Source organism: Leiobunum rupestre, chromosome 9, assembly GCF_980474605.1.
Source record: "Leiobunum rupestre chromosome 9, qqLeiRupe1.1.hap1, whole genome shotgun sequence".
NCBI lineage: Eukaryota > Metazoa > Arthropoda > Arachnida > Opiliones > Sclerosomatidae > Leiobunum > Leiobunum rupestre.
Window position 1 is genome coordinate 1850728 of NC_143392.1, and position 72089 is coordinate 1922816.

Genomic DNA, 72089 nt, shown 5'->3' on the forward strand with positions numbered 1-72089 from the left:
GGTATAATACATTGCTATCAGAGTTAGCAGTATTATAGGCATGTTTTTTTTTTCCTTTTCAAGGAAAATAATCTTAAACGAATATCCCATTCACAATAGATATTAAAAAGAACGGAGGTCCAGTAGCCCTTCTCTCAAATTGAGAAAGAAACTCTGAATCCTACAAAATAAAGTATAGCATGTTAATATAATTTCGGAAACGATTGGTAAATACCACAATACACTGACTATCACTTGTTCAACCCTTTGTTTGGTAAGTCCCTGTTTTGACAACGAACCAGTTCCACGCTTCCAAGATGTGGTCCTTTTTCTATGTAAATATAAATTATTTAATTTTCCTTGAAAATTTATTATCCAGTTGGTTAATCACCTGGGTTTTTTTCTACTTTGGAAAAACTAACAATGGCATCTAGGAATTTGCTCATGTTTTTAGTAACTTTGTCGAAACTTTCTTTTGAGCTCGTAGCTCGTACAAAAACTAAAAAATAAGTCCTCAATTTAAAATATTGCCAACTCATTTGATTTTTTTTTTATAATTTAGAGCCATTCATAAATTTTAAAAGTAAACAAAGTGTACCCCAAAGTATACACCCTTTTATGCAGGTTTGACTCGCACCCAGGATCTCTAAAACAAATTCCTTCACAGGAAGCTGCCCTAACTGCACTACATGTAGCTCTACCGTTGAAATTTCTTGCCCAAAACCCGTTCTCTCGCATGTAGCATGGTAATGGCGGCTCCCATAAAATACCTGCATAAAAGCATCTATGTAATAAAAAATTATTAAATGAGACTAAATCAAAGCGTAATTTTCACATTAAAGCATTGTTTTGAAAGAAACTTGAATACTAAAAAAAATAAAAGCCGAGCTTGGGCTGTTTGCTTAATTTCATCTATGGCGATTTTGTCTTACACCACCAGAACCTTTTTTGTTTTCAAGCGCCTTTGGAAACCCAGTTTGACATTTCAAACTTTTTTTTTATAACACAAAGTGGATAGGGAAGGGTAATCAAAAATATGTAAATTTATGAATACTTCCATGTATGGTATCTGCAAAATGATTAAAGTATATTATAGGGTGTTTCAGAGACGTCTAGCACAAATTTATAACAGCCGTGTTCTTTGGGTAACAAGGGAATAAAAAGATCCTATGAGCAGGCCTGATACTCACTTACACAGTCGAATAATTTTCATGTTTAGTGACTCGACAGCAGCATTAAGCACAATTGTTTACAGACTCATCAGAATGTCTTGGCTACTCTTCACACTCATCACGCCCACAGTCTTTGCAATGCCCTCTATCAATTTTTCGACTGTCCAACATGATAGCTTGTTGTTTAAAACTAAATCAAAATAAAAAAATTCATGCAGTTTAAATTGAAATGAGCAATCTTCATTAATTGTAAGCTAATTTAATGTTTTTACGAAAGAGTGACTCTTGTTAACTTGAAATATTGTTGGGTTTATTACTATATAAAATTTCTAATAAAAATTAAACACTTGTTTTTCGGATGAGAAATAGCTAAAAATAGTTTGATTTAAAAAAACATGGTTATATGACATTGAATTTTGTTCATGACCTTATTAAACGTGAGTATTTATTGCCTAAGAGGCAAAGGAAAAGGGTTTTGGAGATCCATTTGAAGGATAACTGAAAATAATTCGCTGAAATCTATCTCATACGCATTCATACACATATCATAGTTTACAGTAACCGATTCTTGAACTATGAAACATAAATCATTTTCTATAGTTAAAATACGTTCAAAAAGGGCATATCTGGGTCGATCATCATTTATTTGACTTACAGCTAAACAATTTCCATCCCTGTAATTATGGCCATGTACACTTGCTTCCTTAACCTCCAAAATCTGACCAAGCCCCATTAATGCTACAATCTGAGCTACCAAGTTTTCTGAACATTGTGAAACGTCAAATAACCCCTTAACTGACACATCATTTGCACCATACAAATAATTGAGGTTTGGACTCCAATCAGGGCTTCTCTGATAATAACAATTTCGCAATCATTGATAGTTACACATGCTAAGAGCAATGTTTTTGAAACTACCCCCATACTGAAAAAAATGCCTCAAGCACCAATGGTGCCTTAATGGACCAAACATTGAAACTTGCCTAGGTAAATGAACGAGGTAATGAAATTTTGGTTTAAGAGTTATATCTGTGTAAAGCCTACAAAATTCTTTAATGTACAATTCAACAGATAATTTGAGCTGAACTATGGTTTCTGTCGTTGCGTATGGTGAATTGCAAACAGTTAAAATTTGAGCTAAGTGAGTAAAATTAGTCAAATATTCCTGGGATGCCTCATCAATTTTTTCTACAAGAATGAGTGGCAATACTTTTATAAAAGTCATGCAAGATGCGGCAGAAATATTTAATGACCCGTTTGCAGAAAGAATAGAACTTTCTATGATAGGTGGCTTGGACTTGATTTCAAGATAATGGTACTTGAAATTGCTTAGTGCATTATTTAACCACTCTAAATTGAAAAAATTGGCTTCAGAAATTAGGTGCGATTAAATAGCCTTACTCTCGACAAGCACAACACCTTCTAACAAGACATGCATCGGGTCATGTGTAGCAACACTTAAATCCATATCTTGTTTATCAAATAATGGGGACCGGATATTAATGCCGTATTCTGCACTCCATTCATCACGCGCCTTTTTTATTTAATTTCTACAAGAATTTCGCACAATTCTAGATGGTCTTCAGTTGTGCGTAATGTAAAAGCTTCTTCTTTAAAATTTTGGAACACCTGTGGCTTAGTCCCGTGACAAGTTCTACAGCATTTACGGGCAAAAGAAACCCCTTCCTTAAAACCCCATAACTGATTGGAAGCGGGAGTATCTGCAGGGGTTCCGAATAACATGGCAGTCACTTCTTATGGTAACCAATCGATTTCAAGGCATAAATCTAAACCACTACGAAGCTCATTCATAGTCTGAATAAAATCTATTAAAATATGTATCATGCCAAATTTCTTAATATAAGAAGACTTCACAATAGCAAGAAGCTGCTTCGTGTACAATTTTGACCTAAACATAGGTGGAATATTGGCTATTTCATAACTAAAAAATGTAAGCTTGTGAATTTTTCTATTCATGCCGATGGGATTTACCGTTTCAACGTCGTCAACATTCAAAAAAAGTTGAAGGCAAAATGCACTAGCTAATCTTTGATTTTTATAAAAACTTCCAGAACACCAATCTCTCATTATGTCATCTTGGCTATGATGGGAATGAGTTATCCAGTACTTAGCATCTGGTATAGAAATCAGGAACTTGTAAAATAGGAATACTATTGCCCCAGCAAGGTTGAGGTTTTAATTTTCCTTTTTGTACCACAGGCATTCTACCCATGAACATATGTTCTGGTGTTAATAGATTAAAATTTGTTTAAAAAACGTTTTTATCAGTGCATCGGTTATCAAGGAAAAAGTTCTCTTTGAAATCAAACCAGTCACAAATAATGGGTCAGATAACATTTTTCCATCTTCACTAGAAACGTTTCTCAAATTAAAGCGAATAAAAACTCCCAAGGCTCTAAAGATCTCGCTAAACTCTTCAACAACACAGTCAATACTTTTCTTGCTAAATCCAAACTTTGCCTCGAGTTTAAGCAAAAAGTATCCAACAACCTTCTTTAATTCATGAAATTTGTTTTCTGGGTTCGGAGCATTATTAACATTTCACCAAAATCTCCATCCATAGAATCATCCGTACTATCATAAATCGGATCATTAAAATTACTTTCATGTACTTCCTCAACAACTTCCTCATTTATGTTATGCTCGATATCATGGTTTTTATGGTATTGGGAACCATGTCTTTTAAAGCAGCTATAACTTTTTGATACATAAGGACAAAATTTGTATTTCACCATAAAGAAAGGTTCATTTTGGTGGTGCTTTATGCAATGAAAACTCAATTCATTAGCGCTTCTTCCTGAATAGTTACACGAACTGTTATCAAAATTAGCCATTTCGATTATCCAGCATTTAACAGTCAGGAACCAGCCATTCATAAAAAATAGGGTAATCAAAGAATTCATACAAAAAAACTACTAGGTTGAATATAAATATATACACAAATTTCATTAAAAAACTATTTTTTTGGGGAGGGGGAAGTGATAGTATTGGGCTTTACTTCTGTCAAAATCACCTAACAAATTTTGAAATATAGGAGCATACTGAACTAGTGCTTCCAACGGCCACCTGACGGAACACAGTTACTCAGATCAGGTTATTTATTACATCGCTGACCCAGATAACTGATCTGATAAATGTCAGTTAGCTGACCCTGTCAATATGATAATAAAAATATTATCATCCGACTGAAGCTGCACAAATAATATACACGTGTTGCACTCTGCACAACATGCGTAGAGATGAAGAGCATAGGGAGGAGAATGATATATTTACGGATACAGAGTCATCTAGTGACGGTGACACAGATGAGGAGGATTTAAACGGTGATAGAAGAATGGCAATGCCGTTAAGACTAAGGAGAATACAAATTAGAAGGGAAAGGAGCGCTTTGGTGCTGGATGTTCCGGAGTATATACATACACCAAATGAAACTTGGCTCCAATGAGGACTAATGGTCCGGGATCATCTCATACGAAGAATTCTATAGTGTGCTGTAGGCTATTTTTGTAATAATAAGAAAGAGTACAGCAGTAAAAAGACGTATTCAAATCAAATAATTATTAATTTCAGTTTTAACCCCAAATTGAGGAAGCGTTAAAAGTGATTGGCAATAGACGAGTAAATAACACCGCTTTCCATTTGAAATATTTTTAACGAACTTCCGAGGGAATTGTGGGTAGGAAAGGAGAACCTGATTGGCTTTTACGGGAGTCTGCGCAGAACGTAAATTATACTACTTGTACACTTTTACAAAATGTTCCGGCGAAGTGGCGGTTCAGTGTTCCACATCTTAAACTAATTTATTTAAATATTGAGTGTTAATGATTAAAAAGGTTTCGAAAAAAGAAAAACGTAGTTTCTGCAGGTGAACTTAACAACTAAAAAAAAACATGGTATGATAATATTAAAATCTAAATTTAAAAATATTTTTCGGACAAGGCTTAATGCATCTTTCAATGTAGGTTTGCTTTGAAAGTGATTTTAAATGAAGATTTCAGTTTACCAAAAGGAAAGCTTTTACAACCTTTAAGGCAACACTTGGAACCACCCTGGAAACTCATTTAACAAAGCTAATTTAAACTAATTATATTTAATAATAGTAAAACGATAAGAGATCCTGCATGTATATCGTAATCCAAAAATAACAACATAAGCAGCCGACGTTCATAGACCAATGAAAATAGGTTTATAGTTGTAAAAATTAGCCGTAAGATGCCGCTACCATCACAAATATTACTGGATAACCCCCATTTTCTTCCCTCTGTTTCAAAATACCTTCTCCGTGAAAATTAAAGAAAAACTGGCAAACAATTTCTTTACTCGTCTATTAATGAGAATGATGAAGCTAATTGATTTGGTCTTTTCAATTTCATTGCGCTGTTGTAAAGCTGTTTCAATACCCTTTAAAATATAATTTTTATCATTGAAGGGTGCATTTTTTTCTTGTTCCATCTCTTTTAGAGTTTTTGTAGCTTTATCGAAGTTTTCAGTAACTTATGTTCGTTGGTTCCTTTCTAATGGGAAAATTATTTAATAACTAATATACTTCTTTTCCTAGTTTTTGTATTTGTTGATTCGTTGAGATCTTCATTTTCAATTTGGTGCTCTGTGCCTCCACCTTTAAACCATATCTCGATACAAATTAAAAATGATCCAGAAAAATCTTATAAAACGTATCTATTGGCTTTTGAAGTAATGGCATACCGTTGCTTGCTGAACCACTATCAACAGTACCTATTATTTCAATAGTTTCGTGATTTGTTGAGATAATTCTATTTGAAGAAGAGAGTAAATTATTATTAAATCTGGGATCCTCCGCTATTTATTCAGCTTCTTGTCCAACTACGGTATAACTATTTAATTCTTCAAAATGAGAAGATCCCACTACCTGAGGAGGCTTCAATGTATTGAATTTAAGTTTTGAATAACACAAAACGTAATTAAACATTAGTTAAATTTCATAAAGGTTAATTAAACTTTACCGCTTGAGCATCTCGTGGGTTTGAACCCAATCCTAATTCCATTACCTCAGATTTGCCCTCAATGCACTTATCTCCAATAACACTGAACAAACGTTTTTCTAAATCTGTTAATTTTAACGGACTTTTTCCCCTTCACCAGTGCCACGAGCTGCATTCTTTTTTGAAGCGGATTTTGACTTTGTTTCCGATTTACAGTCAGCCCATGACTTAAAATAACAATTTATCAAACCATAATTAATTTTCTTACAAACGACTTTACCAAACCTTCTTCCACAGCACCTAATCCATCCGTATTCAAAATCTCTTTTAATTCGGCCCATAATCTATCTTGAGCCACTTTCTTAAATGTTGATGTTAACAAATCTTTAATTAAACCCTCAATTACTTATGGTTCTATTGTTTATAGGGTTATTATCTGTTCTTCTGATACTGATGTATACGTAAATGCCCCTTATTACCTTCACTCGTCATTCGTGCAAACTCGGCTTAAAAGAACTATGGATCATTTGTGGTTTGAAAACTACAATTCGTGCTGTACCGCTATACGAGTATTTGACCTGTATTAACGATAAAGTCATAAAAATATTGCCAGCGGTACATGCATTAACAGGTTGCGATACAACCAGCAAGATCGGCATGAAAAGTTCAGCCTTGAAAGTAGCGTTGTCGAATAGTCCTGATTACTTGTTGTATTTCGGAAAAACGGAACTCACAGATTCCGTGATAAAAAAAGCCAAAACATTTCTTTTGCGCGTACTAAGATCAAATGAAGAAACATTCGACAGCTTCCGTTATCAAAAGTATCATCGAATGAAGTGTAAAATGGACTTTGAGAAACTACCCCCAACGTCTTATAGTATAAAACTCCATATCAAACGGGCATATCTGCAATGCTATAAATGGGTCACTGTGCTGCAAAGCCTTCCTAATTTAGATCCAGTTCAGTTTGGGTACAGCAATTCAGACGAAGGTCTTATACCAATTATAACTACTGATGTCGAACCAAATGATTTTGTTTTACCGTGTCCGTGTCAAAAATGAGCAAGGAACACTGTTTGCATTTGTAGAAATGCTTATGTACCTTGTTGTACGTTCTGCAAATGCAATGTCTTTAAAAGCTGTAACCGAAAGTGGCAGTAACCATTAATTTTTTTTAATAAATTTAGAAAATGTCTCACTTTTATGTTCATCAAATTATCTTAGGCACAATTTCTTATATCACTTGAATTAAAAATACTACAACTCCAGTTTATTTTTTTCCTCGCTGAATTAATAGTCGATTTTCACGTTTGAAAATGCGAATTGTAGATTAAAAACAGGGCTTTTCTACCATATTTTTCAGATTTATGGGACTCAACGTCACTGAAGGTCCCTGTAGAAGACGAAATGGTTGAGAAGACCGTTCTTTTAGGATAACTAAAATCGCGCCGACATACGCTTTCATGACAGTAAAAGAATCCAACGCTACTTCATCATCAACACTTAAACGGTTAATTTCACATTAAAAAGTTTAATTTGCGTAGATTAGCATTAAAAGTCTAGCTTTCCTGCTAAATTATACTTCTTTTAAAGGCCATATAAGCCCCGTTAATACATAAACAATTATCGACCAGATAATGTAATTCGCACATAATCCGCAAACGATCTTAACGCAGTATGCAACTTCCAAGTACTGAAAGGGAATGATTTCCATCACCAGCTAATTTTTGATAGCCTTACAATAAATTTAAACTTGTTCATCGTGAAATTAACGCTTACCTCGGCGAAATAACGACAAATTATTTGATCGGAACTTTAAAACGATTCTTATACACAATCGCTTCGTTTCATAAAGTAGATATTTTAAAATTTGAGGTGAAAAACGCTAGTATTGATCACTACCACCGTAATTGATAGTATCCCAGTAGTCAATGTGGCAACAAAGACAAACTAGTAGTGTTTCGTCTATGTAAGCGACGTACGTATATAGGGCTTTCTAAAACTGAATATTAATTTGGTCTAAAGATAACAATAAATACGATTGAAGAGGTAAAAAAGACCAACAACGTTTAGGGAATCTAAAATATACTAATTTATGAAATTAAACCGATACGCGGTATTTCGGCCGTTAGGCCTTCAAGGCGAAAGTGCAAATTCAGACTAACTTACGGAATGTTTTAAAAATAAAAACACGCGACAACAAAACGCTATGGTGAAACTTATTCGCCTATAAAAGGTGCAATTAGGCATTTTCTAGAAGTGTTCCACATTTTATTCGTGTCCAATCCTAGCAATGTACATGAAAATGAAGATGGTATCCCATAATTTTCATGAACTTCAAATAATCATCACGATAAACGCCGCGGAAATGCATTTGCACCGCCACCCCCGACAATCGGTGGTAAATAGTTATTACTTAGGGTATGGCTATTTACCCTCGAAAATTGAGGGTAAATAGTCTGAACCGCGCGGCGGATGCTATTTACTCCCGACTTTCGGTGCTAGGGGTAATTAGCATCCGCCGCGCGGCTCAGACTATTTACCCCCAATTTTCGGGGGTACCTCGTTTTCGGTGGTAAATAGACTTGCTAGCGCGGTCAGTGCTATTTACCACCGAAAAAAATGATACCCCGATTTTCGGTAGTAAATAGGCTGCTTCTTAATCAATGTTATCATCTTTCACTTCAGGGGACCTAACCTAACCCCTGATTGTCGGGGGTAAATAGACACGCCGATTTTTTCCGGCGTTTATGTCTGTAAGGATAGTTTCAAAAAAAATGTTATTGAAAAGCTTTGAACAAAAAAAAACAAAAAAAGACACAACGCAAATAAAGGGCGGTAACACGCCCTCTTCCAAAAAAACAAAAGCCACAAACGAAATCACTAAAAAAGGGACAAAACAATATAAAAAAACTTCCTCGCGCAGTTTGGGCGGGGGGGGGGGGGGCGACGAAAGCGTCGTCAGAATCGCTGCCGCTGCACTCTTATTTCATCATTTTGCCTTTGTTTTAAATTGTAGTTTTGTTTGTTTCGGGTGTCGTCGCCTCCACCTCCGACGCGGGAGAAGGAGGAGGAGGCGAGGAGAACGTCTGGAACCCCTCCCCCAAACGCCGCAAAAAAAACAAAACAAAAATTTATTCTGTAAACCCCACCTGGCCAAATAAAATTTATATACAGCGAACCCACACCTGGTCCTTACGACAGCCACGGCGGACAAGGCGCCAGCGGCGTCATCCCGCCGCGAACGGGTCGGATCGTTGTGGCCCTCAGCGATTTTTTTTTTAATTTATTGATGCTATATTAAATATTTATTTGATTACAAATATTTTATACATCTCCCCACTGGTCACATGAGCAACATTGCTCGTGCGTGACCGGGGAATATGAGATTAAATTTTAGATTTAGTTTCTTATTGCATACACATTAAATTTTCCAGTTAAAGCGGGCATTACAATTAGAAGTACATAAAATTATATACCTTTTGAATTCCAAACTCAATTAACCAGTCATTTATAATTTTTTTGATTTTTAGAGTCGATTTACATCAAGTTTATTATATAGTTTTTGACCTAAATAAATTACGTGTTTTTGACCGATAAAATTTATATATTCTTACGTTTGCTAAATTTAAGTTTTCAACACTTCTAGTATTATAGTTTATATTTTGTGGCACCCTAAGATCCCTTAATTTAAACACATGCATTAAAATAATTTTCGAGTAAATTTGTCGTAGCGTGAACACTTAAAGTCAGCGTATAAAGCTAAACTATAAGCCAAATAGTCCCTTTTTAAACAAATTCGAATAATTTTTCTTTGCATTATTTCCAAACCCTCTATATGAATCTTAAAGGTACCACCCCATCCTATAATTCCATAGGATATAACAGATTTTTAGTCATTTCAAAGATAAAAAGTTTAGCATTTCATAGAATCTTGGTATACACATTCTAATTTTTTGGATCAAATTGTTCAAATGTATGTCCCATTTCAAGTGTTGATCAATTATAACACGTAAGTATTTAATATTGGAAACTCGTTCAAATTTTAAACATTCATTACTACAGTTAGAACAATTTTCAGTATAATGAATTCTGGGATTTAGATCTGGCATTAAGGAACATCTACTCGAAAAACATATATATTTTGTTTTTTCCACATTTAAGGTCAAAAGATTATCATTTAGGAAGCCATATACTTTTGTTATAACTTTCTGAGTTATTTGAAATACACTTTTCCAAGAGTCAGACCAAAATAATAAAATAGTGTCGTCAGCAAAAGACACTATCTTACCGTTAATATTAAGAAAACATAGGTGCACCTATCGTTTATATAAATTAAAAATAAAACAGGACCTAATACAGTCCCTTTTGGAATACATTTTTTGGGTCATAATTATTTTGTTGGATTTTATCTATAAAATAATTATACTTAGTTGTACTAATCAGTGAATATAGTCTATTTCTATATAATTTTGCAAATTGTTTAAGGACTGAATTAAACGGTTCATTTTTAAATTTCTTAGCCATACTATCTCTTGTCCTTATTGAATTAATTAAAGATGGGGTTATCCAGGGTTTTAACTTCTGCTTTTTATGGGAATATGACGTAACAGTTTTTATAGTGGCGGAATCAATATACTTTTTTTAAGATTACAACAAATTCAGCTGATGCCAAGTTGGCGTCTGTTTTTATCAATACATTTTGCTATATTTATTTTCAAGATATTAAAATTTATAGTTTCAATGGTTTTAGCAATTTTATTTTTATAGTAGTATGGCTTGGATTACAATGAAGATAGCATAGTGGTCTGTAATGTTAGTCTCTAGAATATAGGAATTTATATTATTAATATCATTTTTTCTTCTAAAAAAATGATCAATACATTACAACGGATGGAGCTTAAAATTCCCGCCATCCGTTGCAATCGAAGTTAAGAAACCGCTCCTACCAGATGTCGCCGCCGCCGCCGCAAAAGAACATAGTTTTTTTATTAGTTTATTTTTTATATTGGATTTCCCTAATATATAAAAGGGACTTTGAGTTTTAAACGCAAAAGAGAAGCGTGGAAATTGAGAGCGAAAGATTTTAACAGAGGCGCGGGGACATGGAGTATTTGGTGAGATAAAGGACTTAATTGAAATTTATTATAATACTTTATTTGATTTTGTTTATTTAAGAATTTGTTAAATAAGAAATAAATTGTTTAATATATTTATTGGTGAAATTGATTCTTCCACCTACACTACCAAAGGCTTAGATTTATGTTCCGTCACGCACGTTGATTAACCGAGGGTTAATCTCGAATATAGCTGGTGGAGGTTCACTGTCTCTGTATATTACGTTGTGGTATCACAGGGAAGGGGACCGCCAACCGTTATACTGGCACCCGAACTGGGGCTCGAAATCCCCTGTCTTTCTAAAAATATATTGCTTTATTTTATTGCTATTGTCTGTGGAAGAATCACTTAAGTTAATTTTGTTAGTTAGCCTGAACTAATTGTTCGCCCTGACCTACACGGAATGGCACAATTTAATATGCACGATTTTGCGGCCGCAATGGCTCAGGCTTTTACAGCCGCTCAATGCCCACCGCGACCCCCGAAAGAATTATCCTTTTCCGGTAAAAATGGGGAAAATTTACGAGAATTTTTAACTGCGGTCGACGATTTTCGTAGAGTCTATCAATTAGCTGACGCTACCATCTTGAATTACATGCCCTTAATGCTAAAAGGAGGTGCGTTAGCATGGTATAGACAAGTAATATATCCTGATGTCGATAATACTACCCTACTCGATTTTATACAGGCTATTAGAGCCCACTATTTACCATATGACACCGAACGTCATCTTTTAAACGAGTTACGACAAGTTAGCCAGAAAGATGATGAACCCGTCACGGATTTTATAACTAGAGTGTTTAAATTAAATAACGGATTAATGACTCCCGAAACAGACGCCGAGTTAGCCGTCATTATTAAGAATAATGTTAAACCCGAGCTTCGTGCGCATCTTCTAGGGTTTACCTCAAATAACCTAGCCGCTTTGCGAACTCGGTGCGAAGCTCTCGAACGTACTCTCAAAGATCAAAAAAAGCCATCAACCCCTCACCCTCAAACATTTCGTTCGAATCCTAATAGTTCTAGCGCTTTTAATTCCTTCCGATCTAATAATACTTCTCGCCCATTCCAACCACGTTCTCATAATGGCATAAAATTTAATAATTATCATCCTGATTCGGGACAAAATCGTTTTTCACCTTCTCCAAGATCTTTCGGAACTCCTCGCACTTTTCAATCATCAAGGTCTAACAATTCTCGAAACCATTTCCCGCCGAGAACCACTCCGTCTGGTTCTCCGTTGGAGAATACAGCCAGAAATTATCAAGCAAACCAGGTTAAATGTTTTAATTGTACGGGTATTGGCCATTATTCAAGGGATTGCCCAACGCCACGTTCGGGAAACGCCGAGCCGGGCCGCGAAGAGGGAACGCGTCGGTCCGATCAGGGGGCGCAACCCAGAATAAGTTCCCGTACCAATTAGGTCTAATAAACAGACATCGTCAAAATCCCGTTGGGATTAAAATACAATACAGTCACGGGGAATATGTGACTAGGCTTGACTCTGGAGCGGACGTCTCCTTCATAAGTCTCGCTCAGTGGCATAAACTCCACAGCCCCGACCAATTACCCTCTAATTTACAACAGGACGGCGACCAAGTCGAGTGTATTATGTTGGGAGATGGGAAATATACGTTTACGCGAGGTTCTGAAATTATACCTTTCAAAATCGGCAATGTTTATTTTAGTCATGAATTTCATATAGTGCCCTCACTATTGTGCGATTTCATTTTAGGACATGATTTTTTATCTCAACACTCAGCTATGTTAGATTTTAAAAATAACACTTGTCTAATAAATAAAGCCAGAGTTCCTTTTAGTACCGAAAACTCTAGAAACAAACCTACCCCTATAAATGTTGAAATAATAGACCAGGTTATTCAAAAGTCAAATCTCTCCGTCCGTCGAGCTCAGGAGCTTCGCTCCTTATTCTTTAATTACCCTGAAGTTTTTAGTGAAAAAGAGGGACGGACTAACCTCGTTTTTCATGAGATTAAAACGGAAAATAAAATACCAATAAAAAGCCGTCCCTATAGAGTAAGCGACGAAAAAAACAAACTAATCGAAGATCATGTTAAGGAAATGTTACGTTGTAACATTATCCGACCGTCTCTAAGTCCTTGGTCTAGCCCGGTCGTGTTAGTATACCAGCCTAATAGAGGAAATAAAGTTAGATTTTGTGTCGATTATCGTCGTCTCAATAAAATTACAGTAAAAGATCCTTATCCTCTACCTCATATCGAGGATATGTTAACCCGAATGAAAAAGGGTCGATTCATTACGGCCTTAGATCTCCGCTCGGGATATTGGCAGATCCAAATGCACCCTAATAGCATCCCTAAGACCGCATTCGTCACAAGCTCTGGTAAATACGAATTTAACGTTTTACCCTTTGGTCTTATGAACGCCCCTAGTACCTTCCAACGATTAGTCGATGAACTATTCCGCGATGGTAAGGAATTTGATCTCTGTGTCTATCTTGATGATATTCTAATAGTGTCAGAAACTTGGGAAGATCATATTAAAGCTATAGAATACGCGTTAGGTCAACTTCGAAACGCCGGTCTCACTATTAAAGTTGAAAAATGTCAGTTTGCTTTAAAAGAAGCTAAGATACTTGGGCATATTGTCAATGAGACAGGCATTCATGTTGATCGGTCACGGTTCGAAGCCATAGAAAAATTTCCTAGGCCGACTAATATTAAACAACTACAAAGATTCCTGGGACTCATGGGCTGGCATTCTAGGTTTATACCGAAATTTTCCTTATTAGCCGAACCCTTGCATAGGTTAAAAAGAAAGGACGTTCCCTTCCGTTGGGAGGATGAACAACAACGCTCCTTTGAACTTCTTAAGGAATCACTGCATAAAGCTGGTCCCTTGGCTACATTTGAACCTAGTGAATCTTGTATTGTTACAACGGATTCTAGTGATCTTGGGCTAGGATGTATGCTATCCCAAATGCAAGATAATGTCGAAGTTCCTTTAGCGTACGCAAGTCGTCTTTTAAATGACGCCGAACGGAAATATACTACGACCGAGAAAGAATGCTTGGCGATTCACTGGGCCATCAAAAGGTTCCGTCCGTATTTGGAATCTAAACCTTTTACAGTTATAACCGACCACAAATCATTGCAGTGGCTTTTTAATGTGAAGGACCCCAACGCGCGGTTAGTCCGTTGGGCTATGTTCTTACAAACTTTTAATTTCCAAATAGTTTACAAGAAAGGTGTCGAGAATGTTGTGGCAGATGCATTATCTCGAGCCCCTCTAAACTTAGCTCCGATGGAGCTTCGTTCTACTTCACAGATAGATGATGAGGACAGTTTAGTATTACCACCTGCCCCTCATTCTATGTTTTATACTTTCTCACTCAATGACGTTAGTCGTACTCAAACACAAGACCCTGAGTGCGTAGCTATTCGAAATCAGTTAAATAACAATGATCCAAAGGCTCTTTCTAAATTCGCAATTATCGATTCAATCCTTTACCGTAAGGCCTTTGAAAATCAACCCCAGAAAATATATCTTCCCCAATGTCTTCGGCAAGACGCTCTTCGACTGTTACATGACCATCCAACATCAGCCCATAGAGGTCGTGATAAAACTATCCTGAAGCTACGCCATCGTTATTTTTGGCCTACACTCCGTTCGGATGTGCAAAACTTTGTAAAGAATTGTCTTATTTGTCAACAGCATAAAGCCCGAAACAGTAGAGTGCCCGGATTAATGCAATCTACCACTTCCGTGGAACCATTTGATATGATAGGTGTAGATATTATGGGTCCCTTACCCCTTAGTCAAAAACAAAATCGTTTTCTCCTTGTATTCGTTGACTATTTTACAAAGTACGTCGAACTTGTGCCTATACGTCGGATTACGGCCGAAGTTTGCTGTAAACAGTTACGTGACTTCGTGCTCCGTTGGGGTGCGCCGCGAAAAATCTTCAGTGACCAGGGACGTCAATTTATATCCACATTGTGGGCCGACACTTGTCACCTTCTAAAAATTCGCCCCAAACATACAACTATTTACCATCCCCAGTCGAACCTAACTGAACGTCAAAATCGTGTCATTGGCGAAATGATCTCAATGTACGTGGGCAATAACCATCGGTTATGGGACGCTCACCTACCGTTTCTGCAATTCGCTATGAATACCGCGCCGCATTCCAGTACCGGCCATTCCCCTTTTTATTTAAACACTGGTAGAGAGCCTCGAATGCCATGGACCGTCGATGGCTCCCCTGATCCTATTTTAGACAACCACGACCGTTCCTTCCAACAACTACGTGAAGATCTCGCACATGCTAAGCAATTAATGTGTAAAGCTCAAGAACATCAGCGCCGATATTATGATATTCGTCGTGATGCCATTGAATATGAAGTTGGGACTCTTGTGTGGGCCGCAACCCACGAACTTTCCCAGGGCGCGCTGTATCATGCTGCCAAACTAACTCCGAAGTGGGAAGGCCCTCTCCGAATCATCCAGAAATTCTCACCCCTCGTCTATGACCTTGTCGACGCCGTCACTGGTGAACCCCGAGGCAAACGCAACATCGCCCAATTAAAATTGTATATTACCGACGCCTCTTTGGTCCCTGCTTCACCATCTTCAACCCCACCTCGCCCTGCCCCTACCGCCGACGATTTTCACGCTGGACTAGCGGCTGCTCCTTCTGATTCGTTATCTCGCCTTGTTGAGGGGGAGGAGGATCGCCTCGATCTCGAAGCTCCCTCAACGTCAGCCCGCCCGCAATACGTTCCAGCCCAAGAGGTCTATCATGATCCTGCTGTTTCCTCTCTTCCATTGGACGTTGACGAACTCTGTGATCATTCAGTCCCCCCACTTCAGCCGGAAGTTGAATTAGGTCCCGTCGCTAACGACGAGTTAATGGAAACGACTTTGGCTGACGTTCAAAATAACTATGACGAAACCCATAACGAAATAGTCTCCGAGACTATACCATTAGATACCAATCCCCTACTAACAACAGACCAAAATATGACGGATGAAGACCAGGAAATTCTTGAAAAACCATTCCGTTCTGGATGGATTAGAGAATTGTGCTCCCGAGCTACCGTTCGCGCTTCCGGTCCGAGTGTAGATATCTATTATTACCCCCCTGGCTCGTCTAAACGGCTTCGTTCGAGACCAGAAGTATCACGATTTCTGAAAGAACACCCCACCATCGACTTATCGGTGGACAATTTCTCGTTTCGCCGTATTCCCATTTCAAAACCCCCTTGGGAACGTCTAAGAGAGGCTAAGATCAAGACAGACTAGTTTTAATTATTATGTTTCCTTCCTTCCAGACACTATGTGCGACGCACCAAGTGCTCTTAAAGGTCGGTGACCGTACTACGAGAATGCCCGCTTTCCTGGATATCGGTATTCCTGTGGAAATATTAACTTCAGCAGCAGTTGTGAAATTAGACATAGAAGTACACCCTCCGTCGGAGGGCCTTCTTTGCTCTTTTTTCCACCGTTTTCCCGATTTCCCTGCCGACCAGTTCTTAGGAAGTGCTAAAGATATACAAATAGTTCTAGAGGGACAAACAGCGAAATTTCAGGAGATTGCCATCATTCCAGGAGCTGACATCGCCTTTCTGTTCGGCGCCCACGCTTTGGGAATATTTCAATTGCTATTTTGCCCTTGCCCTGTATGCCTCGCGACGACTGGTGGCCTACGATTTTTTCAAGCCTTCTCAACCGAAACGCACCATCGAGCTTCTATTGAACCAGTTGTATACACACCTCAAGGAACGCAGACCGTCGCTACACAGACAACTTTCCATAATGTACTAGTTCCATCTTCTGTGAACACGACTCCCTACTATGACCATACTGAGATGAACCAAAGTACCAGGTCACTTTTAGACGGATCCCCACTGGTTGATCTAACCACTCCTCCGGCCATCTTCGAGGATCTAATAGACTTTACTTCAAACGAATCTAACCAGGACGTATTATTAATTTATATTTCTGACGAGGAACCTTTTGACCTCAATGACGACTCCGTTACCGATTTCGACGAAATTTTGCTCACTTACGATGTCATCGACACCAAGGAAGAATCTTTACCCATAAAAGTGCAATTACATCAAAATGGCATGACCACCGTTTGGCCAGCAACGGCCACTAGGAAAGAAGTCACTGAATTTACAGCTTTCCGAAGGTTACCCAGTACATCACTTCCAACGCCCGTCAGTCAGGCCTCTTTGGAACCAGTCCTCGAGAAGGAAGTACCGCAAAGCAAAAAACTCGTCTATGGGATGAATCAAGACCCCACTAAGGACTACTCTCAAGCCCGATGTAAAAGATGCCTTTTTCGAGGACACATACAAAAGCATTGCCCTTATGCTACGTCGGACCTTCCAATGGTTCGTCAAAGAGCTCGTAGCAATATAAATCCATCAGATTAACGAAAGTGATATAAAAGAGCTACCAAAGTTTTTTCTTTTTGTGTTCCCTTACAAGCGAACCCTTCCTATGATTTCTTTCTTCCAATTGGGAGGAATACAACGGATGGAGCTTAAAATTCCCGCCATCCGTTGCAATCGAAGTTAAGAAACCGCTCCTACCAGATGTCGCCGCCGCCGCCGCAAAAGAACATAGTTTTTTTATTAGTTTATTTTTTATATTGGATTTCCCTAATATATAAAAGGGACTTTGAGTTTTAAACGCAAAAGAGAAGCGTGGAAATTGAGAGCGAAAGATTTTAACAGAGGCGCGGGGACATGGAGTATTTGGTGAGATAAAGGACTTAATTGAAATTTATTATAATACTTTATTTGATTTTGTTTATTTAAGAATTTGTTAAATAAGAAATAAATTGTTTAATATATTTATTGGTGAAATTGATTCTTCCACCTACACTACCAAAGGCTTAGATTTATGTTCCGTCACGCACGTTGATTAACCGAGGGTTAATCTCGAATATAGCTGGTGGAGGTTCACTGTCTCTGTATATTACGTTGTGGTATCACAGGGAAGGGGACCGCCAACCGTTATAACATGTTTTCGAGACACTTCGCGTTATGTTATTTATACATGAGACCAAACCATATTCCTGTAATATAGACAAATAATCTGAAACGTTTATATCATTATTGTCCAAAATGTCTACGTTAATATCGCCAATCCATATAATTTTTTCAGCGCGTGGTGTTTTTAGTTGTAGATTAAGGTTTTTTTTAAAAATTCAGTTACATTATAGCTAGGTGATCGGTAACATGCCATAATTTTATAAATTTCATTATTTGGTAACTTGATATTGATCACTTCCACAGTTGCAATTGACATAATTGAATTACTCTCAGTAAATGAGAGACCATGTTTGATATAAATTATAATTCCATCATTTCTTTTTTTATATTTAATAGAGCAAATTGAGTCATAACCCTCTAACGCATATATTTCCTTGTCTATAATTTCGAAAGTTTCTGTTAAGACAATAACATCGAAGGAAAAATCCAACGACTCTAAAAAAACTAATAATTCATCAAATTTTTTTTATACTGCGGATATTCAAATGAAATATCTTACAAATTTCCCGTTACAATTTGAGTATTTATGTTAGTATTAAAAAATTCATGTGAGTTATCAAACATACAAGAAAAAAAGGAAAAACAAATAAGCAAAGTAAAATATATTAAATTGATGCAAGGTCATTTAGTGATTGGATTTTTATAGCGTTTAAGTTGTCATCTTTACGTAAAAATATACGTCCATCTTTGATCCATACATATTTATAATTTTTGGACTTTGGCAATTGGTTTAGTCTCGTAAAATTTTTTTTATTCATTGGGGTTAGTTGTTCGTTAATATCACATTATTATTTTTTGTGAATTATTTTTATCACTTGCTATTATTTGTTTTTTTATTTTAAAATGTTTAATCCAATTATCTCGAATTCGTTTATTATTAAATTTAACTCGGATAATCGAAAATTTTCTGTAGTCTATAAATATCTACAATGGTTTTACTATCAAATACTATGACTATTTCATTTGCAACATTTTTTATTATATCGGCTAAATCTTCGTTTTTAGTTTGATCAATCCCAATTAGTTCTAAATTTAATTCTAGATTCTGTTGTTTAAGTTCATTAAAATTCAAATCATGTTCAAGTAGTTTCGCTTCTAGTTGCTGGTTTTTTAATTTCAGATCTTTATTATCATTTTTTATTAAATTTATTTCCTGACAAACCCCATTTAGTTTAACTCCGAACAGAAATTGATTGATGTCTCAATATCGTCTATTTTATTTAATTTCGCTTCAATTTCTGTTATTTTATTAACCTTTGTTTGTATCTCATCCAATGTATTTAATTTATTCATAATGTAGCTTACGTTTCGCATCAGGGTCTGTAGATCCGTAGCTGTTGGTTCTTCAGAAGCAGTATTAGCATTTCACATTTCCACACTGATTTACGAGCACCTAATTTTCTTAAATTCTCTTCTGTTTTCACAGTGGTACAAGTTACATGGTTGTATTCATTACAAGATGTACATTCAATAGTATCTTTTGCGTTTGTTAAAGTCGTACGACATTTATGACATAATGATTAGAGACGTGATTAGAGAGCGTAAAAATTTGCGACTGTTCTCCCCGCTTCAAAAAATAATATTGATATATAAATATCAATCTTTTCCGAACCAAACCCACCCCGGTTATATTGTAGCTTAAAATAAGTTAACTCATAAATGGGAGTAGGAACTTCTATATTGATGGCGAATGTTATTTTAATAACGTTCTCGGGCGTGTTGGCTGATGAATTTCGATTTAGTTACTACTTCCATTAATATTTGACTACATACCATTGCAGACCCTGAAGAGTGCTTCGTAAGCGATTGTCTTCTGAATAAAATCTTTGAGAATATGTCTGACGAGCAACCATATGTAAGTAGATATCTTTTTGTTCGAACGGAAAGTTTCCCTACTTGACTTTTTTTCACTTCTCAGCAGCGAATTTCTCACGGAAATCCGTAAGTGGCTTCTCTGAAGATCAGTTATGATAAGAGCCTGAAAAATCAACAAACGTTGTTGTTGAACATTCGACGAATGCAACCTTACTTTTTTTGTTTCTTAATTTGCCCCAAATTGAAACATAATATTATTTATTATTAAATCTAGTTAAATTTAAGAATTTTATAAGTTTTCAAAAAGCAGTTCTTTTTCTTTGACATCCCACCATTTTAAAATTACAAGATAACAAAGTTAATTGAGCTATTTTCCGAATATAAATATTCATGATTTTTATAATTTTTACATTTTTGACGGGTTTTCTCGTATTAAATTAATTTTGAAATTATCTTGAAGATTTAAGAATTGTTTACTCTATAGATAACTCATGGTGCAAATATGGATTCTAAGACTTATTTTCTAAAGAATGGGTCTAATCTGTGTACACATTTAGCTAACGAAACTAATTTCATATTCGAGGTAAATATTCCGAACATTTTTTTCCACCTTTGTCAAGGCACAATGATAGATTGTTTTTCGCCGTTGTCGAGCAGACCAAGATAGCTATAGATTATTTAGTTATCTTAGTAAATAAAATATCTAGTACTCAAAAGGAAAAACCTAAAATCGAATAACGATACGTCAGCTCTTAGATAGTTGTATCTATCGCCGAACACTGCAATTTATTTTCCTCTATTGTGAATATTTAAAAAGGTCACCAAGCTTATTTGAAAGTTTGTAAACTTATGATTTTTAGAATAATTAAATAAGTTAAATTTATAAAGGGGAAAACTGCGAATGTCACGTTGTATGCCATTTTTGGCTAACTTTTTTGTGGTTCTAGTAAACCTTAAACTTGATGAACAAATTCAAAACCATATATTTTTACATCCGTCGGCCATGACAAAGGCGTAAGTTGAAAAGATAGGTTAACGGATAATTATAAAAGTATTCAAAATAAGCGTCACAATTAATTCATCGTACTTAACACGAATATCGCCTGAAAGATTCTGTATAGTATATATATCAGTTTGGACTGCACTTCTAAACACGTAACATGAATGAATTAAAAGCCGATGATAAGATCGTGTAGGTATTTACTCGCTTCTGGTTAAAGACTATTTATTTGAGCTTTACTCCACTCAATGCAGCGTGATGCTGAGGAGCTCCTTACCCCATCTAGTTGTTGAAAACGTAAAATATCATCTACAGAGTTTTCGCTTAGCTTTTATCTAAATGTAAAAATTAACTTTTTAAAGTTCCTAAATAAGCCGACTGAGCCAAGTAGTGTTCATTTTAGAAGTAGATAAACCAAAAATTATTTTATTTTTAAAACTGTCATTATAAAGCAACAACAATAAATTATTTCACATAATTACCTGTGTTTGCATCACAAAATAAGTGAGTGTTATTGAAAAATTGAGTTCCTGCTATTGCAGATTCAGAAAGCTGTTCCGTCCGCGATTCCTTACTGGACGTGCTTTTCTTTAAAGTTTATGAGGAGCAACAGTCTGTTATTAAAAAATTCATTGTCCAAAGGGTAGCAGTTTCTTCGAGTGATTTTTCCAACAGCAAACCCTGGATGAATATCTCGCTCTGGAGCCTAAAAAGTAATAAATCCGTACCTGCGGGATGGACATTTAGATTTGTCGTCGTCGCCGAAACTTTTCAATCGGCAGTTCAAAAGGAACTTGACATAATTCATAATATTATTTATTGAAGACAATACGCTAAAGAAGACGGTCATTTCTAAGAGACCGTTCACAAAATACGTATCTCGGTAAGGGGGAGGGATTGCAAAAACGTTTCTAAATGTTACGTCACATATAGTTTTCTACTGGAACGAAAATTAACAATAATTTTAACTTAGTCGTAATTTAGTACATGATTTTCTCATTTATAAAAGAATGATTAGTTTTCTAGAGGTAAGACTAACTAATTAAAACTTAATTTTAAGGATAATCATGTGGTTATATTTTAGGTGAGAGTTAATTTAGGGTGAGGATCTTTCCAATAGCTACTCTCGTTACTAGGGATGTGGGAGTAGAAATAGTTAATTTTTTGAGTTACGTAATTTGTGAACATCCCCATGTATAATTCAAATCGCGGCAAGATAATAAGTTTTCATTTTTTTCCGATAAACAGAATTTAAATTTCTCAATTTTGGCCTACCTCTCCGCTTTCGCGCGCTCGTGCGTTGAGTTGTGTACCAAATAGTTTATGTTCAAGTTGCGTTTTTCCGAGATAATTAGGACAAATATGGAAAGCATTCAGTTTGGAGTTAAATTTGGGGATGATGCGGTAAGGATAACCTTAGAAAACGGAGCTACAATCAAAACGTTGAAAACTTAAGAAATAAATCATGAAACAAATTGGTGGAACTAGGTGATCAATGTATATATCAGGTAAGAAAAACATTTAATACTATTAATATTGAAGTGTTCAGTTCCAAGAAGTTATGTAATCTGTAAGATGTAAGTCCAGTAAAATTTAACAACCGAGACATAATTCACATTAAACATTTTTATTATTATCTTTGATAATACTTAAAAAAACCTGGAGCATTTACCTATGGAAAAGTAACGAAATAATATAATAAAGAAAAAACAAAATATAAGTGATCAAAATTAATGTAATTTGGCAATTAACAAGACCTAGTACCGAACAATGTAATAGATTAGTGATTTAAAAAAAACTTGTGCAAAATGGAATAACGTTGTGAGTAGTGCTAATATAAATTACTGAAAATGGCTATAGTTATATATATATATATATATATATATATATAACTTCGGTAATACAATAAGAAATATGAGCAAGTCGGTATTCAAGGTATAATTCAAATGTATTATTTGCTATTTATTTACCACTGACCAATTAAAACTAGCATTTTTGTACTTCGGTTTATATTCGAAAACACGCTTATTGATGTACACAATTTATCCACCTAAAAATATATTTATCAAATATACCAGAATTAAAAAATTAACGTAAATTTATCATTATAGTGCCGGCTTTGTGATGAAAATGACTAAGTACTACAGTTCCAAAGAAGCACTTCAAGCTTTAAATTGGCCAACGCTAGAAAACCAACATTCATCCAGATTATATTCTTAACTATTTTCATAAAGGGAATTTATAACACAATTATAACACACGTGATAGAGATAGAACTTTTATAGAATGACAGGAAATAGAAGAAAAAAACCTATACCAAAAGAGTATAAAAGAAAACGGCATAAAAATATATTATGCCATCCCTGATAAAATTAAAAAATATAAAAAGTTACATAGTTTCATCAGAGAGTCAATTCAAAATTCTTGTATAGAATTTGTCAATTTGTTTTAATTTAATCTTAGACCATTTGTAAAGCAGTGTAACACTGAAAAGGATATCTAAATAGAAAGCTTTTAATATTATTTTAAATAGTATAGTTATGTATACATATATGGTTACTTTTTGACTTTTGGACTTCACATTCAAAGTCAAATAGAAAAAAAATTATTTGTTCCAAACAGCAAGGTAACAATGCTTTAAATCTCATTAATTCAACTTGGTAAGCTGGGACATCATCAATCTAAAAATAAATAAACCGGTAGATCCATGTCCTTCTTGATATTAATCACACAAAAGGGTACTCATATAATACTAAATTTTACTATAACGTTAAAATTAATATCAATGCAAGATAACATTTGTTTTATTCAAAGAATGATGATAAATAAAGATGAAATAGTTCGACCGAAAGTAAAGAAGTGGTGGTTGTAAAAAACATTACATAAAAAAGAAACGCTCAAAAAACACAAACAGAGACGTCACCTCGAAACAAAAGACGCCGCGGGTATCGGCAAGCGCGACGTAACTAGGGGGTCGGGGAACACAAGGTGCAGGTTTGCCGTTTATAATTTTATTTTCGCCGGGTGGGAGCCGAGGATTGCGAGGAAAAACGAACAAGAAATAAATACTTAAATCAAAACAGCGACGGCGCCTCAAGTCGGATTGGTATGTTTTTATAGGGCTAAGCATAATTGGCAATTCGTTATTGAATAAGACGTGTCGCAAACAAGAAAAAAGTTACATATAGTTTATTTTCCACACAGACAAAAAACCACCAAAAGGAAGTAAGGTAAACCGCGGAAGCCGAGAGTGGTGGGGAACAGCCGACGGCGACTGTCGAATGTTGCCCAATCCCCTAACGAAACAAGTAGAATAAGGACCAGTTGCGGGTTCGCTGTTAATAAATTTTATTTGGCCAGGTGGGGTTTACAGAACAATTTTTTTGTTTTTTGCGACGTTGGGGGGAGAGGATTCCAGACCAAACCCTTGATTCTGAGGGGCGACGACATTCACCGCCCCTCCTCCTCCTTCTCCCGCGTCGGAGGCGGCGGCGGCGACACCCAAAACAAACAAAACTACAATGTAAAACAAAACTTCGGTAAAGAATAACGAGTATAACAAATATACCAATCTGGAAACGACGACGGCGACGGCGCAGTTCCGTCGTTATAATTATTTCGTAATCGTCGCCGTCGTCAAAGATTTCAAATACCGGTCGTATAAGGTTTCGTCGTCGTCGTCCTCCTCCACTCCCTCTGGCGGCGGCTGCGTCACCCAAAACAAAAAACCACAAAGCTTCGAAAAGAATAACGAGTAAAGCAAATATAGCGTTATAATTACCTCGCAGACTTCATCCTCGTTGTCGTCGTCGTCGGTGACGAGGTCGATCCGGGGCACTTGGTGGTCTTCCTCCTCGCTGCTCATTATTTGCGGAATGTGATTTTGTCTAACGAAACCTCTCGCTTATGTACTCGATTGCTTATCTTATTTTTGGCTAAAGATAAGATACGGAGCCAATTTTTAGAGCCGTTTCTCAATCAGTGAGGTCCATTTTTAAATTATAATTTTATATCCTTTAGTTTACGTTTTTCCTAGTTTAAGTACTAATTTCCAAATAATTTGCTATTGAGTTTCCACTAAGAATAATTTGATGTCGAGGACGGAAACTAAATTAATTAAAAGTAAACTACGTTTAGAGTGGTGTGACAATATGCATGAAGGAAAGCCTTACAAATGCAAGTATTGCAGTTATCGCAGCAAATGGAATTCAGACGTGAAAAGGTATTGTGTTCGAAAGCACAAGGAGCGGCAGCGCCAGGAACAAGATAAGACAGTCGAAAGTGAGCTTCGGAAATTCACGCGCGTCCATTCGCCTCCTGGTGTAATTACGAACACTTTTTAAGCGCAAATCTTTTCGTTTCAAAAACCTTCTTTGATAGCTTAGGAAATAAACAAATTCCTCAACGTCGTTGAAAATTGTCTGAAACTTCTATGGGCTACGACTAAATCTAATGCTATTTCTGATGCAGGTACATATCACGCGACCTTATATGTAAACAATCTTATATTTGCGATAAATATTCAATATAATTAAACTTTTTTGTCCTAGCGTTAGAACTTAAGTTTATGTTATTTCAATAGCTTCAACAACACTATTAAAGGTTGATTTAAATTACTAATTAAGACGTAAACACCAATACCTTTGAAAAAATGCGCCTTAACAAAAATTTACACCAGCTTAAATGTTTCGAATGTTGATTGACACGGTATTTCACTACAAAAACCTTACAATGGCGACTGTTGACGCGGAAACTTTGTTCGCTCTAGTATACCCTACAACAAATAGTCCTAGCTTCGACGCACTGACTGAATAAAAGTGTGAAAAGAATTTACGAACGCTATTATTCTTATTTTAAATAGTTCAATTTCTTGAAGTAGCCATTTCAGATACTCCCTAAAATGCATAGTTGGCATAGTTCCGGCATAGGTCGATTTCCTACCGTAAACATTGCTACTATAGAAAGTAAACCAAGGAGCGGAATCACTATTTATAAGGCAATGTTGTTTTGTATCAGGCATAGCTCTTTTTGCAGATCGGCATTGCTCTGACATAACTTTTCGTATTATATATCTTTATATGTGTATTCTCTGGCATATCTAAAATCAACCGACGCGACATCGGCCCACGACAAACGTGGCGGTTTGGACTAGGCGGACTTAGCGCGCGATTCCAAGGGGGGATCGAAGTCTTCGCCGAATAATGTCGCCTGACGGCGACGCGCAACCCCATACTAAAAAATGCTATGGGCCATCTATAACGCAACCTAGAGGACAGCACCAAGCCTTACGCACCAGGTAAGGTCTGGCGTGGAATTTATTCTATCCCTACGAATCTCGACAAAAAAAGCTTTGCCTGATTCAAAACAACAATGCCTTATAAATAGTAATTCCACTCCTTGGTTTACTTGCTATAGTAGCAACGTTTACGGTAGGAAATCGACTAATGCCGGAACTATAACAACTATGCCACCTATGCATTTTAGGGAGTAGCGCCATTTCAAACTTCGAAAGACTTAGGCCTGTACGGTTTAAGATAAGCTATACCAGGGTTGTAGAGTGATGGTTCGATCACTTAAAATTCTACCTTAGGAGAGTTTGGCTAAAGAAAATGGACAAATAGATGGCGTGCCCGACACCGTGTAGCCCTTCACCCGTTTATAAGAGTTTCCTCATTGCGTGTGAGTACTAAAAGTGAACCAACTTTAAAGTAAGTGGCGGGAAATTTAAAATGTGATAGGTCACACCCCTAGTTTCGTTTCTTGGTTTTTAACACGTGCAAAAATTAATAATTTTACCAAGGGGCAGTTCACTCCTTCGCAGAGTGCAGAAATAGTGACGATTATACAGCCAAAGTTACAGATATTAAATTTAATCGGATTAAATTTAATACAGCCAAAGCTACAGACTTCAAATTTGATCAGATTTGATTAACCAAGTGTGCAATTTAATCATGGGAGTGAACTGCCCTCGAATTTTACCCAGATTTTCAAAATAACTCAAATTTCAGTTGAAAATATTTATTTAAATTAAAACTTTGAGGAACAGAATATACTCATTGTTTTCACTCAACTAGAAAAACATAAACCGCTTGTGAAGTTAGTGTAACATAATGGGACTCGCAACCTATGGCTAATGTATTAAAATCCATGGTAGAAAACACTTCATTTGTAACATTTTCAAATAGGTCTTCTGTTGGCTTAGCACAAACTATTTTTTACAATTCTTTCAATTTCAATAACTTATGAAAAAGTTGCTGCGATGGATATATAAGTCCACCCCTAGACCTCAAGTGTGCCAAAAAAGCTTCAGGCATGAATTTAGCTTCTTTATCTCTTGTTGTTGCGAAACATTTTTCACAGATCTGAAATTTCCCAATTTGGCAGCCTCATACCAGCCAAGTAAAAAAGTGGGCAGTCTTCGGCAGTTGCTTGATTGTAGTTGCTTACTTTGCAATAGGAATTCTGCCACATTTTAATTTCGTCAAAATTACTTAATATGATAAGTGTATCGATCTCTTCTTCAATAGTCAATTAGGCATAACCCTCCTTTCTTTAAAAAATTCCAGCAATTTTTAACAGCACTCTTGTAGAGTCGTAATAAATATTGGCTCGTTTAGGTGGTTTAATCCGACTATTTACATGTCGTCAGAAATTTGTATACCGGTGCTCCTGAGCCGAAGCCCAGTACCCAGACCCTACCTGACCGAAGTCGGAGGTGGAGATAGGACCATTTGATCAGAGCTAACATATCCCAGTGCGCCACCGCCCTTATGGGTTACAAGAGCCGGACCCCGACTCCCCGGTAAAGCCACCAGTTATTGCACACCCTGACCCATTAAGGGCCTCCGACTATGTACAGTGTGTCAAAATTTAGTAGCCCTCTACTAGAAAATTGCATCGCTTTTCGGTGCGCCGAGTTGGTAAAGGAAAGTTCACCTGGCACACGGACTATAATAACAAAATTAGAATTTGAAAGAGGAAACTCCGGAAGAGCGCCGGCGGCTATCGCAATTACCTAAGGGTTCAAAGGACGTCCGAACTTAATGCGGGATTTAAAAAAAAACTCGGCGATTTCGCGTCGGCGGCATCTGCTATTTTGTGCGTAGACTTAGTTATCCGAGGGAACTATGTTCTAAAACAATTTCATACATTGACCATCAGGATTTAGTTCTGAAACAGTTCGTACAGCCACTTTAGTTGAGCCACTAAACTGATCACGTTGGGTTGTAATTTCGAATAGGCGCTTAAATAAATCATAATCCAAGAAAACCGCCAAGAAGTAATATTTCCATAGCCAGGATCCGCAAGGTATTGTTCACATAATACTTGTTGAAATAATGGAAACTTTTCACTTGTAAACAGAACGTCGTGTATTTGCCAAGCCTTAATATGTAAAAAAAAAGCTACCTGGCTATAAACGAACGGTTGTTGTGGCCGTAATTCCGTAAAGCTGAAACAATTCCCTTATTTTAACAAGTACTATATTAACAGTGATTTACAGATCCTGGCTGTCAGAAATATTACTTTTCCGATATTTCCGTGGAGGATGATTTATTGAAGCGTCTATTACTCCGAGAATGACTAAACGACTTGTTGATTTAAAATTACGAGATCGTAATTAACATAGAAAATTATCACGCAACTATATTGAAATTTCAAATTTTCCTGATATAAATTAAAACTTGTCCCGACATTCTTTACATTTCAGGACATCGTTCCTTACTTACACTCTAATACCGTCGTTAGTTATTGTTGCTGTTTGGGAGAGCTTATTGTCTTTGAGAAAATGTATATATATCTCCACCGGACTGAAACAGTGGGTATATACAGGTAGGTGTTGCGGTCTTGAAGTTGAGGAAACGGTCTTGAAGTTAGGTGATGGTAATTGGTGATTGGTAACGTGTTAGTAGGTTAAATAATGCGTTGGAATTAGAAAATATGAAAACTGCATTTATTTACACGAAAAAATCAAAGTTTAAAATTTGGAAGGATAACTTCTCTGGTTAGCGGGCTCAAGAGATCTGCCCAGCGTAGGACCCTGGGAACCGTCGAAAGCTTTGTTCTTCCCCTTCTTACGCCCCTGGGTAGATCCCCCTTACAGCCATCCCTTGGCACGCGGCATCCCAAAGAAGTCAAATTGCTTGAGAAGTGATGTTTATGACTCGGGGATGGCGGCGATGGGACGGCGGACAATCAGAGAAACTACCCCTTTTCGCAAATTGGCGAGTTTCTTGGAAATTCGACCGTTCCCCCTGCCCTACACTTTATTGGCAATGGATCATCGGTAAAAGCTCCCAAAGGTTGACAGTTTATTTCAGGAGGAAAGTTGGGATAAAATACCTTTTAAAGCTTGGAATACAATACAATGAAATAGAAAGTACACTGGTTATTTTTGGCGCGAAAACAGGTAGTTATATTTTTTAGAGTTAAGCTATACATTATTTAAGGTACAAAATGAAAATTACAAGAACTTTAAATTTATGTTTAATATTAAATAGATTTTAACGGAAAGCGCTTTAATTGTAATACGCTTTCACAACAGTAATAGCTGTTAGCGTCAAGGTATGCACAAATCTGTCCGATTTACGGAGTTAATTATAACCATTAACGATTAGGTCAAGCGGTTGTCCTTTCGCCTTTGATCCCTCACGTGTTAAGATTTATGATAAATTTAGGTAAAATTGTCTTAGGCAAGCACCGAATTGTAGTTGAAAATCCACATATTTGCCTTAAACTTAAAAAAACTTGATTAATTATTTTTTATTAAGCACTCCCCCGGGGTGTCGGAGTGGTTAGCACTATAGCCTCGCAGAGGGAAAAGCCGGGTCCGTTTACAGGTTGTGGCACTGGGTGACAACTTGTGATGTTTGCGCCCTCGTAATCGTTGCGGCACTTTGGGGCCATTGGACCAGCGTAGTAGTTGGATATCGGCTGTTTCAAATTTGAAAAGTAAAAACATTTCTACGCTTAATAAATATCAAACGGAAAAATTGAGATTTAAAGTTTTTTTTTAAGATAAAATATTTAATAGAAGAAAAAAGCAGCTTTTTTCTAATTTTTGGCACCGCGAACGTATGAAGCTCCACCGCGTTTTCACTTTTAAGTTGGTTTATCATTATTTTTTCGCTTAGGTTTCTCAACCTCTCGATACTCTGCAACTTCGAACATTTTGCGCGCGTTTTGTTTTATATTGACGGGCACAATGTTTAGATAAAGATATTCTAAAAGGCATTGCAACTCTTGCCCGTTTAATTGCTCGCTCAGTTCTAAGTTCTCTTTCATTCGATGTTCAAACATCGCTTTGAAGTAAGGTGACCTGAGCGACAAAATGCATTTGTGGGCGTCAAACACCCGCCCTTCTGACGACTTCAGCTGCACGTCGGGGCAGACATTTCCTTCATACTCCGCTTTCATAATTTTCGTGTCTAAAATGGACGGAGTGACCTCGCCAATTCCCGATTTTATAATCATGGTTTGAAGTGGATAAATTAGCTGGAAATAAGACTCCACGCTACATTCGACCGTCAAATCATGGTTCGGTAATAGGCTTGCCACTTTCTTTCTGTAGATGAATCTAGAAAAACCCCAACCAGCGTGATTGTTCTTGATTATCGTAAATTCAAAAGTGAAGGACATTTCTCGGATTCCTTCCGAATTTCCACCCAAATGAAGCACCGCTCCAACGTAATCTGCGTCGGTAAGGTATTGGCCGCTTGGATAGATTTAAAAAAAAATCTATACCGTTACTCGAGAGTATGCCCCGAAATTTGGGCTTCTTATAAACGCGCTTTGGCTGACTGGATATTTCAAAACGTTTTCAATAGTTCAATTTTAACGATATTTGTGGCACGGGTTCTTGGTCCCTACAAAACAACCAGGTCTTGCATCCGAGGGAGCCATGTTGAATGCTTTAATTCTATTTTGAATTACAAATTATTCGAATTAATTAAGCTAGATGATTTAGGACTAAGGTGGTGCCTTGGATATTAGCCTAGCTGATTATTATTATTATTAGCACTATTATAAGAAACGAGAAAAAAATAACATAAATCTCTCAAATGTCCATCAAGGTATTAAAAATTTAGGTAAGATTATAAGATTAACTAGCTGAAGAAGGACCGCTCCTGCATCGTAAATTAAGTGTTTTCAACTTCACGAAGTAGTCCTATCAGTTTCTTTATAACACTTGTTTTAACTATTTCGAAATAACCGTGAAGCAAACTTTTGTAAATTTAATAATAATGTTCATGCCCCGAAAAATATGAAAAGCTTAAAATCCTCCTGTTAATCGCCGAGCGGTCAAATTACATGATTAGTGGGGACATTATTACGATTGTACGAAAAAAATAAGCCATTTGGCAATAAACGCTTTTGAAAACTTAATTTCCCAACTTACCTAAAAATAGATCTTTGGTTAAGACCGCTGGGATTAGGATAAACTACCAATATATTAACAATAAAATAATAAATTTGAAATCGTACGACGCAATTAAATAATTTAAGAATGGCGAAAACAAGCGTATAAACTGAAGCTACGAGGGTTAAGGCAAACGGAAACGAAATACCAAGACCCTATTTTCCTACTATTGCAGGAAAATTTTAATTTTTGTATGGGGGACAAAATATTTAGTGACGTTCATTTATAAGTAACATAAGGACACAGGAAAAGCCATTTCTTATAAGTATACCGCCAAGAGGTAAAAATGTTACATATTTCGGGACGAAGCTAGTGTTTTTAATAATTAATATTATGTCCCTATTGAGATATTCATCGTTATTGAATAAAACTAAACCTTTGTCATCATTGAAATTTCGATAATTTTAGCCAAGGTTCGCAAGAAGATAACTATAGCTAAAGTCACGTGAGAATAGTTGGCGAAATTGCCAACTAAACGTGTCTCTTTTTTGATATGGTATTATTGTGTTAAAAGGAGGTCTTACAAAATTTAAACAAAAGTCGTACCTATGCTGTTACTTTATTTATGATTCAATACGTTTACCTTTTGGTGTATTATTCCCAGAAGTTGAGGGTGTTGCTCCGTGACTAACCTCCTCTGGAATGCAAGTTTTAGCTGCAATAGTAAGACCAAATGTAGTTTACCAAGTATGTTCATCTTTGGTTGGGTCGCTTAAGTAGATAGGCCAAACAATGGCGGTCTAAGTTACTTTTTATTCTTGCAAATGTAAATAATATTTTGTACATATAATTTACTTACATTTCTTAGCAATTTTCTTTTCATCCTTTTAAATATGAATGTATGAAATAAATATATGTTAATTATCTTTAAGAATATTTAAACTAACGTCACACTCCGCAGTCGAATTTCTTTACTTTTATTTCTTGTACTAATCATTGGACTTAAAAAATTAGTATTTGTGGCTAATTTGCGTGTGAAAACAATACCTGCGCCCCTACCGGCATTGACCGAAAATAAATTGAACATGCTTATTTTATCTAGGAAAATGGGGGGGGGGGGGGAGCTTAGAGGGTCTCGGGATTACTTTTAGTTGGTTTCTAAGCGGAAACTCGTACGGAGTACAAGCGGAGGATAACGCTGAAAACGGTAGTATCTATCGCTGTTGTGAGTGACGTGCTCTTGCAGGATTGGAAAATCGCGTTTTGTTGTAGTCTCGTTACTTGGTCATATGACAGAGAGAAAAACACTTTAATTAGCACTACAATGCAAGGGGTATAATTTTAGCTTTGCTGAAGGCGGGGATTTAGTTTATAATTTACTTGTAAAACGTTTACACAGAGCTAGTCTTACATTGGTTTTTTTTTCAGTGCCTCGCGACAACAAGGAGTAACATATTTTGTAGGAACAATGTATACTTACTCTTTAAGTTTAAAATATAGTATGTAGAGGCGGGAGATTCAAACATACGTGTGAGATTTAAAAATATAGCATTATGAAATAACTCCTATAACTATTTTAGTCTTACATGAGCTTAGTACAGGCTATTGTAAAGCGACTTTGCACAAAGTTTGAGCATTGTGGTATTTATTTCCGGGTGCAGCTCTTCAGTTTACAAAATTTAATCTGTTCGGAGAAAGCTGCCAGCCTCCTTTTCTTTCATTTCATTACAGGTATAGTTAACCATTTCGTAAAATTCTAAAGTCCAATGATTATGAAATTCAAATTATTTCTCTACTGTAATTGAATGGTCGTCATAACAAATCCAACCTTCATCTTTCTTACGTATGTTATCACCAGCTAATTTTTGATAGCCTAACAAAAAATTTCAATGAGTTTTATCAAGCTATTTTCTCAGTATAATCTTTTTCCTTCGGTAAGCGGTCGGAGATTTGTTTGGCTACGGCGATAATGTTTGGTGTATATTTTGCGGCGTAACTTTAAGGATATTTTATTGCTCGTACTTCTTCCAAAAATTCGTTTTGTCTATTTGGCGATAAAACGTCTTTTTTCTGATTATCTTTAGGTTTGAGACTTTCTGTTGACTTTGTTTTTGGGCGTTTGACCGTATTCGAGTCTATTATCATGTGTTCAGGAGGCGTTTTGAAATCGGACATCGAACGTTTCTTTCCCGGTGTGGTTTCTATATTTGCTTTTGAACTGGAAGATTTGGGAGAAGTAGCGGTATTCGAAGTAACTTTTTTAATATTCGATGACAACGGTGTATTTCCAGATCTTGCGTGTTCTCCGACTGGGGTAGAAATCGGACTACTCGCTAGTAGAGACTCACTTTCAACGTTTTCTATTTCCGCGTCGTTTAATTAACCGCTCACTTCATTTACATCTACCTCGATTACTTCGGGGTTTTCAGTTTCAGGCCTAATTGATTTTGGTGCGTTTTCAATATTTTCTAGTTGGCCTTCGGTTTTTTCTATAGCAATGGTCGATGGTATGTCCCTTTCTGTCACACAAGGTACATACTTTTGAGAATGCTTTTTCGAAATAAATTGTATAAGATTGATTTGCATATCTCTCTAGAAGGGCAAAAAACTGCCTTTTGAAATTAAAGACAGGCCTGCCTAGTCCGGCTACGTCTTCAGGTGGCGAATTCACATAGATATCCGTTATTTCAGATGTAATTTTACAGAATATTGCAATTAGTGTTTTTAAATATTAATTAGGTATTTCCGGCATGACATTTGATATAAATATTTTTTCAGAGCTCTTGCTAAGTCGTTCTACATCTATATGTACTATAATGACGTTCAGTATTGGGGCGAAAATTTAGGGGAAATCGTGCCGATTTTGTAGGAGGGATCTACAATGTCGTTTAAATTCGCCACTCCCGCGCAATAAATCAAACGAGACTCACTCGTCCGCCGTTATATCGAAATTTATATTGTTCGGGATAACCGTGCTGATGAATTGTGGAGTTGAGTGAGATTAATACAATCAACGTTGAATGAAATATAGTATTTTATTTGGCACTTAGACCTTAAACTTAATACAAGAACTATGACTAGGGTTGAGGTTGACCCGGACATTTACTTTCTTATAGCTTATAATCACTTTTATTCTTAACTATAATATTTGACCTATCGTATTTCCTAAACCCCTGAATTAAACCTGGTTCGCGACAATGGTTTCAACTTTGATTATGACCTTTTGTATTTATCAATTACTTACGATCTTTAGGATCAAGAAACTTAATGGCTAATAAGTTAGTTTAAAGTCTTACATTTAAGCTCTTCAGGGTAGTATTCCTCTGGTCGTCTTGACCCCGCACTAGACACTACGTTGATTGACACAACTCGCGATTTTATCTTATATTTTACACTTCACAAATCACCATCGACTCTCAACTTAGCTTAAGCCCTAGGCTCTCCTTTTTGCCGGTCCCGCGCGGCCGTCAGCTAGCCTCTCGAGTCTTCTTCAAACTTAATTCTAATATTATAACCGTCACGGCTTTATATACCGTCCCTGTATTTACTTAAAAAAGAGAACTAAAGAGAATAAAAAAAACACTGGTGGTCTTACCATGACCTTGAATGGATTACCCGGTTTGAACTATAGATGGCACCAGGTTTGCGGTCTATAGTTCAAATCAGGGGTTTTTAAACTAGGAAAATAGGTGGACTTTTATATGTCGTATGAATTTAGCCCAATAATTACTGAAATTTAACAATTTTTGGATCGAAATTGGTTGAAATCGTTATATACCCCCCCCCCTCTTTAACAAAAAAAAACAATACAGATTTAGCAACTCCTAAACAAAAAAACCTTGACAACCCTCTCCTTGTTTATAGAGCCGATTGTCCAAAAAAACCTATGAGGAGATTACTTTGAGGTGTGCCTTATTATAGTCTGTTGGTGGATCGTTGTTTCCTGTCCAGGTGGTGGTGAAGGCGGATATATGTTTTGAAAAAATGGGTTTTGTTGGTGGATCCTTCGCATTGAGGGTTTGGGTGGGCTGTGACGGCTTTTCTTTGACCATGGGAATGGCTTTTGATGGACGGCACTTGCTGTCGACGTGGCCGTAATCCTGGCATTTCTTGCAATAGGTGTGGCGTACTATCTCGGTGTATTTGGGATCGTCGCCGAAGGAGCTGTGGCATTCCCAATATCGCCTAGTTTGCGTCGAGCGTCTCCCATCCAGTTAGCACTGTCGGAGCTTTTCCGTAAAATCCAATTTGGATTTGTCAATCGGTTTAGACTTTAGCCTCCGCTTGTGGTGACTTTCCGCAGGCAGTATTGGATCGGTTACGTCGTCTGGGTCAAATATTGGACGACGCTTTTAGTTTTAATAGATATAGTTGAAATAATAATTGCACCAATAAATGATTTAGATTAGTTAAAGATTTTCCTGAGGCATCATTTACAACAAAAATTTTATTATTGTTTTTCAAATGGAGTATGCGAAAGGTTTTAACAAAACACTGAATATTTTCAAAAAGTAATTTAGACATTGGAGCCGACAAACTTAAAGCATAAAAAACTGTCTTCAAATGTATTTGATAATAAAGTTCTGGTTTTTATAATTAGTGTTATTTCTTTACTTAAATTTTGAATATCATAGCGTTAAGGTTTGCATGCTGATTTTCTCATTCGAACATGAAAGCTTTATTAAATGATATTTAAAACAGATAAAAATAAATAAAAAATGGTTGCTTCTTCGTTAAGATTTGAATGATATATTTGCCATTCAAATTTGAACACAGTCGCGTTGATATACGAGTGATCTTTTAAGAATTACGTGGCCTTCAAAAATTAGTGTTTCTTCATTCAATTTTGCAAGTTGACTTCCGATGTTTTCTTGCGTCTGGAGAAACGAATTACGGGTTTTTCTACATCTGCAAAAAACTTTCTCGCTTTATGAGGATGCTAGATATCTTACGAAATTATATTAAAGCTGAACGGATTTGAAACTGGGAAATGCACCTGCAAGCCGTTCAATACACATCAGGTTAAAGAATCTATTTACAAAGTATGTTACAACTGGAAACCAAAGCGCCATATGTGTATGCCAAATATCTTGAAAATTTTCAATTGGTACCACGAAGTGACAATTGTTGGAATGGATTGTCAACCGATCTATTAATAGAACAGGTGTTAATGCGTAATGTTAAAGGAACTTCTGGCTTAACTCGCAGTCGTGCAATGACTGATCAACAAAGACTTCTATGGGATATGTCTAACCCATGTTTTGCGACAATGAACGGCGCAATTGTATCAGCGGCAAGAATGAAAAGAGAGGACGAAGAATTTATCAAAAACTTACAACTGAATTTCCTGTTTAACTGTGTGTCCTACAGTTTAAACATGTGGAACGAGGTTAAAGTAAGAACTTGATATTTATTATATTTATCAGTGAGCGTCTTTTATACGTAAGATATCTTATGATTGGATCATTTTATAATCAAACCGTTTAAAGGTAAAATTTATCATTAGAGATGTTTTTCCTTACCTTTATTTTAATTTTGCATAAGACGGTATTATTTAATAGTCAAAACATAATTTCGATTTCTCCAATACGGGTTTACAACCGTACAAGTCTCGTAAAATGTATTATAAGAAAATAATGATTATAAGTATAATATTGATATAAACAGGTATATTGAATTACTTTTTAATCATATCACTAGGTAAAAAGGAAGAGCTCTGGACCACTCTGTGCAAATTTCCCCTAGATTTGTACGGGGAAATAGAAAATCAAAGGGGTGCTGGTATCACCCTCGAAACAGTGACGACTTGATCTGGGTGTTTTGCCGGCATCGAGGATATGAGAGAGACCGTTGAAAACACCAAGGAGGAATCTGAGTTTCGGGACGAGGTAGGGGATAGAGGTCCCATGAAAAAGTACGGGTCAGCATCGTGAATACGAGAGAGACCGTCGAAATCGGAGCCAATCGTAGATTTATTGACGGGTTGCCCTACGCCAGCGTGCGCCTAGCCCGGACAGGTAACAAATCCAGCATGGGTAGCAGTACCCTACTACTGATGGCCGCACCTTTCACGCAAGCCACTCAACCCAGCAGAAGGAGCAGCAATAGGCAGTGGGATTAAGAGTGGATGCTGTAGCAACTCCAGTCGACACCCTACCTACGTAGGTAAAGAGTCAAACCCTTTGGAGAGAGCTCCTAAAGGGGAACGACGAGCACACAGAAGTCCAAGTAACGCGGCACAGCTGGCACCAGAATGCCCAGTGTGACTCCAAAAGGCCGGGAAACAGGACCGCCATGCCCGCATATGGAGGCCTGCCGCCCCACATCAGGCTACCCAATCCGCCGAGGCGGCCAGTTTCTCTTAGTACATTTATCTTTAGCTAAACGTTCAGGTCTAGCAATACGCAACGGCATCGACGTTATGGCCTAAAGTCCATTTTTCAGGTATTAGTAAGTATTTCATACAAACTAACTTCTAAGTTTGAAGAAAATATGAATTTAGTTTTTAAATAAAATCCTTTTATATACTTTGAAGGAATCTTTATACGTTTTGAACTTGAATAAAATTAAAAACAATAATCTTAGATACCCTTTAAAATTAAATTCGTACAACTTTCAACATTTCGATTTATAATAATAATAAATAATAATAATCAGCTAGGCTAATACCCAAGGCACCACCTTAGGCCTAAGTCATCATGCGACTTTTAAAGCCCTTAATTCAGGTGGCCGGGTTACAATGCGTAGGAGGGTGGTGGCAAGCCCTGCATGCCACGCGTTCGAGCCAACAGCTCCCTACACTAACTATTACCGTTAACCTCAACAAGTTTTTGTGGAAGGGGAAACCGAAGATCTCGGGGGAAAACCCCTTAAACCAGTGGGGAGAGAACTTGCAAACTCTACGCAGAAGGAGTTGTTCCGAGTTTTCACCCAGTGCCACAAGCTGGGATCGAACCCGGCTCCTCTTGCTGCGAGGCGAAAGTGCTAACCACTCCACCACCCCACCTTATCAAGCATTGGATTGTACACTCTGTTTAAATAGTCTTCGACAGGTGAAATTTTTGCCCTCTTTTTAATTCTGCTAGAAAACTATAATAGATAGATCGATGAAACCGATTGCAACTATTATTTATTTTGCAATATCTTTCGTTATTTATCGGTTTCATCCACCAAAAATTAATAGTTTTGGCAGCTACCGTCAAAACTCATTTTTGACAACTTTTTAAATATTGGTTCTACGGCACTGACTCGCGCGTTTTTGAATTCACAATGGTCGATTCATATTTAGAAAGTGGAAAAAATTTCCCTCTACAACCAACGGTTGAGAATTTATCGCGTTAACAATCTTTCGTCGAAATTGGGAAACACATAAAATGCACCAAGCGATTATTAATAACGTAACTTCGACAGTGCTCCAACAACATGTTTAATTAAAGACCGGTTTAAAATTATGGTAACCATTATTATAAACAATTTCTAACGCAAATAGCTTTTTAAAAGCTTTAGCGTATAAAAAGGATATTCCTAAAACCACTTGCCAAGTTGTTCTTGGGATTTGGTTTTTTTAAACCGGCCTTTAATTAAATATATTTTCAATGTTATTGAATCGCTGTCGAAGTTCATTGACTGTCGTTACCATGTAATATTTCCGTGGAAAACAGAGAAAAACATATTGCCAAATAATTTCAACGTGGCAAAGCGACGAATGAATGGACTGGTCAAGAGATTTCTAAGAGACCCTTCATTCTATGCAGAATATAAAAATGTAATTGACGAGCAGTTGAAAATGGGAGTTGCGGAACCAGTTTATTTACCCATTACTAACGAACCAGGAACATATTATATGCCACACCAGGCAGGCAAGAGAGAAGAGAGTTCAACAACGAAATTTAGAGTTGTGTTCGATGCGTCAGCACATTCTGATAATGTTCCTTCGTTAAATGACTGCCTTTATAGTGGTCCAAGTTTGAATCCAGACTTGTTACTTCTGATGCTGCGGTTTAGAAGACACCAAATAGCAATCTCAGCCGATATTGAAAAGGCATTCCTCCAAGTGGCCTTAACGAAAGAAGAGAGGAAATCAGTCCTATTTTTTTGGACAGTAGAAGAAAATGGAAAACCTATAGAAAATGAATTTAGAGTTCTCCAAATGACACGCGTAGTTTTTGGAATAACCTGCAGCCTTTTCCTGTTATCTGGAACTATCAAGTTGCATTTAAAACACTACGATGAAATGTCCAAAGAAGTAATTGCTCTCTCCAACGAACTGTACGTTGATTATTTAGGAACCAGAGCAGACACTGTGCCAAATGCATATCAAGTTTCGAAAGGCTGTAATGAAATTCTGAAACATGCGGGAATGACTCTAAGAAAATGGTTGACAAATTCACCCAATCTAAGGACTATGTGGGACTTAAACTCAGAAGATGAACACTCAGAAATAAAATTTGATGGAGAAAAAACCAACGTAGAACAGAAGATCCTTGGTCTTAAATGGAATTGCAATAGTGATCGACTTTCTTTCAACTTAAAATTTATAGAAAACATATTGAACAAGTTGGCAAGCCAAAATATACCTCTCCTCGGAAGAGTTTTTAATTTTCAGTGAAACGTAACTGTATCCGTGGTTGTGCGGTAGAACGCTCACCTCTCGTTCAAGAGGGCTCGGGTTCGAATCCCGGCCGATTAAAAAATTATACTACACCCAATAACAAAAAGAGGGCGTTTTTGGAAAAACCTTTTCCCTGATTCTAAGAAACTGCGTACGCAGTGATTACCCTTTGCCCCGAAAATGCGAACGCGTTCGCAGGCCTGACAGACAGACCCACAGACACGGTGGTTGTATAACCCATCCTAGGTAGAAACATCCAAACTACTAGAAGATTTGTTCTTAGCTCAGTTGCCCAAGTGTATGATCCAATGGGCATGATTTCACCCTATACGGTCAAGGCGAAGATTATTTTGCAAGATTTATGGAAATTAAATCCAAGGAATGAGTGGGATGACGAATTACCAAAGGAAATAGCCTTGAAATTTCATGATTGGATTGAACAACTACCAGTTTTGAAAGACATCAATTTTCCTAGATGCTATTTTGAGGGATTTGAAGGAAACGTTGCAGAAAAGACTTTCCATTGTTTTTGTGATAGCAGTACGAAGGCGTATGCTGCTGTTTTGTATCTGAGATTTGTGGTGGAAAGTGGTGATGTTGGAGTGGTTTTAATTGGATCAAAAACAAGAGTTACACCATTAAGAGAGTTGTCACTACCTCGACTCGAGATAATGGGATGTTTGTTGGGTGGACGACTTGCGGATTATACAAAGGATGTCTTCAGAGAAGAAATTGTCAAAACTCAATTTTGGACTGACTCAAGTATTGCTTTGCATTGGGTGAAGAGTGCGACGAAAATATGGAAACCATTTGTATCAAACAGAGCGATTGAGATCCAAAGGCTGTCGGATCCATCAAATTGGAGTCACTGTCCAGGTTCAGAAAACCCTGCTGATATTCCCTCACGTGGAGCCACGATGGAAGTTGAAAACCAATAGAAAATGGTGGAATGGCCCAGTTTGGTTGAGTGGAAGCGAAGAGTTAAGGCTAAAAAAAATTTCGCATAAAATACCTTCGGAACAATTGGAAGGAGAGAAACGCAAAGTTGTTTTATTCGCTCATGTAAAAATGACAGAGAACTTGGAAGAAATTATCGATCTGAAAAAATACAGTTCTTTTTATCAAGTGTTACTAATTACAGTCTACGTGAACCGATTCATCAACCTGCTAAGAAGAAAAAAAACAACCAAAAGGACACCCGAGTGCCGATCAATTGGCGGAAGAAAAGGACATTTGGATAAAGACTGTGAAGCAATTGGACTTTCCGAACGAAATTTTTTGCCTTATTCAAAATGAATCTATGGAAAGGGCATCAAAAATTATTTCCTTGAGACCATTTTTGGACAAAGAAGGTATTCTACGAGTAGATGGAAGATTTTCACAATCAACAATGTCTTATGAAGAAAAACACCCAGTGATTTTGAGCATATCTCAAAGATTGTCTAAATTGCTCGTTCAAGATTGTCACGAACAAGTAATGCACGGTGGCGTCCAGGCAACTTTAACTCAGGTTCGCATGAATTATTGGATCATTGCTGGAAGGCAATTGGTGAAAAAAGTGATCAATGATTGTATGGCATGCCGAAGATTCCGTGTTAAACCTGGTTATGCACCGTCTGCTCCTCTGCCTGCTGACCGAATAGAAGAAGCGCCACCTTTCAGTGTTCTTGGAATTGTCTTTGCTGGACCTGATTTTGTCAAAAATGGAAACACTTCAGAAAAGGCATATATATGTCTATTCACATGTGCTATTAGTAGAGCAATACATCTTGAATTAGTGGGATCTCTTACTACGATGGATTTTTTGATGACTTTCCGCCGAATGATTGCGCGCAGAGGTATCCCAAAGACAATTTACACAGATAACAGCATAACTTTCAAAAGAGGCGATGAAGATATAAAACTGATATGGCGGCACTTAAAAAATGAGGAATTAAAGAAATTTTTTGGAACAAAGGGTATAACATGGAAGTACATTGCTGAGAAAGCCCCATGGTGGGGGGGCTTTTGGGAACGTTTAGTCCCAACCACCAAAATTACCCTGAGAAAAGTCCTACAAAACGCATTTCTGTCGTATCAAGAAATGGAAACCGCATTATTGGAGAATGAAGCTGCTATTAACTCACGGCCAATTTCTTTCATTTTCAATGATGTTCAAGAACCTAATCCGTTAGCACCGGCTCATTTGTTAATCGGGCAAAGGATTACATGTTTGCCACCGCAGAGGGTTCAAAATGAGTGTATTCCGTATACAAGACAAGAAATGACGAGACGATTGAAATATAGAGAAGCGTTGATGGACAGACTTTGGAAAAGATGGAAACATGAGTATTTAATGGAGCTCCGATCAGCACACCATAGTGTTATACCTAAAAGGGATACTACGTTCCATATTGGAGATGTTGTCATTCTACAAGAAGATAAAGTACCGCGACAATTATGGAAGCTAGTTATCATAACAGAAGTCCAGAAAGGACGAGATGGGCACGTCAGATCCTGTTTAGTTCGAGACGCTAAAGGGAAGATTTTTAGAAGATCAGTGAAGCATCTGTTCAACATGGAAATCACTCAACACGAACTCGATGGACAATTAATGCAAAATTAGAACTAAGGAAATACATGACTGTATTTGCGGGAGAGTGTTGAATATTTGTAGGAAAATTTATCATTATAATATTGACTCTAAATTAGTCTAAGAAAAGTATTTTTGTTAGTACCCCATAAAGGGAACCTTGACTTAAAATTGCTAGCTGTTTGGTATTTGTAAATCACCCCTTATTTGTACATGTACTCTTTCTCTCTAGTCTTTTAAAAATTGGCCGAAATGGCGCGTGACGAGTTTTTCAAATAAGAATAAAAAAAGGCCTAAAAGGAAAAAAGTTGTTATAAAAATTAGGCTCTGCAAATCAGAGTAAAATCTATAAAAAAACGTTGAATTTATAAACTCCAAAAGAGTTAAGATTGTATAAAGATTAAATAGTTAGCAAAGATTTTCAGTCGTTTTTGATAACTTGATAGCTAAAAGCTCTCAATAATGTAGTTGCGTATAGTAAAGGGCGCAAAAAGGCTTAAGCAACTCGTGTACTATCCGGTGTTTTGTGGTTATGGCTTGTTATGGGAATATTCTGAGATTCTAAATTGTAAACAAAAGTAAATGGAATTTTGATGAAATGGATGATACTACCTTGGATAAGTAATATGACTCCAAGATTCTACTAAAGGTATGTAGCTATTGTCCTTGAAATAAAATTAGCTTTGACAATTTAAGTCTGAGGCTTGACCCTTCATTTCTAGATTTTTGTCCTTCGCTAATTTTTGGAATCTGAGCTTGCAATAATACAGCTGTGATGTTATAAGTTTTCAAAATCGTATCAGACGACAATACTCTATAGATAGGTCGCATATGCATGTACGTTCGAAAAAACGTTTGTTTAAAAATCGCAAGTTCAAATATTGATTTTCTCAAATAAATGTCTAAATCACTCGCACCCCGAAAAAATCGCATTGGTAGAAACTAATTATTTTCCCCCGAAGGTAGGATCATTTATTAACTAAAAACTATAAATCTCAAAAATCATTTGGAAAAATGTTTATCGTATCACATAAGTGTTATAAACCACTCGAACCCTTAATTAACGACATTGTAGTAACTATTTTTTTCTCTTCCGATAGTAGGTTTATTTTTTCCATAACGTACACCCTGCGAAAATTGTCTAGTGTCAATGTCAGGCTAAGGTTTTCTTAGGCTAGTTTCAGTTAGGCCTTTGAGATAATTCGAAATCACGAGCTTTCAGAACTTTGACATGGTTGCCAGGTTGCAAACCGTTACGTAGTTAAGCCTTGTAAAGTCGTGCGTGTACAAAGAAATCTTATACTACTACCTAGAATGGTCCCGTCTACGGGAGAACCTGACGCCAAGACATTTTGTAGCAACGACTAATAATTATATAGTCTTTGATTAAGCTTCAGCCTATCAGTGGCCATCCATTGACTACGCAAGCCGCTAGCGTCATAACATGGCAGTTAAAAATAGTAGTAGCTCAGACGATTCTTACAGGATTCTCGCAGGATTCATCCGATCCAAGCTCGCGGAATTCCCATAGGTTTTTGTTATAATTTTTCACATGAACCACTTCAAAGTTTTTGGATTTTTATTTATTGATAGTGTTAAGATTTTTTGAACTTTTAGTGTTGTTTTCATATTTACTTATTGTGAGGAAGATAAATATGATTTCGTTTAGGTTCGCTTTGAAAATATTTAGGCCTAGGCCTGATATAGGCCTAACTTTTAAAATAGCAGGCAATGTCAATGGCAGTTTTGGGAGAAGAAGTGACTGAAGGTCCTTAGTATTAACCTTTATATTTAAAGGTTATTTATCATTTAAAGGCAGTAATATTATATTTATAATTATGTTTGTAGAAACTTAGAAAAACAAAAACCTTATGAAAGAGTAATTATATCCCAAAAAATACATCACACTAAAGAATGACACTTATGACGAATTGTCGACAGTCATTGAATTAAACAGCAACAATCATGCTGATTATTGTTTTATTTATCAAAACTTTACCTACTATTTAATAATATGCTTTGCTCTTAGAAGCTTAGCCAAGATAAATGTTTTGCACTCTGCTTAAATTCAACATTCCACTGTTAAACAACATAAGAGATAGTACTCAACGAAGACCGATATTTACAATGTTAAATAAAGTGTTTTTAAAAAAACAGATATTGCAGTAATTATAGTCCTGAGTTGTTGTTCCATTAGGCTCACTGAACTTCCTGAAGTAACTTTTACCAAATCATCAATTTGAAAGCCCACCGTTTGTTAACATTTCAAATTGCCCCGAGGCTTAAGGTAACCCAAACTTATACCTGTATAACGACCAAAGGTGGGCATTTCGTGACATTTTAGTTTTCGTTTCATTCACTGGCTGGAACAATCTGACCTTTAATACCCTATAATGAGACGTTCATCTGTGAGGGAAATCATCTACAAAATACCTGGTATTAGTACAAAGCCCTTGGTTATTACCATCTCATTTATAAAATTGATCATATATTTGAATACTATTCACTGGAGCATCGGTTTTTGTATGGATCCTCAATCGAGATCAAGGGCTGAACTGGTGGTTTTAAATATTTCAGTACAAAACTTACGTATCTTTCATTCGCGACTGTATTTTATAGGTGAAACCCAGTTTGTTTTGATATTTTAACGAAATATCATCGTATGAATAAGCTATCGGCGAATCTGAACAGCGGGTATCGGAGATAACATAAGCATATTATTTCCGGTCAATATTTCTACTTATTTTGTTTTGCTAACGTTCCATTTCGTAGCTTGAAAAAATATCGTTTTTTAACTTTAATCGGTTCGTAAAGGATTTTTTTACTGAACACAGGTATTTTTTCAAAGTGTTGAATAATCTTTTATCCAAACAGAGCACTAGAGTAATGAAAAAATGTATCGGTCGTCGTCGTTCAGGTTTTATCGAGAATAACGTCCAGCGCCGGTATTCATTAGAAATCGAAATCGACACTACGAATATTTTTCATGAAATTGTTTGTTCTAATATTTCAAGGTCGATCTCGCTTGGAACTACATTCAAGGTTGTTCAAGATATTTACCATAATCTTACACAAATCCACAAACACTAAACATGAAAATAATCCGACAACGGTTTGGGGACGTCAGTTCTGTGATGGAATACTAGACTCGACACTGAAAGCTATCGAATTTTAGTTATAGAATCAGAATCGCAACTTAATTAAAACGTTGGTAACTATTAGTTCGGTTGAGTTATAGTTGACACTGGGGAAGGTAAATAATTATAGGCAACATATTTGAAATATTAGGTGTCCTTGAGTCGTTGACCCTTAAATCAATTTCTTAGACAGTGAGACCCATACAGTAAATTAATCAATTTGATTGGAAATGTCCAGACATACCCGTAAACATTTATTTCCTTATTATTAGTTTTTTAATTATTGCCAAATTCGAATGATCCTAAACTGTGTCTCCACGGTCATAAGAAATATATCCCGAGAGCCGATAACTGAAGGTATATATGGCAATAGCGCGTACTAAAGAAATGTTTTGTAGTTTCAAACATCTTAGTACGTATAATTTTGTGGTGTTTATTTTTTGATCAGCCGAAAGATTTAAATATAATAAAAATTAACATAAAAACCCAAATCTTTTGAAATTGCTAATAACTTGACGTCTTCCGTATGACTAAAGTGTTTCATAAATGAAATCTTGAGTAATATTTTTGTTGAAGGGTGTATTGGCCACCTAACAGCTAATAACATGTTATCAGTAATCCAAAGGTTAAAACGTTAACTAAAACAATGTAAGACAATGCCAAACTTACCTACTTATACACGCCGGCCCTAAATGGGTTAGAGTGTGCAATAACTGGTGGCTTTACCGAGGAGTCGGGGTCCGGCTCTTGTAACCCATAAGGGCGGTGGCGCACTGGGAGATGTTAGCTCTGATCAAATGGTCCTATCTCCACCTCCGACTTCGGTCAGGTTTGGGCTTGATACTGAACTTCGGTTCAGGCTAACGGAGAGGGTCCCGGCAAACTGGTCGCCTCGGCAGATTGGGTTGCCTGCTGTGGGGTGGCGGGCTTCCATATGCGGGCACGGCGGTCCTGTTTCCGGCCTTTTGGGGCCCACGGGGATCTCCGGTGCAAGCTGTGCCGGGTTACTTGGGATGCTGTGTGCTCGTCGTTCCCCTTAAGGAGCTCTCTCCAAAGGGTTTGGCTCCTTAGCTACGTAGGTAGGGTGTCGGCTGGAGTTGCTATAGCATCCATTCTAAATCCCACTGCTGTGTGCGAAGTGGGGATTGGTCCACCCATTGCTGCACCTTCTGCCGGGTTGAGCGGCTTGCGTCAAAGGTGCGACCATCAGTAGTAGGGTTCTGCTACCCATGCTGGATTTGTCACCTGTCCGGGCTAGGTGGACGCTGGCGTAGGGCACTATGATGATAGGCCTCCGGTGGTATGGTCTTTGTTACTAGGTACACCGGGCTATAAATTCTGACACACTTATACACGCCAACCTACTTATATACGCCTACCCACCCATACAAGCCTACCTACTTATATATGCCTACCCACCCATACAAGCCTACCTACTTATATATGCCTACCCACCCATACAAGCCTACCTACTTATATATGCCTACCCACCCATACACGCCGACCTCCTTATACACGCCTACCAATTGCTACACGTAAACTTACTAACGTTTACCTAGGCGCCTACCTAGCTACTTTCTCATATTTACCTACCTACAAACACATTGCTACTATCGTATTCATAGCTAAGTACTAAACCATAGCACATTAATATGTACACATTTATAGTTGCGAAAATATATATTATTTTGCATTTAGAAATATCTCTCGAAATAAATTATCTGAATGTGGGTGAGCTTTGGTTACCTTACCCACATTTTCCATGATATAGACACAAATAGGTATATACATTTGTTTTCACGTACATATGTTCAATTCTAATATAATGCAATCTGATAAACATTCAGAGTGCCCTATATGTGAGCAGTCCAATGCAATTTATAATGAAATTCCTCACCAATTATTGCATGGCAGTCGCTATTCAGCAGACATCTTTTACGCTCGGGCTTCCGTTGAATTCCAACGTTCAGCTATTTATATCAAAAGTCAAATTTTGACTTTTGATAAGGTAATCTGAATAACACTAAAGTTAATTAAGCTCTTCGAACTTTTGTAGGTTCTCTCAGGAGAGACCGAGTTTTTTCATTTCCCACCACTGCTGCGCCGTTCTTTGTCATGATTGACAACTCGGGAACAATGATTTATCCGCCACAATCTATTCATTGTTTTACCCTTTTAGCCTTAGTAGATGTTTTTATTTTTTTAAACAAACTGATAACATTTACGAGGAGCGTATAGCGGAAATAAAATATTAAAATCCCGTGACAAAATAATAGGTCCCAAATTTGTTACTAAACTAGAAACTTAATCAGAATATTAATAGAATCAGAATATTGTAGCGGCTAACGAAGGACTACGGTCCGAAAGCTCCCAATCATTTTATTTTAATAAAATCATTTTTTTAAATCCATGAAGTAACAGTACTTTTTTTATAAATCATTACAACCAATAGAAACTTACTGTCTGGGTGCAGTTTTTTAATATGATGGTTCGCCCAAACCAAAAATATTATTATAAAACTATGTATCCCCGATAAAGATATTATTTTGAAGATAAGAGCGGAATTATTAGACGAAAAATCTATTTGAAATGATTTATTATAAGTTATTATAATATCTGATTTCGGTAGTAATTTTCAAACGGATCGGAAAATATATGTTCAAACAAAATTTATTTCGAAATATCTGATTAGTTAGTGTTCTGACGTAATTTTTCTTAACGAATAGATTTCTAAAGAATATTTGCCAGGTTTCATATCTGGAGATATTCATGTAATAAAATTGAAGCTCGTAGTTTCGGAAGTAAATATTATTTTATCCTATTATTGTATTTTCCCTGTTCAGATAAAAGTTTCGAAATGTGAATGAGCACAAAGTGCCAACCTTTGACATCAACACATTACCGTCCACCGAAAATCCTTTTCTACATGTGGAAATGAAACATTGATGAGCCATAACAACAAACAACGCAATATTTATCCAAAACGTTTACATATAAGAGAAAAATCTTTACGAAAGAGTCTACCCTGTTTAATAACTACATTAAACTCGATCACGGCCCCATGCACGCGCTCACTCAGAAAACCAATCTGGAATTTCCGACGGCCGAATTTCGTCGTTGTCGTCGTCGCCGTCTAGATATTAATTCTCTGACAAAAATCACCTCTTGGGACACGATGACGTCATAGTCATTGTCGTCTAGGACTAAAACGTGGGGAATGTCCCGGTAGGTCATTTTCTCGAATGTGGTCTAGATTAACCAAACTGCGCGTCTTATATACCCGGTTAGCTTATCGTAATTGTAGCTTAGCCTTTTTTACAGCCGTTTCCGCAATCGCTTGGTTCATTTTTGGTCGGGTGGGGATTTTTTTGTGTATGTATTTCTTTAACGCGCTAATCGCTGGACCCCCGTCTGGTGTGTAAATTTGTTCGAAGCCATAGGTGGAAAAGCAAAAACACTTCCACAGCGAGAAGATGTACGGTTGGGCTTAGAAGATTAGGGGTTGAAGATTCACGGTACCCCGAGAGGTGAGAAGATTGGAAGGATAGGCTTAGCGAATAGCGGGATACCATTGACGGTTTGGGACAAGTACTCTAAGGATAAAATATTGACTATAACTAAGGGTCAACACGAGTCATTACCACTACCCGGTAGATAAAATAGTTGGAATTATTATGAAAGTAATTGAGACGAACCCGCAAAAAAGAGTTTAATTTATTCAGAAAATAATAGAAATTAAGTAAGAGGTACAACAGCGAGTTAGACCTACTAAAACAACGCGCAATTGAATTTAACCACAAAATTAACAGATCCAAGTTTGTAAATTTAAATACGTAATACAAGGCCAATTTGTATCGACAGAGGGTATTTGTAACTGTGTCTCGCTGACGAAGTACTTGTTGCATCCTTACCGGCTCATTTTTCATTCCAACAGTCGCCCTCGACGAAAAGATCCCGTAAATGAGAGCGATATATTTTTACAACTTGTAGTGTGGATGACTCGTGGACTTGCCATTGACGTTGCGATATATATACACACACAGACACACCGCCGCACGAAGAGAACAAAACCAGGACCGTCCAATTTTAAACAATATCGTGGAATTAAAATGGAAATCAATGACCGCATATGTATATATATATAAACGTGCGTGGGATATTCGGGACTAACAGTTAATAAAAGTAGAATGCGCCGAAACCGCTAAACACCAACGCTTTGTTGGGAAGGAGAAAGGGGGAACATGCCCTTGTAAAAAAACCACCAAATTAAAAAACCAAAATTTATCGGGAGTTTTGGGGACGCCCTGTCCTTAAAGACGGGTAGTTTTTGACCAAAAGAAATATAAAAAACCCTCCAAACAAATAGAACGAAAAACAAGGTGTAGCTTTGATCTTTTTTATTTTTCTTATTTTGTTACCGCGCGGGGGTTACGGAATAATATTTTTTGCTCAATACGCCGGGGTGGGCGTTGGGGGGTTCCCTTCTCCCCCGCTCGCGAGGTTGACGGTTGCGGCGACGGCTTCATCTAAAACAAACAAGAAGACAACGTAAAACAAAGTTTTGGTTTTAAAATTAATGAGTAGGAACGTTCGCGTTGTTTTTTTGCGTCAAATATACATACCAGGGAACGACGGCGGCTTAGGCGCCCCGTTTTCTTGGCGATTGTGGTGGCGGCGGCTACGTACCTCACCCTCATCTCCCGATGGGCTTGGGCCGCGAGATGGCCAGGCCGCACGTACCGTAGAAAACGTGTGCGCGGAAACAAGAGTACGCCCGGTTAGCCAGTCTCTATCGGCTGCTAACCCCATGACCGACGCCCAAAGGACGTCCCCCGAGGTGCCGGGGCCGTGCGAGTGCCCATCGTTGCATCGGCGAACGAGGGAAATAAGGCGGCGGTCGTCATTGGGCGTGAAGCGGCGTAGCGGTTGGCGTCTGGAAGAAGGCGGGAAAAAGGAGAAATGGCGTCATCCGAGGAAGTTTCGTTATTTTTTGGTATTTTATTTTTTTAATTTGTCTACTCGTCGATAGCCCAGTCTTCTTCCGTCATCTCTAGGCTAAATTAAGTGGATTTAACGCGTTTGGAGGAAGACTCGGTTGACTCCGTGCTCTCCGGGATGGGCTGTTGGTACGTCTCCTAATCCTCCGTTTGTCTTTCCGCGGACGATCAGGAAACCGATCACTATTCGAATCAGCAAACGGATCACGCACTTTATCTACAACAAAGAATCTTTGGCCCAATCACCTAACGATTAACGAAAAATATTTCCGACAACGTATCTTTAAGCCGATCAGCAAACGTTTCGCGAAGCCGATCATAAAAAAATCAGAAAATCAATCGGTACACCGATCACCAAACTAATATCTCGCAACGTATTCGTTAGTAGAACTCGAAACGGATCACCAAACCGTTTTCTCTATCGCGTCGTTTAGAGAACACCCAAGGATAAGCGAACGGAGCAGCCAAAACGCCAGCATAGGGCGACCACGAACCAGATTTATCGCGATGTATATTTTGGGAGATCAGCGAACCGATCGCTAAACGTATCTCTCGCGACGTATCTTTATGCCGATCAGAAAACGGATCTCCAAACCGGATCTTGAAATTGATCGACAACCAGCTCAGCAAACAGATCACCCTACTTACGACCCGCAACGTATCTTTCGTAAAAGAGGCGTGTGAGTCACCGGAAGAGATACATAATAAAAGTCTTCCGCAATTTTGAGTTAAACATTATAAAAATCCGGTGACAGGTTATGACGGTAAAAAGTAGTGGTGGTAATGCAGTGGCGGCGGCGGCTTCTTCTCGTACGCGCTGAAGTGGCGGATGCGTGGGGGAAAACGAAATAACAAAAAAATTAGAAAACAAAACAAAAAAAAACTCACCGAAACACGGCGACGGGAAAGTCGCCCAAACTTCCCGCGCTGTGGTGGTGGTGGTGGTGGCGGTGTTGCTTGCCGTTGAATTGCCGGACGAGGGTGACAATCTGCCGGTTTTCCTCCCCCTCGTATTGTTTCCGGCGTTTATGTTTGTAAGGATAGTTACAAAAAAAAATGTTATTGAAAAGCTTTTAACAAAAAAAAACCACAACGCCAAAAAAAGGGCGGTAACACAGCCTCTTCCAAAAAAAACCAAAAGCCAAAAAAGGGACAAAACAATATAAAAAAACTTGCTCGCGCGGTTTAGGCGGTTGGGGGGGGGGGGGCGACGAAAGCGTCGTCAATTCTATAGTCTGAAAGATTTGAAGAACCAACAGGAACCTTTCCACACCCTTGAGTTCCCTTTTCCTCATAAAACGTATGGTTGGCAAAAGTAACGCCTTTTAACTTGAATTCTAGTGGTGAGGAATGAAAATGATTTTGATCGCGAGTAAATACGCGAGCGCAAGGAAGTTGACGAATCTTTCAGTGTTTCGGAGAGAGAAGAATTGGCCCTTTTTCCGGTTTGTTGGAACTAGTGGGGGCGTCCTCCGGATTCTGATTTATTTCCACTTCACGGTACTCCTTGGTTTGCGTATCCTTTTTGACGGTTTCATGTCGCGATTTCACTGTTCTAGACACTTTTCTACTTTTCCTCGGTCTATATCTCCGTTTACTTTCCATGGTTTTTGATATTTTCAACTTCCAAGACTTTTTGAGCTAGCAAACTCAAACTGCAGAAACGTACGAAACCATTCTTTTGATTCTTGACCAATGTCTGACCCATTGAAAATTTTGCGTGTTACATTCAATACTGCATTCTTTGGTAGCGTGTTAGAAAGAGTGGACCCAAGCGAGTAAAAACTAGTTTTCAAGGCCACAAGGCCCTCGTAGACCAGATAATAGCTTTGGATAGGGTACGGCTTCTGTATAAGGTAGTGTCGAAAAATTCGAGCAAAGACGTCATCCCCAAACTCAATTCCGGTCATAATGAGAAAAAACTTCCACTTTCATTGTCTCAAATTGTATTTTATTGTTCGTAGGTAATTGAACGTTTAATAATACGTAAATATCAGTTTATTAGCTTTATGGACAATAATTTGGAAATAATCTCATTGGTGGCTTTGGATTTAATGGAGAAATCTTTGAAAATCAGGTACAAATCATACAGGTTAGAATAAACTATTGGCAAATCAAACCAAAGAATACAGTATACTCAAGGAAGTTAAAGATGGTGTAATTTCCGATATCAAAATTTGATGTGGTACTAACAACTTAAGTATGGCGATTTACTTTGCAAAATTGATGAATATTTACCTTTACTATTTTCAAACGCGATTTAAATGTCTTTTTTAAATTTATTTGCAAAACTCTAGTGATTCGATCAGAAATTTCCCATCGAAAGCTTGACGTCACAGTGTAATACCAAAAATTAGAGAGAGAAAATTGGACCAATTTGTCATTGCTTGAGATCGGTGGAACAAATAAATTAACCGACCAAATTTGGGTTAATCATATAAATTTTGGTTAACTGTTTATTTATGAACATTTTATATGAAAAAAAAACAGCGATTCAACATAGTGGTCAGAATCGGATAGCTATTATCTCAAAATATTACCAAATGTAGCAATAATTATATATTGGATAGATTTATAAAAAATAATAAAGTGCGTTGATTAATATCCTAAGCTTATAGTTATATCAACAATCTTCAAAACACGATGATTGTGGTTCTATATTTCAACATTATTCATTCGGATAAAACTTAGTTTTTGTAAAGCATTGTTTGTTGGAAGTAACAGATTTTGTTTATAAAATTTGTTTTTAATATACGGAAAAATATCATGAAGTGGGCCCCTCAAACATGATAGCGTTATAGTTGTTAAAGCTGGGGCCCTTTGTCTTCTGGCAGCCCAAAATATTAGACCCAGCCGCCACTGGTGTGACTACGTGATATTTTAATTCTAAAGCCGGATCATACAATGAGTGATTGCGATAAACGTTAAGTTCTTGAGAACAACAGAACAAGAATAAGCTTATTAGGTTCGTTTGATATTTTCCAAACCTTAAAAACTAAATGGATCGAAATATGCGTTGGCCATACACCAAATTCCATTACGCGAAGTCCCCAATTCCCCAGTGGATATAAAGACGATTATTTTTTGTATATTCGAACATCTGCAGCTAATTTCATTCATATCATAACAACGATTTCAACAATACCAATGCGTGAATTCCGATCTAATGTTTGTTCATGAAAAACCTTTGCTCATATTGTTATTCGCCTACATCAGTTCTAATTCCAATCAGGTAAATTTGGTTACTTATGATTAATCCACACAATGTTATGCAAATAGCAAACATGTGTTAGTTCAGTGTTCTTTGGGTGATGTTAAATTCTTTTTATGACTATTCTCTACTTTGTCTTACTCCAAATTAGTTTTTCCTTGCTCTGGCCCATACAAACATTGACAAGTTGGCGAGCCAAAATATACCTCTCCTCGGAAGAGTTTTTAATTTTCAGTGAAACGTAACTGTATCCGTGGTTCTGCGGTAGAACGCTCACCTGTCGTTCAAGAGGGCTCGGGTTCGAATCCCGGCCGATTAAAAAATTATACTACACCCAATGACAAAAAGAGGGCGCTTTTGAAAAAACCTTTTCCCTGATTCTAAGAAACTGCGTACGCAGTGCTTACCCTTTGCCTCGAAAATGCGAACGCGTTCGCAGGTCTGCCAGACGGACAGACACGGTGGTTGTATAACCCATCCTAGGGTACAAAGTCCCCTCGGAGAGGTAAAAATGTAGTACATAATGGTGGCTGAGTAGCGACCAACCCTAAAATGCCAAAAAATTTCCTAATGTGGTCTATTAAAATTTTAGAACAGCTACCCTCTATCGTTATTAACACTCTAGGAATTTTAATTACGCAATAATGTTAGTGTTTTTTTTTAAATTATAGCAGCGTAAGGTTAGAATGTTCAAAATTTATTATTACTCAAGGAATTACTTTTTTTCTAGTTCTGCCATATACAAACATTCAAATAAAGTATATTATGGAGGTTGGCGGCTAAGTAATGACCAACACTGGAATTCCACAAATTTCCCTTTCTCTGTATTTTAACTGTAAAATTTGTAGCACAACTGATTATTTATAAAATCATTTTTTCTTAATTAAAAAATATATTTAATTTAAAATGACAAAGGCTTAGAGTATCTTGGTTTAGTTGGTTGTTGAGTGAATTAAAACTTTTGAGATGAGTATATAAAACATTTTACGGTTCACAGAGAAAATCCATAAAATATAATTTCTAAAATACTTTTAAAATATCTTACCGTATAAATGCCGTTATTTATGTCGCAGACACGTAGTAGCTTCTGGTCTTCTCACAAAAAAGACCTTTTCTTCAGCCCTTATGCATTTAAAACTTGAACATTTGTTATTTTTTTAAACGCGCTAAATCTGAATATTTAGAATAGTGTTTAGGAATTCGTACGTTAAGAATTAAAACAGTAAATAGAATTGTTTAGCTGAAAAATGTATAGTTTATAAACACACTAGCTCATGAACATGAGAATAACGTGTTTAAATCCAAAACATGTGTTAAAAACCTAAACATTGTTTTTTTCTGGGCCAAAAATAATAGTTCATTATAAGAAGATACCTCTAAGATATTTCTTGTTTTTTACAAAATAAAATGCTTTATTGAACAGGTTCGAATACATTGAAAACTGTGTAGGAGGATGGGGGAATAAATTAGCGAACGGCTCTTATTGTGGAATGATTGGGATGGTTCACAGAAATGTAAGCTTCAATGGTTTTTTAGTAATTTGAAAAACAGAAGAGAGGAAATAAATATAAATCGCCTTAAATCCAACACTTTTTATTGCGCATTAATTTTATGGGAAACATGTGGAATAAAAAACAGTAAGCTAACGTTAAAATAACCTTAATAATGTTTTTGTCTCAATCTTTTAAAGCGATTGTTTGGTAATTTAAGTAAATATCTTTTTGTTTAAGTTTTTAAAAATATTTTTCTTGGTTTTATCCACATTTAAGCTTGATGGTTTTAAAACTTTATGGATAAATTTGAAAGTTGAATATTATATTTTAACAGATTTTAAATGCATTTTGATTTTAGTTTTTAAGATATCGAATTGCGTTTCGAAACAAAATGTGCTTAAGGCATACAGATATTTTTAAATATTTTTTTTCACCCAATTATACCACTGATTATGGATTCTAATTTAGACCTATTTTCATCCAAGTTTAAAAAACTGACTGATTATCAAACAGGATTATTGTATTTATGAAAATGTTCAATGAACGAAGAAAATTATTTTAGGACGTCATGGTTGCTTTGGGTTAATTCGACATGACCGATTCGACGCAGTTAACTTCACTAATCCTATTTATACCTACGCGACGTCGGGGCGATTTTGGTTGGAAGCCAAAATGAAACGAAGGACATTTTCCCATTTCTTAAAATGTTCCATTTCACCGTGAGTCAAAACGTGTCATTTCGGGTTTTTGCTATCAATAAAATAACGTTTCTGATATCAGTGTGTGGTTTGATTTTCTCGAAGGAGGTCAAATTACAGGGTTGAAAACCTACTTTTGACAAATATATATCTAATATTTTGGGAGGTGCTTTCCTACAATTCCCACAAATGTGCTTCCTGGAAAATAATTTTTAATAAATTGGTACTCTTGGGTTATACATAGTTTGCACCGAAGGGAGGGGCCTATGGTCTCCAAGGAAACTGGGAGGGCGATCAAAAATTCAAACCATTTCGCGCGTAGCTACTAAATAGGTAGCTATTTTGTTGGTAATCTCGTCAAAGCTAGAAAACATATTAGATTTATGCTTTAAAATTTTAAATGGGCCCTAAACAAAGCCAGATAAGATTCTAAGGCCGGGTTATTTAAATAAAATATCAAATTACGACAGAAATATCTACGAAAAGAAGTTAACAAAGCTTATCAAAGTTAGGCCTTTGCGGTCATCCTTTTTACAATTACCTTCGCTATCGAATAAAATAAACAATTTTCGCTCTTCCTTGGTAATTGAACTACTCGAACAATTTTTAACCAGGCAGATAACCATTTTTAACGTGAAAATAATTTCTTAATCATTAGAAAATACTTAAAATCCGCAAACAGACGATTGAAACTGTTAACCCTCCCGTTTTACTAAGAAATCTACACCAGAAAAATGGCGGCAAAGAACCGTTCATTCTTGCTCAAATTAAATATTTATTCTTGGTTCTTATATCTATACTTGGAACTGCGTCATTGATGACGTAGGGATGCAAACTATGTATTGCGAGTTTAATATTCTTACATCAATTGTTTACTTGTATAGTAATTTTAATTATATATTGACCTTAATCAAGTCAAAATTAGTTTTTCTTGTCTTTTAAATAATATATTAATTTTAGTGGAACGTCCAAATAGGTACTAAAAATTTAAATTATCTTCTCCGGGTTTGGCAACTATGCTTACCTTGTTTATATTATCTGTTATGTTAAACTACACCTTTGATTTTAAAAGTAAAATACTGGATGAAAGATTGGAAAAAGCAGGATTATAATTGCTACGTTTTTGAGGCTCTTTTACTTTAAAATGTGATATCAATAAATGCTTTTCCAATTCCATTTTTGTAACACGGCAATATTATTATTTTAAACGTTTCGTCCCAGATATGTTTAGTCAAAATGTCCTTTTTTCGTTTTGGATAATTCACGCCACATTAATGTGCTGGATATTCTCAGGAAAGCTATTATCATTTAGCGTAAAATCTGAACCGGATGACTTCATCTCCCAACTTGAGGATTTCATGAAATTTCGCTTTTATTTGATGGAACCAGCCTACTATCGTTTCTTAAGATATATATTTAATTCGATTCTTCGTCAGTTTTTATTGAGGAGATCTTGGTTGAATTATTTTAACTTAAATATTTTAAGCAAACAAGTGATTAATAAAGGCTGTTTTAATTTCATCGGCCAAGGGAATTTTTTTCTGAAATCTCCTTTTGAAGCTCAAAAATAAAATTATTTTAAAATATATACATTTCTTCTAATAAATATAAATATCATCCAATTTTTTAATTATAACAAAAATCTATCTTTAAAACTTAACCCTTTTCAAAATGTGTGCTTCGGTACAACCACTACAAAAAAACCGTAATATAAAATAACACAACCTCGATATCTCAATTATAATATTGGCTATCGAAGGCTTAGAGGACTATTCGCATCCATGCATTTGTGCTCCATAGAGTAATAAATTACCTATCAAGAAACATTTTGAGGCTTCTGGTAAGTGTTTTATATCAATTTCCTTATTTAATTTATACCCCTCGGAAATTTTTAAGCAAATCCTCCTTTTTGCGCCTTGAGATTATCTGTCAAAAATGGTTCGAACTGTTTAATGTACCTAAGTCCACGTACCTATAGTCTAGGAGATAGATAGCCTTTTTTGACGTAACCGTCGGATTCAGTCCAACAAAGGCTTTTTGAATTATTCTGGTATTTCCGAGGGTGCTGATCACGAATCTGCCAGGTGCCAGAGCGAGAGAGTTGGGCATTTTAAGTTATGACGTCCTCAAGATGGCCGCCGGTACCAAAACACTAAACGTTGCTTATATCCAGAACGCCTTGTTCGAATATTACTTTTAATATGTCATTTGATAGATATTGGACTTTTTCATATCATAGTCGTAATGAATCGCCAATATCTATCACCAGGGGGCAGTGTGATATTTTTTATGCCCTTAATGTGGATTATTTCCAAGAATATAGGCGTTTAATATCTCATTTAAAAGCATTTTTCAGCCCCTAAGTCATTTAAATGCTGTTAAATTAATAATTTATTCATATTTGTCACTAGAGGGCGCTGTGATAATTTTGAGCCCTTAACTGTGATTCGTACAAATAATATGTAGGCTTGTTATACCTCATTTAAAAGCATTTAACGACCCCTAAGTCATTTCGATGCGGTTAAGTTAATGCTGATTCTTACAAATAATACTTAGACAGGTAATATATATATTAATATATAAAAATATATCTCAGTTAGGTGGCGCTGTAATATGTTGAGATTCCATATATATATGCGGCGGATACCTTATCTAGAGGCAAAGGGGCGGTGACGGCGGAATTTGGAGACGATAAAAGGGACGTTCTCTGGAGGCCGAGGGTCATTACGAACCTGGGGTCCGTTCAACGATCGACCTACCTCGATGGGTCTTTTGTACTAATTAATCGGCTGGTTGAATAAATAGTTTTTAATTATAATTATTTGGTATTGTGGTTTTTGATTCGGTTGGACAAAAAGTAACTCAGTGACCAAACCTTGGCCCCCCGTACCCCTACACGTTAGGCAACGGTTATAATGAAGGAGAATTATCGGAGAGTTATGGTGGTTATTATTAAGATATATGCTGAAAACGTAAACCTATTTAATTCATCCCATCTACTTTAAGGAATTATAAATCCGAATCTTCCAGTGTTCGTTTTTTTCTCTTCCACATATTTTGGATATTCAGTAACTAAGCCCAGGTCTACCTTTTCCTACTCTTCTAAAGCTTGCTTTTTTTAAATATCTACATTGTTTTCAATTTCAACGAGTTCAGTTTGGACTCCAGTCGTATGCAACTCTTTTATGTAAAAATAACATTGACTTGCCTGGTTTTTAGCATGTTTAGGCATTAATGCCACTTGAGCTGGGGTTTTTTTCTCAAGTTATCTAGAACTGAAAATTAAGCGGACGATCGAAAGAGCTTTAAGGAAACCCCGCAAGGGTGTTCAGCATTGCGAAACACTACTTATACAAATTTCCGACCTAAATTTTTCCATGCTTTACAGGCGATCTGATTGGTTGTCACTCAAAGGGTGGGAAGCATAAGGGGGTTTGCACCTTCGATTTCATGGAAACCAAAGGGAAAGGTACAGAATACCGCAAATGCGAGACTTTCTGTGTATATGTCTATTTTGGTTGATTTTAGAATTGAACGGTCGTTTGTGTATAACCCTAAGAAAATAAAAAATAAGTAGGTTTCTGAACTCCGACATGGTTGTCAGATTGCAAATCGTGAACTTAATTAAGTAACAAATAAGTTACTGAACTTCAGCTCGTTAATTTAAATGTCTATAGCTTTAAGAAAATAAGAAATTAGTAGGTTCCGGAACTCTGACACGGTTGCCAGATTGCAAACTGTGAACTTATTTATAGTAACAAATAAGTAACTGAACTTTTACTTATTGAATTTAGTTTTGTCGTTCGTGTAGGACTTAGAGAAAATTCGATATAATAAGGCTTCTTAACATTGACATGCTCGCTAGTTTGAAAACTGTGGACTTCATTAAAGTAACAAATAAATTACTGATTTTCCACTCGTTTAGTTAAGTTTTATAGGGTCGTTCGTGTATCCTAGTAGAAGAGGCCCGTTGGCTAAGAGACAGGCGCGAGCCGCAGAGTTAGAAAACTGCCGTTAGAAAACTGCCGTGAGTTAATTCACTGCAAATCTTTATGGCACCTAAAGAACGTAAAAAGAACACCTGCAGAACGCAAAAATGTGTCAAGAAATTAGAGCACCTGACACCTGTTGAACGCCTAAATAGCTATGCTTTAGGTGTTCATCAAATGTACTTATGTGTTCTCATGGGGCACTATAGGTGTACTCTTAATGCATTTGAACCGTTCCCACAGGTTTTCTTCTCCGGCCGGGCCAATGGAAACCTCAACCCAAAGGCTGAGAAGCTCATGGAGAAAAACTCGCTTAACGTAGGAACTTTCGGCCGGACTAGCTTTCAACCAAAATGTGGCTAAAACGGCCGAAACTTTCGGCGGGAATAGCTGACGAATTGCTGGAGGCTATTCCGGCCGAAATTTTCCAAACGAAAGTTTCGGCCGGAATAGTCGTCCATCAGCAACCAGCTATTTCGGCCGACATTTTCCCGTAGTAAAAGTTTCGTCCGATTTATCCAGCCCAGTGAGGGCCGTCTAATCCGGCCGAAACTTTCCTTTTATAAAAAAAAATTACTAAACCTTAATTTTAATGGTAAATCGTGTATTATTGAGAAAAAGAAGCAAACTTATCGAACCATTAATACTAACCATTTAACTGACTTTTTGCCAATTATTATTTTTCGATTTCACCTTGGAGAGTAGAGACACGAGGCGATAAATTCCCAACGAACTTTATCTCAAATAATATTACTCTTCCAGTAATCCGGGACAGACGAATAAAAGTTTTCGTTTGGATTACAGTACACTCGTTTTGGAATCGTTATGTTTCTAGTAATGAGATAAATTGTTACTGAATATGAAATAAATAAATAGTTTTCTAGTGGCCTCTGTAACCGCTTGAACCAGCCCCACGGAGAGCGAAGGTCTGCTATGTGATGAAGTTTTTCTGACTCCCTATCTATGGAACCTTTTCCTGTGGGTTGTATTTTCATAGGGCATTTTTCATAACTACTTCCCATAGAATTACCCCTTGGAAATTAATTTACAAGCGTGACGTGTCACCATGTATATCATTGAAAAAAAAAGCCCTAAAGATTTCAGTATATATTTAATACTTCGTCGCCGTGTTTATTTTGAGTGAAAAGAAAATAAAAGATAAGGTTTTCAATTTATATTTCAATATTTATATTAATATTATAAATATATTGCTCGATTGTTTATTCTTGATAACTATTATATTTTGTTTTCTGCATATACATAGTTTGCACCGAAGGGAGGGGCCTATGGTCTCCAAGGAAACTGGGAGGGCGATCAAAAATTCAAACCATTTCGCGCGTAGCTACTAAATAGGTAGCCATTTTGTTGGTAATCTCGTCAAAGCTACAAAACGTATTAGATTTATGCTTTAAAATTTTAAATGGGCCCTAAACAAGCTTGATAAGATTCTAAGGCCGGGTTATTTAAATAAAATATCAAATTACGACAGAAATATCTACGAAAAGAAGTTGACAAATCTTATCAAAGTTAGGCCTTTGCGGTTATCCTTTTTACAATTACCTTCGCTATCGAATAAAATAAACAATTTTCGTTCTCCCTTGGTAATTGAACTACTCGAACAATTTTTAACCAGGCAGATAACCATTTTTAACGTGAAACTAATTTCTTAATCATTTGAAAATAATTAAAATCCGCAAAGAGACGATTGAAACTGTTAACCCTCCCGTTTTACTAAGTAATCTACACCAGCAAAATGGCGGCATTGAACCGTCCATTCTTGCTCAAATTAAATATTTATTCTTGGTACTGCGTCATTGATGACGTAGGGATGCAAACTATGTATAAGTAAATGCTGCCTGTCGTCGGTTCTACTGTATCTAAAATCACAGTTTTCATAGAATTTCGAAAATACCTAGTGAGTAGTGATTAGTGAATAGATTTCGTCGAAGGCACAATTTTGTTGTTTTCGCCCCAGGAGCAACATTTCCCGCTTGCGGATTTGTACAGATTCTTTTGTAGACTACTTTGTAGGTTTACCAGTTTTAAGTTTCATTCTGTCAACATTCTGTAGCCTTACAGAAAAAACCCATAGGAATTGTATTGGTAAATTTCCAATTGGAACCATATTGGTAATCAATTGTGTTTTTGGACAAATCACCAATAGGATTTTCCAATTGCAAACCAATTACTTTTCCCCCATTGAATACCAATAGGCCTTACACCCATAGTGCATTTATTGCTTTCATCCCCACTGATTATCGATAGGCCTTACACCTATAGTGCACCTATTGCTTTCATCCCCGTTGAATACCAATAGATCTTTCACCCATAGAACTCCAATAGCTTTCATCCCCACTGATTACCGATATGCCTTACACCTATAGTGCACCTATTGCTTTCATCCCCGTTGAATACCAATAGATCTTTCACCCATAGAACTCCAATAGTTTTCATCCCCACTGATTACCGATAGGCCTTACACCTATAGTGCACCTATTGCTTTCATCCCCGTTGAATACCAATAGATCTTTCACCCATAGAACTCCAAAAGCTTTCATCCCCACTGATTACCGATAGGCCTTACACCTATAGTGCACCTATTGCTTTCATCCCCGTTGAATACCAATAGATCTTTCACCCATAGAACTCCAATAGCTTTCATCCCCACTGATTACCGATAGGCCTTACACCTATAGTGCACCTATTGCTTTCATCCCCGTTGAATACCAATAGATCTTTCACTCATAGAACTCCAATTGCTTTCATCCCCACTGATTACCGATAGGCCTTACACCTATAGTGCACCTATTGCTTTCATCCCCGTTGAATACCAATAGATCTTTCACCCATAGAACTCCAATTGCTTTCATCCCCACTGATTACCGATAGGCCTAACACCTATAGTGCACCTATTGCTTTCATCCCCGTTGAATACCAATAGATCTTTCACCCATAGAACTCCAATTGCTTTCATCCCCACTGATTACCGATAGGCCGTGCACCTATTGCTTTCATCCCCGTTGAATACCAATAGATCTTTCACCCATAGAACTCCAATTGCTTTCATCCCCACTGATTACCGATAGGCCTTACATCTATAGTGCACCTATTGCTTTCATCCCCGTTGAATACCAATAGATCTTTCACCCATAGAACTCCAATAGCTTTCATCCCCACTGATTACCGATATGCCTTACACCTATAGTGCACCTATTGCTTTCATCCCCGTTGAATACCAATAGATCTTTCACCCATAGAACTCCAATAGTTTTCATCCCCACTGATTACCGATAGGCCTTACACCTATAGTGCACCTATTGCTTTCATCCCCGTTGAATACCAATAGATCTTTCACCCATAGAACTCCAAAAGCTTTCATCCCCACTGATTACCGATAGGCCGTGCACCTATTGCTTTCATCCCCGTTGAATACCAATAGATCTTTCACCCATAGAACTCCAATAGCTTTCATCCCCACTGATTACCGATAGGCCTTACACCTATAGTGCACCTATTGCTTTCATCCCCGTTGAATACCAATAGATCTTTCACTCATAGAACTCCAATTGCTTTCATCCCCACTGATTACCGATAGGCCTTACACCTATAGTGCACCTATTGCTTTCATCCCCGTTGAATACCAATAGATCTTTCACCCATAGAACTCCAATAGCTTTCATCCCCACTGATTACCGATAGGCCTTACAGCTATAGTGCACCTATTGCTTTCATCCCCGTTGAATACCAATAGATCTTTCACCCATAGAACTCCAATTGCTTTCATCCCCACTGATTACCTATAGGCCTTGCACCTATTGTTTTCATCCCCATTGAATTCCAATAGGCTTGTCACCCATAGAACTCCAATTTCTTTTCCCCCGTTGAATACCAATAGGCTTTTCACCAATAGCACACCAAATGTTCTCATACACCCCTTGAAAACTATTGTGTTTTACACAAATAAAAATAACTTTAAAAACTTTTATTCAAATTTCAATTTTAAATTTTTCCGCAAGTCAGCAATTTTTTGCGTCAATGCGTGATTTACGCCTTTAACTGCTTTATCTTCAATTTCAACACTCTTTCCCTTTCGTTGTATAAAGTGACGAACACAATCTAAAAAAACAAAATTTAGTTACGCTCATGAGAAGTGTAAAAGTTTTTTAGAAAAAGAAAAACTTCCGATTTATATATCTGAATTATACATCCGAATTGCACCGGATATTTAAAAGCCAACTGAGTAACATAACTAGGAGATGGATTACAAAATTCATTAACCCGCAAACCAATTGTATACAAAAATTATAATTTATCTGTTAGATCTAAAAAATATGGAGTTCGGTTAGAAGCACTAAGTATATCAGAAATAAAAAGTAGTTAGTGTAGCCAAATACAATTAACTATTTTTTTGCTTCAAATTAAGTACGAAGAATATTAACTAGTTACGGCACAACGTTGTTAGCCAAAACTAGCCTTTGTTACATATTAATTTCCGATTACTTTTAATGCTGGTGACTTTATGTGGCGTTAATTGCGGACGTGGCCCATCATTTCTAATTTTTTTAAGTCTGTTAGAAACAGTTCCAGTTAAACTCCTTTCTGCGAGAGTTTTAGATCCCCATATTGCAACAGATTCGTTTGAAGCCATGAGGCATTCAGCCCATATTTCATTTTGCAAAAACAAATCATTTCCAAGGAAAACCTAGAAAAATTTTAATTGTTGATATCATGTTACATAATAAACTTAAGTATGAAATTTTCTTATTAGGAATGCATTTGGGACCCCAAATTTAAAGTATTAAGGATTTAAATGCTCATGGATGAAATATTGTCATTTACAAAAATTTGTTGGGAATATAAATTGTCAACACAATTGTTAATAACAGTACAAGCAAACTAACCAGGCAGTTATTTTGTTGGAAACAAGGAGTTTGTTGCTAAATTTTCAATTACCAAAAAAAACAATGTTATAATTTTAGCTATTATGTTACTTTTCATTAAAACAAAAGTAATTAGAAAGTAGCTTTAATTGATTTTCCCTACATGTCCCCTATACTGGTTTTCAATTGCCCCCACCCAAAAAGATAAAGCAAATGCTGGGCATAGAAATGGAAAGTCGTTGGAATCAATAGCCCTTTATTTGGAATGTCTTGGTTGACTGAGAATGGACTTACAGATAGAGTTTTGTTGAGTTTGAAGTTTGTCAAGTTTTGTAGCAGATGCTGCACCCTAGAGAATATCCCCGTAGTCAAGTAGGGGCTGTGCAATTGAGTTAGAGCATCAAGAGTGTAAGAGTATCACGATTTGGTTGAAGAGATCTGATGATCCCGGATCATTTATTAACTTTTTCATAGGTATTGATGATGTGCTGAACCCATGTCAGATTTTCATCAAGTTCCAGTCCAAGATATTTAAATGATTTCACACGTTGGATTTTTGAGTTAGGAAGAGTGTCATAGTTTTCTAAGTTAGAAGAAACCACCCATGGACTGTGAGAAGGATAATAAAAAACGCGAAAAAGTAGATAAGTCCATAATTAAAAGGGATAATATAGCTAAATCCTAAACAAATTTGAAGAAATTTAAAAACTTACTAATAACTCGTACCGATAGGTCTTCGAGCAACGCGAAACTCGGATCAAATAGATCTTCGAGTAATAAACTAAATTAAAAATAAATAAAATAGCCAAAATTCCAACGGTAGACCGGTTTCGTTCTATTTGGAACTCATCAGAACCGTGCGGGAAATCTGGCTGGCGACTACCAAATCGAAAAGAGAAACTAAGCCTAAACATTAAAAATTTCGAAACGCGTTGCATATAGCAACGGAAAGCCGAAAAGGGGGGAGTGTGGTGGAGAATAGTATATACGATAAGTTAAGTTAGAAGAAACCACCTATGGACTGTGAGAAGGATAATAAAATACGCGAAAAAGTAGATAAGTCCATAATTAAAAGGGATAATATAGCTAAATCCTAAACAAATTTGAAGAAATTTAAAAACTTACTAATAACTCGTACCGATAGATCTTCGAGTAATAAACTAAATTAAAAATAAATAAAATAGCCAAAATTCCAACGGTAGACCGGTTTCGTTCTATTTGGAACTCATCAGAACCGTGCGGGAAATCTGGCTGGCGACTATCAAATCGAAAAGAGAAACTAAGCCTAAACATTAAAAATTTCAAAACGCGTTGCATATAGCAACGGAAAGCCGAAAAGGGGGGAGTGTGGTGGAGAATAGTATATACGATAAGTTAACTTATCGTATATACTCGAAGATCTATTTGATCCGAGTTTCGCGTTGCTCGAAGACCTATCGGTACGAGTTATTAGTAAGTTTTTAAATTTCTTCAAATTTGTTTAGGATTTAGCTATATTATCCCTTTTAATTATGGACTTATCTACTTTTTCGCGTATTTTATTATCCTTCTCACAGTCCATAGGTGGTTTCTTCTAACTTAACTTATCGTATATACTATTCTCCACCACACTCCCCCTTTTTCGGGTTTCCGTTGCTATATGCAACGCGTTTTGAAATTTTTAATGTTTAGGCTTAGTTTCTCTTTTCCATTTGATAGTCGCCAGCCAGATTTCCCGCACGGTTCTGATGAGTTCCAAATAGAACGAAACCGGTCTACCGTTGGAATTTTGGCTATTTTATTTATTTTTAATTTAGTTTATTACTCGAAGATCTATTTGATCCGAGTTTCGCGTTGCTCGAAGACCTATCGGTACGAGTTATTAGTAAGTTTTTAAATTTCTTCAAATTTGTTTAGGATTTAGCTATATTATCCCTTTTAATTATGGACTTATCTACTTTTTCGCGTATTTTATTATAGTTTTCTAAGCCTTTGGTTGCTTTTTTGTGAAATATAGCATGAAAAAGTTTTAGAATGATTTTAGACCTGCTTCCGCTGGAATAGGTAGTTTTGCAGGTTGAGGGTATTTTCGTCAAGAATAGCGATAGTACCCTGTGGGTTGGGGCTTGAAGAGAGCATTGCCTGGTCATCGGCATATACCATGAGGAGACCCTCCTCGGTGATTGCAAGATGGGCTTCATAGATATTGATTGAAAAATGTACGGGGCCCAGGATACTTCCCTGAGGTCCTCCATACCTGGTAGGTAGGTTTGTAGATGACTGGTTGCCGATATCAACCTTTTGCGTTCTGTCTCTAAGATACGTATTGAACAAGGAGAGAGCGTCATCAGACAAGTCCAATAGTTTAAGATCTTTTAATAGGATTGAATGATCGACAGTGTCTAACACTTTCTGAAGGTCTATGAATACCACACCAACTATGTGTCCGTAGGATAGCCTACAGATTATGGTTTCTAGTAGAGAGGCACAAGTGATTGTGGAGTGGCCCAGGCCGGAAGCCGGATTGGTATTTGTACAGGTATGAGCTGGTCATGCGCAGCCTATTCCAGGGTCTTAGAAGCACAAGGTGGGATTGCAATCGGTCGGTAGTTGTCTGGATTGGTGGGGTCCCCGCTTTCGTAGATAACACGTCCACATTCCATTCTTCAGGGTTAAGTAGAAGTAGAGAAAGAGTGATTTATAATGGTTTGTAGGTATGGTGCAAGGACAGGGCTGATTTCCTTTAAGATTTTAGGTGGAATCAGGTCAGGGCCAGAGGCCTTCTTTGAGCAAATATGTTTTTATAGCTTTACCATTGAAGGCAGGTCTATTTCAGAAAAAGAGAATCTTTCTGTCAAAAGATTACGCTTAGTAGTCGATCTGATAGAGACGCGATTAAAATTAGCTGGTAGATGTTCATTTAGACATTTTTCGGCAGCTTCAGTAAAATGGGTGTTAAAGGCATTGGCAATATTCATGGCGTCATGATAAGATGAGGTTCCATTTTGATTGGTGATTACAGTAGGAAGGGTATTTGGTTTGTTTTTGACATTCTGCTGCAAACAATTCTATGTTCCAGAGATATTACCTTTATTTTCCGTGAGTTTTTTCTTAAAGAAAGACCGATATTCAAACATTCTTCAGTAAAATAACATTGTCTTTCCTTAGGGCACGTTTAACCTCTCAGAATTTGGAATGTAGTGTTGATCTTAAAATAGAAAAATAGCCCCCAGTGAAAATAACTACCTTCTGAAACTAAACGAATGTTTATAATAGTTTTTTTTATTTTCTGATTCAATAATTCAACATTATTTTCTCAAAGTATGCGTTATTTTCCACTTTTGAAAGCGTTTACATTTCCAATGGGGCTTGACTCCATCATTTTGTGATGGCAGTTTCCAAAGACTAGGAGCAACTCGCTTAAGCTTGTTAGTCTTTAGTCACATAATAATATACGTTAACATTGAAGAAACAGACTATCATTAAATGAATAAGAAGTGTCAGACTTATGTTTAATATATTAATTATGTTATTATATTACTATTATATGTTGGGTTAATTGTGGAAACAAATGAAGAATACGAAGAGTCTCCAGTTAATTTTTTTTACCCCCATGAAATTCAAAGTTCAGATTTTTGGCCAAATACAATAGACTAACAAACACTACATTCCAAATTGTCAAATTCTTTGGGATGTTAAATGTCCAACGTGCCCTAAAGGAAGATACCATTATTTTGCTGAAGACTGTTTGAATTAAGTTGTATCGGTACTCTCAAATAAAAATAAAAATTCAACAAATATTTTGTTTTTTAATTAACTTAAAAATAAAAAAAAATAAAAAAATAATTTTTGAATTTGAATTTTTGAATATGTTTTATTGAATGTTTGGTTTTATAAACTTAATTTTTTAGTGAAAAAGATATAAATATTACTTATAGTAGTTTTAATTTTCACCTCTACAAAATTTTATGGTAACGAATTTATATGCGATCCCAGCTTGTGGCACTGGGTGAAAACTCGGAACTACTCCTTCTGCGTTGAGTTTGCAAGTTCTCTCCCCACTGGTTTAAGGGGTTTTCCCCCGAGTTCTTCGGTTTCCCCTTCCCCATAAAAAAACCTGTAGAGGTTAACTGTAATAGTTAGTGTAGGGAGCTGTTGGCTCGCGTGGCGTGAAGGGATTGCCACCACCCTCCTACGCATTGTAACCCGGCCACCTGTCTAAAGGCATTATAAGTCGCTAGATGACTTGGGCCTAAGGTGGTGCCCTGGGTATTAGCCTAGCTGTATATTATTATTATTATTATATTTATTGTAAAATTTAATCAATTTTGGAGCACACTATTTTGTGTAATTAAATGATAAGTGCTACCTTGTATTTCGTTTGATAGCAATACATCATCTTAAAATGAATAAACCTTAAAAGTTTAAAAAATCGTTTTAAAAAAAAATTCCTATCTTTAAGTAGGCTTTTAGCTAAAATATTGAATGAATTTCCAGATCACCCTTTTTCTGAATCAAATGTCACTTTGACTTCAGACGGTTATTTTATTTATAAAAACAAATACCAATTGGGATAATCAATAAGAAGTGAATAAAGCACGAAAAGTCTAATCATAAAACGTCAAAATGAAAAGAGACTTAAAACGGTTTTAAAATTCACAATTTATTTATTTAAAAGATCCTGAAGAAGGAGGAACAGTTCCTCCGAAACGTTGGATCTTTTAAATAAATAAATTGTGAATTTTAAAACCGTTTTAAGTCTCTTTTCATTTAGTTTTTCACAATGTGCTTCTCTTCACTTCCATAAAACGTCAAACTTAAAAAATTTCCTTCGTTTTTCATAAATTTTCATACGAGCGCTATATCAACCCACAAAAGTTTGGTTGAAACCCGCCACTATCGAGCAACAACCCTTGTTGATTTCAGAAATAATTACCCCAAAGGTATTTTGTATTTTCAAATAGTGTGCAAACTGGTTGAATAACCACGGGAAATTTTTTCTTATTGGTAGGGACATAGTCCTTATTTTGCTCACCTCTTTAAAGGTCAACTACCTGAATTTTCTGTTTACTGTCTTCAACTAGAAGTAGATTGACTGCATAGCGCTTTTGTTTTGCAGTCAGCCTACTTCCAGTTGAAGACAGAGTAAACTGAAGATTCATTCTTAAGTACCCTCTGTCACTTATGTGTTACCTAGGGTTAATTTCGTATGGCTATCTTGATTTATTATCGAGTTATTTAGATTTAAAATAAAATTTTTGGTAGAAGCAAATTGCCATTCTTTTACACATGGTTTTTTTTAAAAATCATATTTTACAAGGACTACAAATTGTGTGTGTATATATATATATATATATATTTTTTTTTAGACACTTCTCAATATCCAGAAAATATAGATAGTACAACAATGTATGTCTGTGATTTGAGAGAGAAAGTAACGGGACTACTGATACCCTACAAGCGTAAGTATTCTTTTTAACATGTAATAGAATATAAACCAAATGGATTTAATTTATCAAATAAAAGTAAACCTTGTACTTATATCTAACTGCCATGAATGTATTCATTTCAACCATGAATATGGAACTGTAATAGGTAAATCTAATTGGTTAGATTGGCAAGGCTTTGTTCTCATGAATGTGTTTTATGCTATAGTAGTAGTTTTTCCTTCTAAGATTTCAATGTAAAAGGCTTATTCCTTTTCATTGGGTACTTTCTTGTAAACTTTGCATTAATTTATTATATTTTGTATAGGAAATGGCTTTTTCGATAATGCAAATGTGCCATCATGGTGGCCAGATGAGTTACCATACCATTCGGTTAACAACCAAAGTAAGTTGGATGTAGGTATTATAGAGTTCTTACCCAAGGTTTGAAAGCACCAACCTCTAACAAGGAGACGACCCGAGGTGATAATCACAGATTTTGTTCAAACTCGGGAATAGTGTACACCTCCATGTACCTTAAAAAACCTGCAAGGGAAAAGTTGCGACGAGCTTTCGTTTTGCCATAGCAACCAAAAACGTTTTTGACAACATGATTTGGAATTTTTCAATTGAAAATAACATGGGAAACTGAAGTATTTTAAGGGTCTCCCATGTGAAACCTTTTTAAAATGACAAATTTTGAAAATTTCAAAAACGTTAAAAATACATTTAAATTGATTTTAAAAATTAAATTTAATCAAGTTTAAATGCAATTTGGTCAATTGGGGGAGCCTTAAAATCCTTCAGATTCCCACGTTATTTTCAATGGAAATAATTCCAAATCATGTTGTCAAAAACGTTTTTGGTTGCCATGGCAAAACGAAAGCCCATCGCAACTTTTCACTTGCAGGTTTTTCAAGTTACATGGAGGTGTACACTCTGTTTGAAAAGTCTTCGACAGTTAAAATTTTTGCCCTCTTTTTAATTCTGCTAGAAAACTATAATAGATAGCTCGATGAAACCAATTGCAACTTTTATTTATTTTCCAATATCTTTCGTTATTTATCGGTTTCGTCCGCCAAAAATTAATAGTTTGGCGGGAACCGTCAAAACTCATTTTTGACAACTTTTTAAATATTGGTTCTACGGCACTGACTCGCGCGTTTTTGAATTCACAGTGGTCGGTTCATATTTAGAAAGTGGAAAGATTATCCCTCTACAACCAACGGTTGAGAAGTTATCGCGTTTCCAAATTGTCGTCGAAGTTGCGTTATTTATAATCGCTTGATGCATTTTAGGTGTTTCCTTGTTTCGACGAAAGTTTGGAAACGCGATAACTTCTCAACCGTTGGTTGTAGAGGTATAATTTTTCCACTTTCTAAATATGAACCGACCATTGTGAATTCAAAAACGCGCGAAACAGTGCCGTAGAACCAATATTTAAAAAGTTGTCAAAAATGAGTTTTGACGGTTCCCGCCAAACTATTAATTTTTGGCGGACGAAACCGATAAATAACGAAAGATATTGGAAAATAAATAAAAGTTGCAATTGGTTTCATCGAGCTATCTATTATAGTTTTCTAGCAGAATTAAAAAGAGGGCAAAAATTTTAACTGTCGAAGAC

General features: G+C 36.6%; 3 protein-coding genes and 1 long non-coding RNA gene across 4 annotated transcripts; 2 read left to right on the plus strand and 2 right to left on the minus strand.

Moving 5' to 3' along the window:
- Positions 1 to 23966: 23966 nt before the first annotated feature.
- On the minus strand, positions 23967 to 24987 carry LOC149926288 (uncharacterized). The gene is made up of 3 exons (XR_016473944.1): positions 24897 to 24987; positions 24769 to 24821; positions 23967 to 24631 (listed from the first exon to the last, which is right to left on the minus strand). It is a non-coding gene; the product is annotated as an uncharacterized LOC149926288 (long non-coding RNA).
- Positions 24988 to 30214: 5227 nt separating this feature from the next.
- LOC149926289 (TD and POZ domain-containing protein 2-like) lies at positions 30215 to 30751 on the minus strand. The gene has a single exon (XM_090159292.1). It carries the CDS (start codon positions 30749 to 30751, stop codon positions 30215 to 30217), a length of 537 nt encoding a protein of 178 aa, XP_090015418.1.
- An 8426-nt stretch (positions 30752 to 39177) lies between these two features.
- Positions 39178 to 41021, plus strand: LOC149926290 (uncharacterized). Its single transcript, XM_090159293.1, has 2 exons — positions 39178 to 39958; positions 40330 to 41021. The coding sequence occupies exons 1-2, from the start codon at positions 39178 to 39180 to the stop codon at positions 41019 to 41021; spliced, it is 1473 nt and encodes a 490-aa protein (XP_090015419.1).
- A 452-nt stretch (positions 41022 to 41473) lies between these two features.
- On the plus strand, positions 41474 to 42688 carry LOC149926291 (uncharacterized). The gene has a single exon (XM_090159294.1). It carries the CDS (start codon positions 41474 to 41476, stop codon positions 42686 to 42688), a length of 1215 nt encoding a protein of 404 aa, XP_090015420.1.
- The last annotated feature ends 29401 nt before the right edge of the window (positions 42689 to 72089 follow it).

What these genes read in the sequence shown, in the direction of transcription:
- LOC149926290 (XM_090159293.1), top strand. Translation starts at nt 39,178, where the DNA reads ATGAATGGACTGGTCAAGAGATTTCTAAGAGACCCTTCATTCTATGCA. An exon ending in CGTAGAACAGAAGATCCTTG is followed by an intron (nt 39,959 to 40,329) that starts GTCTTAAATGGA and finishes AACCCATCCTAG; the next exon opens with GTAGAAACATCCAAACTACT.
- LOC149926289 (XM_090159292.1), bottom strand. Translation starts at nt 30,751, where the DNA reads ATGTCCTTCACTTTTGAATTTACGATAATCAAGAACAATCACGCTGGT.
- LOC149926291 (XM_090159294.1), top strand. Translation starts at nt 41,474, where the DNA reads ATGTCTTATGAAGAAAAACACCCAGTGATTTTGAGCATATCTCAAAGA.